Source organism: Zootoca vivipara, chromosome 9 (genome assembly GCF_963506605.1).
Source record: "Zootoca vivipara chromosome 9, rZooViv1.1, whole genome shotgun sequence".
Taxonomy (NCBI): domain Eukaryota; kingdom Metazoa; phylum Chordata; class Lepidosauria; order Squamata; family Lacertidae; genus Zootoca; species Zootoca vivipara.
In genome coordinates this window covers 74,028,995-74,100,436 of record NC_083284.1, presented here as the reverse complement: position 1 = coordinate 74,100,436, position 71,442 = coordinate 74,028,995, and the positions used below count along the sequence as shown (strand labels likewise).

At 49.2% G+C, this 71,442-nt stretch overlaps 1 protein-coding gene and 1 long non-coding RNA gene across 2 annotated transcripts; both read left to right on the top strand.

The window, feature by feature from the left end:
* The first annotated feature begins 13,605 nt into the window (after positions 1 to 13,605).
* Positions 13,606 to 18,819, top strand: MSX1 (msh homeobox 1). Its single transcript, XM_035114133.2, has 2 exons — positions 13,606 to 14,121; positions 18,033 to 18,819. Exons 1-2 carry the CDS (start codon positions 13,665 to 13,667, stop codon positions 18,461 to 18,463), a joined length of 888 nt encoding a protein of 295 aa, XP_034970024.1. The 5' UTR covers positions 13,606 to 13,664; the 3' UTR covers positions 18,464 to 18,819.
* Positions 18,820 to 44,663: 25,844 nt separating this feature from the next.
* Positions 44,664 to 48,040, top strand: LOC132592664 (uncharacterized). Its single transcript, XR_009558203.1, has 2 exons — positions 44,664 to 44,808; positions 46,563 to 48,040. It is a non-coding gene; the product is annotated as an uncharacterized LOC132592664 (long non-coding RNA).
* Positions 48,041 to 71,442: the final 23,402 nt, after the last annotated feature.

The window sequence follows — 71,442 nt, the reverse complement described above, 5'->3', positions numbered from 1 at the left end:
GTATTGGGGAACAGACCTGGAACCACTTACTCCAGTCCAAACCCCTTGGAAACTCTTCTGACCTCTATCTGGGGTGATTTGTTGACGAAAGAAACTATTTCCCTAGACATATTTTGGTGGAAACTGTAACTTTCCTCTCCTCCTGCATGCATTTTCCCAGGTTCTGATGATTATCGCCTGAAAGAGGCAGCCTTCTGTAATGCTTTCTGGCACTTTTTCTGTGGCTATTCTCCCAGCTTCCTATATATTGAGGAAGAGGAAGAGAAACCAGCACAGCAATTTACCTTGTACGGTTTTCTTTGGCTTCGAAACTTTCTCTCGCGGTGACTGTTTCAAGGGCACCACAGTGTGGAGTGCAGTTTCTCCTCTCCTTACCAAAAGGTTTGGCAGGCGGTGGGGAACAAAACTTCTCTTATGAGCACATGATTAGAAGAAGATGGGGTTGAGGGAGAAAGGGAAGGATACAATAATTACCACAAATCTCAGCCCAGGCCTCTGCTCAACAATGCAGCTTTTGTGGCGATTTCTGCTACTGGTTTAAATGAAATAAATCAAAGCACTCTTAGCTTAACCAGGGCTGGGATCTTTCTCCCTCGGTTCCTTGTGCAATACGGTGTTAGAAGTTTCTGGACAATGCGGTAGGGTCTGAGGCCTCAGTTGGCCAGCCCCACACAGGAGCTCTGGATGGAGAATGGCAGGGCATGGACCCAACCAGGGCCTGACCAAGACAATTTGGCACCTGAGGTGAACCACAGAATGGCACACCCACTCATCAAGAAAGAAGAAATGAGTGACAATCTACATCAGAAATTGGGGGGGGGGGGGATCTACATTGAGAACATAGCTGCCGAGTCTCCCGCTGAAAAAAGCGGGATCAGCAGCGGCACAGCACCGGAAGTCGCTTCTACGCATGTCCGGACATGCGTAGAAGTGACTTCCGGTGCCGCGCTACCCATGTCTGGGCACTGGAAATCGGGCGGTGCCAGGACCCAACATGGAGCCTCCCTGGCAGGTAGGAAATCTGGGGGATTTACGGGATTTTTTCCAATCCAGGTTGCCAGTGGGAAACGGTTTAAAATACGGGGGTTTCCCGTGAAGAACGGGAGACTTGGCAGCTATGATTGAGAACAAGGGGGAGAATTAAATCAACCTTCCTCAATGGTTGAAGTGGGAATTGTGGGAATGTTTAGGGATGCGGGAAAGGTTATATTATTTATAATATCCTATCCCAACTTGCGTTAACAAGTTCACAAACTTTGCAGAGTTTACATTCCCTTTTCAAACACACGCAGCAGCAATAGCGTTTGCATCAGGCTCACCAGAACCTCTACAATAATATTCCTGGTATATTTTCACTCTTAAAAATAAGACATGACACAGTGTTCTTAAAGTATAAACAGTTTACTCACATAAACATTTCTGTTCACAACCGGATCCCAGAAAGGGCAGATTTGCTTATAAAGACATATATACATGTGGAATCTACTCTTAAGAAGTGAGCTCCATTGTCCTCTCTCTGCTGAAAGCTGAGAGGGGATTTCTAACTAAGATGTTGCTTCTTCAAGAACTCAATGAAAAAGAGAAAGGAGGAGGACATAAAATGGTGGCCAGCCCCAACTCTCTACATGAGGGGAGGGTCTGTCTCAGCTCAGGAGCTAAAAGAAGTTCTCATTGGCTGACGCAGACATCTCTCTCTCTCTCTCTCTCTCTCTCTGAATGCTATGATTGACTGCTCTTAACACTTTACATCCCACAGGAATCAAAGGTCATCACAGAAAGGAAAGGTGCCACTCTGAATCAGGCCCAGGAGACCCCAGAGGGCAGCCCCTACCTTTTCCTCCTTAGGAGTGGGAGGAGACCAGCAAGAGGCTGCTGTTGAAGTAGCACTGGGGGTGGGTGGGTGCTAAGGAGGTGGCAGATCCAGCCATAGCCATCACTGTCACAGCAGCAACAACTGTTGATGCCTTCCTTGGAGGCTGGAGCTGCTGTCCCTGTGGATCCTGCAGCCTGAGGTGGTTGCCTCTCCTTGCCTCATGGGTGAACTGGCCCTGGACCCAATGAAAGGGGGCAATTGCCTGCCAGGAAGAGCAAGACTTTGGGCCCAGGAAGGTGACCAGTCCAGGCCCAGAGGAAAGGAATGGGAGCTGCTCTTGATCAAATTTAAAATTAGACTGCTGAACAAAACAGCAATAAAAACTGAGGGATGTGCGTGTGGTTACTTTGTATGCCTGGCAATAACTGGATCTGAATTATCAACCCCAAATCCATCTGTCATGGGTGCTTTAGTTGTGATTCCTCTATTGAAGAGGTTGGTCTAGATGATCTTTAGTATTCCCTTCATACAACAATTCTATGAGTCTATGAAATTGGACCACCTCCATTAGCTTTAAGCAAAATAGGCCCATTCAGAGTCACTACTGCTCAGTCCATGTTGGCTCTGGCCAAGAAATCCCACTAACTTTTCTGTTCCCAAGAAAGTGCACTGCAGTGTTTACTCAGAAGTAGATCCCACTGTCTCAAATAGGACTTACTCCAAGGAAAGTGTGCAACCATAACCACTAAATACTAGGAGCTGCTAAGGAGGAACCGCATGTGGCCATGCCCCACCCCCTTAGAAAAACATCCCCCACCCCAACCTGGGAGGAAAACTAGTTGGGCAGCAATTCTCTGAAGCTCTGGGGCTGGATCCTTCCAGTCAGTGTTCACAGAAGTCTTACTCAAGTCAATTCAATGTGGATACTCTAGACTAGACTGGACCTAATGGTCAGGGGTCCCTTTACCTTTACCTTTACTCTAGACTAGAGCAAAAGAAATGAAGATTGAAGCTGAAGATCTAACTCTAGATAAGCAGACACAGTAAACATACAGATACACACAGAGACATGACAATATTTATTTGAACACAATATGTCCCTGAGATATTGTGAAGAGACAATTATTACATAATCTGCCCTGCACAATGTATTCCTCAGTAATCCTGTCACATCCAGCACTACGAACCATACCACATGTTTTGTGGACTGCAGACATGTATTCAACCACACATTATCCAGGCCTGTCAGGGGTTAATAATATTCGCATACTGACAGACATGTATTTTCTTGAAAGCATATGCAAATATCGCTTATTTCCTTCTGTTGTGTGCTTAGAACAGCGCAGGAAAACGCATCTTCCAAGTCAACATAGCCTATTATTGTGGGAAATTATTCACACGTGCATAGAATATAGTCCTGTGTTACATGCAAGAATATTAAGAAAGAGAGCGTATGAACTAGGTGCCTGTGATTGCAACGAATCAAATAGCTGCGGGACGGATCTGGTGGGATTTTACTAAATCGGCGTTGCGCACAAAAAGCCCATTCACACCGGGGAGGAATGGCCCGTCCGGGCTGCAGAAAAGAACCAGGCAGGCCGATTAACAATCCCTACTAAACAAACACAATCGCGCTTTTTGCAGCGCCCTTGCTTGCTCCGCAGCTTCACCGGGTTGCAAATCGAGAGGATCCTACTGGTATTCCCGGAAGCCAGCAGAGAAAGCTCCGCCGAGCCCCGAGCTGTGTCGCTGCAAGAACTCCAGGCGGAGCAGGGCAAGGTTCTGCCTCTGCGCAAGAAAGCGATCCACGTCGAAGAGGTTAGTCTGGAGTACTGCCCGGCCGGTTGTGTCCTCACCTTCCGCTAACGGTACCAATTGGCGCACATCGAAGCCCTTCTGTCTGGGAGCCGCTCCGAAAACCCGAGGTAACCTCTGCGGACGCCGCGGAGCAGATGCTTCTTCCTGCATCGCGCAGCGGCTTTCATTCCCCTTGCAACAAATCCTATTGACTGGAAAAGAGGTTTCTGTGCAAGACAATGAAACTTACTTCCAAGGAAATGGGGGGGACGCATTGGGTTGCGCCCCAGACGTGTCCTTTCCGACGGAATGAAGGCGCCGATCCTAAGCACAGCGGGACGTTGGAGTGCGCGTCCTTGGCGCAGCGCTCCAGGAGTCGCACTGGCCACAAGGGGGCGAGGATCCGTTTGGCGGTGCGAGAAAGAAGACTTTCACTTACGCGCAACTATAGCGTAGTAACGAAGTAGCCCCGCGGATGACTGCGCTTATTTCAAAGTACAGTAAGTGCTAAAGATCGAAGGTTACAACCCGGGAGCAGTAGACAAACAGGAGGTGGGGATCTTCCCGGAGTGTTCAGCTTCTTATCTTAAAATCAAGTCTGCTCGCTTTTAAATTGATGGAGATCCAAAGGAGAAGATTTAGGCAGCGGTCTACTCAACGAGAAGCAATTTTCTCCCACATTCCAGTGGGTCTGCAGTGACACTAGGATGTTTGACAACCATTTTGACACTTTAAAATGGTTGTGCGCACCCACCTCCCACTGTGTCTTGAACTCCCTCGCAATGTTTTGCTAAGGACCACTCATTCTTATGCTATATTCTTAAACCGTCCTAAGTCATCTTTAGGAGTTTCTAAGCTTAATATGGAACATCTAGGCAGCTTGAAGGCACGGTCTCAAGACAACAACCCGGCGCACAGCCTTATCCTATGCGTATTGTCTATGAGGAACTGCGTCCGATGGGACTTCCTCCGGCCCGGGACACGAGTATCCGGCTGCAGCCTAAGCCTTAGCTGTAGCCCTAAGGACTTCAGTCTGTGGGTGGATCGCTGGGGCCCAAAGCTCGCAGACAACATCCAGGCCGCAGGTGGACCCTCGCTCTGTCCTGCTCCTCATTTGGGCTCCGCAGCCGAATGCCGTGGGTTTCAACGGGCCCCGGCAGCTGTCTCAGCCAAAACAATGGGGTGAGGACAGGACGGATGATACATTGAATCCGCTTAGGTCGTGGCGAGACTGCCACGACGTGTTGGATTCTCCGGATCGGATCTTGCAGTGGAAAGCAGAAGGGGAGGGGGGCCCGAGAGAGAAGGTGACGCGCCTGTGTCCGCTGGAGGGACCCGGAGAGTAGAGAGAGGATGCGAAGGGGGAGCGAGAGCTGAAAAGCCCAGAATTATCAGTCGCCTCTGGCTTGGAGCTGCTGCTTCCCACCGACGCAAACGCCCAGCCCTGCTCTCAAACTAATGTCGAGTAACACTTGGACTCGAGATCTCATATCGATTGCACACGTCTGCATTTTAAAATTATTGTCAAGTGTGTGCAAAAAGGCCCGTCAAAGGCAGAGGCAGCGATCCCAGACGCCTTTGCACGGGAGCCACTGCCAATAGAAAGGACACCCTTTCTATTTAGCGCGGAGTGACAATGAGTTCGGATTGATGGCGGCGTCCTAGTTAAAATCGCCCATAATTCAAAGCACCGCCTGTCTGAGTGCAGAATTTGGGGTCCTGCCTGAGGCTGCAGGATGCCGGAGGATCCAATCTCATTGAACTCAGCTGAACCTGCTTCCTGGTCTAGACGCGGGCTGTGAGCCTTTTCGGAGAGGCCAGGCGTCCGGCTGCGGTTCTAACCGCGAGCTCTTGGGGGTAAATTGAATGGGACGGGAGTCCCCAATATACACGTGCTTAGGACAGGGATATACGTGGCGAGGTCTTTGGGGGTGAGAAGTTGGAGTTTCGATGGAAGGAGAAAAGACACTGAAGAAAAAGGAGGGAGCAAGACAGCGGGAACTTTCCTCCCGCTCCATCCCCGACGCAAACCGGGCCAAGCCCGTCACTCCTCTATTCGCCTTAGGCCAGTGGGAATGTTTGTTGGGAAGTTCTCCTGCTCAAGCTCCTGCGGGAGATCCGCGCACTGGATGCATTTCTGGAAGGCGGTTTCCATGACCGTGTTTGCTTCCCACACTTTGTGCTATGCCGCGCGCGAAAGAAAGAGAGAGCACCTGTCATCACGGATGCTTCAGTTTAGAGTCCTGCATTGCAGGGGGTTGGACTAGATGACCCTCGGGATCCCTTCCAACTCTACAATTTCTTTAGTCTATCTTCTTATAAATGATTTTTTCCTAATAAAATATTAATTTTAAAAAACCCTCTATCATTTTATGAATCTATATGAGAGAGAGACAGGAGGAGTCTTCGGGGAACAGCTCCGACCCCGTCTTGAGCCAAGAGGCTCCGTGTCTGCTTGACATCTTGAAGCTTAAATAACCGTCAGGGCCGCTTTGTTAACTGCCTGGCAGCCAAGTGCCTCGTTACGCCTGATTGAGCTAATTGCTTTGAAATAGGATATATTATCTATAATTATAGAGATCTTTGAGGAGACAGCCAGCCTTGTGCTTTCATCTTGCCCAAGTGCATCAAAATGTCGCGATCAAATTAATTTGGGCCACTTGAAATAGTGCCCTCCATTCATCCAGCCTTAAAGAGGCAAGGATCCCTTTTTGTTGGGGGGGGGCGGTATGAGAGAGATTGGGAGGGAAAGCTCGTTTGATCAGGATAATTACTGAACTCGGGAATCCATGAGAAGTGTTTATGGCCGGGGCAGGGTTGGGGGGTGGGGTCGGGTGCGCTCCTTATCCAGTTTGACTTCGACCCGCAGCCGGAGAATTTACAAAGTCTGCAAAGGGAGAGACGGTTTTAAAAACCTCGTCTTGGAGTAAGGGTTTCTCCAGATAAAGCGAATGGGGGCGGTAATCTCGCCCCTCTTCCCTGCCTTAAATGCATTACTTGGAGTTTATTCTCGCTCAGATTAATAGGACCTTACTCCAAGTACTGTAAGTATACACGCTCTTCAGTTTTGCTACTTTAAAATAGATTTCATCAAAATATATGGGACCGACGGCAATTCCACTCATTAGTTCAAGGTTCAAATGCACACCTAAAATGCGTACGCATGCGACACCATAGCTGCCAAGTTATCCCCTTTTTTAAGGGATTTTCCCTTATGCTGAATAGGCTTCCTCGCGAGAAAAGGGAAAACTTGGCAGCTATGATGCGACACGCATGTATATGCAAACCCGTGTTTCATAGGGACACACTCACCAAGGAGTCATAGTTGCCTGTCAAATGTTAGGAGAGACATTGCATATATTTCTGTAAATCAAGAAAATATTTTAAAAATAATAATGTTGGTTTTGGTTTTAGCTGCATGCATACATTTTAAAATGCCGGTGGTGCAACACACATTATTTGATTTGCCATCTCTCGATTATTGCCCACTTGGTGACCGGTGGAAGCTGAATGTGCGAACTCGCCCCACTGGGAAGAGTACTGAATTTAAGGAGAAGGAAGGCGAAGTCAGGATAAGGCACAAATGACAAGGGCTTGTTCACGGACACCTCCATGACGCACTTGAAATGTCTTGACTCCTGCGTTTGCGGTGATGCGAAAGTTACACAGGCGGTGTTCTGGATTGGGGAAGGCTCATTAGCACGTGCAGTTAATCGCTTGATGTTGCGGGTTCTCAAGTGTGAATCGCCTTGCACGGTTCAGGAACTGACCAAGGTTCCAAGAGTTATGTACACGCACACACACACTCCAAGTCTAAGAAGGCAAACCCCAGCGCAACGCCCTACAATGGGAGCAACGGCCCCGATGTTCAACTAATACGCGCCGTCTACACGGATCCACGAAAACGAACAGGAATTCTTTCCCACTTATTTCAAGGGGACTGAGGAAGACAGGCTGTGCTCAGTGCGCTTAAGATCAAGGGGCAAGAGGCACTTTTAAATACCAGCAGAAGAACCTCTCTCGAAGAAGTCTTCAATTCCATCAGCTGAATTGGGCTATGAAATCTCACGGACTTCCCTAGCTCTTAAGCGACGCCCCCTCCCCGGTGTTCCGTTCCTGTGCCCGGTATTTTCTTTGGGTATGGTATAGCTCCAGCAACCAGAAATCAGAGGTAACGAGGGCTGTCCCGCTCAACTCTTAAGCGCTTAAGTGTGATTCACACGTGCATGTAACCCCGCCATACCTCCAAACTGTATGCCGAACCCTTCGCGATTGGCAAGTGAATGTATGGACGGGAGTCCCCCTAGAAAGCCCTGCGTTTCCGGTGAAGTGTAATCACCTTTCGGTCACCTGTGCAGTACCGGCTGCTGCTGCAGTTCAGGGGTACTACAAGTCATCGCTTCAGGGGTTTAGTCGTCAAGCGACGGACATGCAAACTAACACCCAGGACCTCATCTATTTCCATAGCTGCCAAGTTTTCCCTTTTCTCGCGAGGAAGCCTATTCAGCATAATGGAAAATCCCTTAAAAAAAGGGATAACTTGGCAGCTATGTCTATTTCGATGGGAGCGACTTCCCAGATTCTAGTCATTTGGGAGAGGAAACTCGAGCGGACAGAACCCTGGTTAAATTCAGCAAATGGAGCTGGGTAAATTTACAAGGCGGCTAGGTTTGCATCCAAGGGCTGGGGCTTCTCTGTACTGTTGCAAATGGGACTTGTAGCTCAGAATCCTTCGATTTAAGATGCCCAATGCCCAATTCATAGTTTCGATAGGATTTGTTTCCAAGTATAGATATTTAGTAATCGGTGTTATGCTCGCATCAATCACTGCACATTTATTTTTAAATTAAGCTTCGCTGAATAAAGTGGGACTTAAAAAAAGCCATGGTTGAAATTCTGTTGTTGTTTTGTTTTGCTTTGCTTTGCTTTAAAGTTATATTATCATTAAATTATCTGTTCCACCCAAGAGGAGCAGGGTCCCCTACCCCCACTTCTCTCTCTCTCTCTCTCTCTCAAAAACTTCCCCGCTCCTTCCTTCAAAGAAATGGTTGAGGACAAACGGGGTAAATAATCTGTTAGCCTGTTGTGCCCATTTATAATAAGCGCAATAAAAAAAATTGGAGACTCTTACGCAACGAGAATCCACACAAAATTTTGTTGCACGGATTTCATGCGGCCTCCTGCGCCATAGCTGCCAAGTTTTCCCTTTTCTCCCGAGGAGGCCTATTCAGCATAATGGAATTTCCCTTAAAAAAGGGGATAACTTGGCAGCTATGTCCTGCGCTCAAAAAAACCCAACAGCCCATCGGGGAAGGACTCACTTTGGCTAAGTCAGTAAAAGTCTCTTCTGCGGAAGCCGCAATCTTGCCGGCTTGAAAAGGACAAGCAAGCGCCTGAGTGGGACGCTGGAAAAGCGCGCCCTCAAGCACCGTTGCAACCGTAAAGTGGGACCGGTGTTATGACTGGCGGGAGAAATTTTCGGGATTCCGGAATGGGATTTCCACATCTCCCACCCCCCACCATAGCTGCCAAGTTATCCCTTTTTTTAAGGGATTTTCCATTATGCTGAATAGGCTTCCTCGCGAGAAAAGGGAAAACTTGGCAGCTATGCCCCCCACCCCCACCACACATGCAGCGCCCCAGCGGCAATGCCTGGCCTCAGTCCTGCTGTCTGAGCAGCTTTCTCGCGGGGCTGCCTCGGGAGCTGGGGTCCTTTCCTCCCCCAAGGCTTAATGGTCCTGACTAGCAATGTCCACCTCTTCCCCCACAGACCCCTATCCCCGTCGAAGCAACGCCCAAGGAGCTGGGCTGGTGGGAACAGCTGCCGACTGCGCTCACATGAGTGCCAGTTATCCTCTTCTGCAACATCCTCCCGCTTTTGGGGGGTGAAGGGGGTTCCAGAGAATTGCCGGTGCGGCCCCAAAGCAAAAGAACTGCGAGGGGCTGGATCCCGCGTCTTCCCCGATGGGGCGGGGGCGGGGGAGGGAAGAGAGGCGGGGTTGGGCGAGCGCGCTCCTTTGGCCCGGCTGCTTGCGTCGGGGTCCTCGCCGGGCTCCGGCGCCTCGCTCCCTGGACGCGGGTTCGCGTCCTCAATAGGCCCTCCAGCGGGAGCCTTTGATGCCGCCGCCGCTGGCGCCTCCAGACAACATCCCTTGTCTGCCCAGTAGAGGCACTGACTAATCGTGACAGATTGTTTATTCTCGCAATTAGCGACGCGGCCGCTTCTGGGGCGCCCGCGCAGACGCCCCTTGGACCAGGCCGGCCGTGCGGTCCAAGGGCAGCGGGAGAGGCGCGCGAGAAGCGGACCAAGCTGGGTTCCCACCAAAGGCAATCTGGCCGCGAGAAGCGGGATAAAAGAGCGGGAAAGGCGCAGTGTTTTGTGCTTGGAGCCAGCGCGTCCCCCCTCCAAAAAAATCCTATCGATTTTACTACAATATTTGGTCCACGGGTCAGAGAAGCTAGCAGACTCGTTCCTTTCACGGAGAGCCCGAGGGTTCCGGCCTAAGTTCTTTCTGGAGATCCGCATGGTAGGCCCCAAGGGTGGGTGGGCGGACGGAACTTTCCCCAATGAGTCTAAGAAAGGACCCTGTGAGAAAGGACCAGTGTAGAAAGGGCATTAGGATCGGGCGGTTCTTCCTAGGAATGCGCAAACACACCGCAGCACAACTATTCGGGACTACATCCACGCTGTATACTAAAACGGGGAAACTTTAAGTCGATTTCTCCCACAAAGCAGACCGCATCCTTGTGGAAGGAAATTTCACTGCTATCCAAGAACCTTTTCAATATGGGGTGAAACCAGGACACGTAGGTGTACTCGTGATTTATTGGTTTACTTGGTTTCATACGATTTCATATAACCAATTTATTGGTTTCATAGATTTCTTGAGGCCTGCAACAACTGTATGCGCCTTAGATAGGAATATACTTCAGTCCAATAAATGGTTTAAGCGCTCCAGATCTATTCTAGTCTTAAGATCTTGCGCACACGCAGACACCCCTACCACTTCAGGAACACTCTCCAAATCACAGCGGGCACGCGCGCCCCCGTTCTCCCTTTCTGTAAATCCATGAATCACAAATCGCTCATCCCTCCCTAGAAGTAAATACTTTTAGGCTGCAGGCCTATATGACCATTTACCCGAAGCTCCGTGGGCCTTACTACTGAGTAAGATTTTGCTGTTAAACCCCAAGATGGTCCGTGGGAGTTAAACATAAGCTTCCATTTTTTTCGGGGTTAAGTTTAGCTTTTTCGTTCATCACTAAGCCTTAGGTTACTTTTCCGCATTTATTTCGATGGCTATTCTTTGAGCACCCGTTACACGGGTGATCCCCCTATCCTGTTATTATTGTTTCAATAACAGCAGCAGCAGGAACATGTCCCAGGAGAGCTCTGTTAATATGAGCAAGTTCGTTTTTCATCCGAAAAGAAGGTCTTCTCTTCAATGAGGGTTTTTTTGTTGGGTTTTTTTTTGGTGGGGTGGGGGGAGGAAGGATGAACCAGGCGCTCTAGGTACACACTGGGAGTCTCGATGAGAGCCAGTGTGGAGCAGCGGTTAAGAGCGTTAGCTAGCCTCGGAAGATCTTTGTTCCTCCTCAACTATGAAACGTCGCGAGGCTTTAGGCCTACTCTCGCCAAGCCTAGCCCACCTCACAGGGCTGTTGTGAAGGGAAGTTGGGGGGGATTCACATACGTGGCCATGAGCTCCTTGGAGGGAAATTTTCATACAGGAAAGATATTTATGCAGTAAATAAATAACGATACTCGAGCTTGAGGTCGAAGCTGGACATCCATCTATGGTAACGCAATACTGGGTGTCTATGAGAGAACCTAGACGCACGAACACTTCCCACTTCCCTTACCTCGGCTCCTTTGCGTATTGACAAACCTAGCTTTACTGTGCCTGTGACATCCACCCATCCATCCCATAATCTAAGAGCTCATAACCTCCCGTCTTCCTCGGGCCCCGTTCAAAAGGCAGGGGCTCCGCTGTCCCTCCGCGTTTACATAATTGCCCTTAAATGACTGCGAGAAGCTCTTGTGTTTCGCAGAGATTAGAGCCCCGCAACTATCAATAAACTTTTCCCAGCAAGCGGCCAATCCCATTATGAGAGAGAGCAGCGCCTTTTACTGCACATCCGTCCTGGCCGCGAGGATAAGGGATCGTAAAAGGCATTCACGAGACAAAATCTCCTTTTTAAGACCTTAATTGGTCGGGACTAGAGGTTAGACTTCCTTTAGGGTATTAACGCTCCAATCTCTAGGCACCTTTACAATGATTCTTAACCAAAGAATGATCCCGTCGCCACACTGTATGCCTTATCCATACAAACAGAGCTCTATGAAAGATACACTATACAAATGATGGGCAGGTTTTGCCTCTCTTTTTTGAAAGCCGATGGGGAAGACTAGCTATACTGTATCTACATTGAGACTGGGTCATACCCAGGGCAGATCGCAACCTCATCTAAATCCCTACAAAATCAAGTACAGTATGCTAATTTGATTATAAATGATTATAAATAAGCTTAAACCCTATACATTTGGGACCCAGGTGGCGCTGTGGTTAAACCACTGAGCCTAGGGCTTGCTGATCAGAAGGTCGGCGGTTCGAATCCCTGTGACGGGATGAGCTCCCGTTGCTCGGTCCCAGCTCCTGCCAACCTAGCAGTTCGAAAGCACGTCAAAATGCAAGTAGATAAATAGGAACCGCTACAGCGGGAAGGTAAACGGCGTTTCCGTGTGCTGCTCCGGTTTGCCAGAAGCGGCTTTGTCATGCTGGCCACATGACCTGGAAGCTGTACGCCGGCTCCCTCGGCCAATAATGCGAGATGAGCGTGCAACCCCAGAGTCGGTCACGACTGGACCTAATGGTCAGGCTATACCTAATGTATCTATACATACATACATACATACATACATACATACATACATACATACATACATACATACATACATACATACACCGTATTTAATTCATTGGCTTATAAATTGGCCTCTCTGTGGTTTTTTGTTTGTTTTTGTTAGTTTGGGGTGTTTATTGTACTTAAGAAGAACTATTGTTTCACAACCAGAGAGGTTGCCATCCCATCCACACTTGTTTGGAATGAGTCTCATTGCACTTACTTCCGAGTAAGCTACACGACGATGCAGCCAAATTTAAGAGCTTTTCCCCACGTTGATTTCCCCTCCAAAAGCGAAAGGCATGTGTAAACGTATCCCTTTGAAATCAGTGAGCATCAAAATGATATTGGGCGGCGGGGGTGGGCAAATATTACATATTATTACAGCATTCTCTCGCGCGCGCACGCGCGCGAATACTGCCCATATTCAAAGAAGACTTATTTATTTTATTTCATATTTATTTCACAAACTCTATATACCGCTTGATTGTCGGAGACACTTCAAAGAGAATAAAAACTCCAAATGGTTAACGTAGAACTAGATTGCATGCCGCTGATTGCAAAGAGAAGGGGCAAAATGATTATTCTATGATAATCTGGAGATGTGCCTCGCTCTTCCCAAGCAAAGCTGCCGCCCGCAGCTCAGGCTCGCGGAATTTCCATTGCAGAAACAGAGCAAGCGGGGACGAAAGGGAATCCAAGCAAAACAAACAACCCCGCGACGGCGACGCGAGGTGAATGGGAGTTGCTCAGAGGCGGAGAACGAAAGTCCGGCGCGCAATTGCTCCTGGCTACTGCAGAGCAAAGTTTGCTTCACGGCCGCGCCGGGCAGAGTCGAGCGGAGGCGCGCCGGGCGATCCCGCCTCCTCTTCCTCCGCCTCCTGGTCCTCCTCGCGCGCTCTCTTGCGCGCCGCACCCAATGGGAAGGCAGCGGGACCCCCCCTTCGGAGCGCGGATTGGCCGCCGTCGGGGGCGGCCTGGCTTTATTAGCCCGCCTGGCTCGGTTCCGGGCCTCGCAAAGCGGAGCCCTGACGAGCGAAGGCGCCGCGCAGCTGAGAGCGCGGGTAGGGCTTGGCTCTGACTACGCGCCCACCTCCATGAGCGACGGCTGCGAGAGCTGGAGCGCCGGCGGGGGGACGGGGGGAGCTGCATGGCCCCGGCACTGGAAATGACTTCTGCTCAGAGCGCGGGGGGAAGCGAGGAGCCACCCGCGCCGGCCTTCGGCAAGCCCGGCCCGACGGGGCCCCCGGGGGCCACCATGGGCCGGGAGGCGGGCGGCGGCGGCGGCAACAAGCCTAAGGCGGCTCCGGCTCTTCTACCCTTCAGCGTCGAAGCGCTCATGGCCGACCGCAGAAAGCCCGGCAGCCTGTCCAGAGGGCCCGAGCGGGGGGAGCCGTCGGCGCACCCGAGGACCCTCAGTCCCAGGATGGGGGCGCCCTCTGCCGCGGCGCCGGAGAGACCGGCCTCGGCGCTCGCCATCGCCAGCCATTTTGCTGTCGGGGGATTAGTCCAAGTGCCCGAAGAGGCGCTCGCCAAAGCCGAAAGCCCTGAGAAGCCGGAGCGGACGTCCTGGATGCAAAGCCCCCGCTTCTCTCCGCCGCCGCCAAGTAAGTGAGCAGCCGGGGAAGCGCACGTGGACGTGGCCAGGAAGCGAATAGCCAAAACGCTGCGGTAGCCACACACCGCCCGGTTGAGGATGGGGAAGCCGGTCTCGGCTGTCACTTAAGACAAGGGGACTTTTTACTTTCAAGTAAATGCATGTGTTGAGCGTCGGAGAGATGTTCCAGGTTGCTGCTTTCGCTCGTGGAACTTTAGTTGCTAGTTAAACAAAATACCAAAAAAACAAAAACCCGGCCACCAACTCAAAGCGCGTAGGTGCCGTGCCCGGCCTTAATTCCCAGCACGAATGGGGCAGGCACGCTCAAAAGGTGTTTACTTGGAAGTAAGGAGCATCGGTTTCTAATAGGATCGGATGCCCCTTGCTTAAACCAATCCCAGGTCTCAAGAGGCCTTGCTTCCAAGTCAAAGTGTTAGTCGGATAGCGGCGTTTTAGCCGACTTAAAGCCAAGAGCGCCAAGCAGCCCGGAAGCTGAGATCGATACGACCTTTTTTAGAATATCCTTAGAACCAGAGCAGCTTCTATGCAGCTCCTGCCTTCCTTCCGCTGCTACTTGACTTGGCCCGTGAAGCAGCGGCAAGCTGCCTGCAGCCCGAACGCTGCCCAAGGGGAGCTGTGGAGTTGCGTTCATTGCAGACCGCGTCGCTTCTGTAGAGCCCGTTTGAGGTACCAACCATCTCACTTTTCCCGCAATCTTAACTCCCCGCTGCCTTGAAGCTTGGACTTTCGGTAGAGAGGGGCATTTTCAGACAGCTACAGGCTGTTGGTAAACATTGCTGGCCGGATCCTGCCAATTGACACGCTCGTCCTGTCCCCGGGACCCAGTTGCCCAGAGAGTCCATGGTCCCAGGGATGGGAATGAAAGGTCACTGGTTCCCTGGACCTGGTTTCTGAACCAGTCACCACTTTCCCGGGGGAGGGGGAGGGATGCCAGGGTTTCAGGGCCTGTTCCGCCACCAAGGAGCCCGTTTCTGGACTGAGAGAGAGAGAGAGAGAGACAACCTGGGTAAGGACATTTTAAACCGTTGCGGTTGCAAATTATCTGGAGAACCAGAAAATCGCTATTAGCACTTTCGCACTTTTTAAATAAAAAATGCTAAACAAATAGGAAAACGTAATAATAAGGAAATCCGATGAGTTTCGGCTGCTTATTTCTACTGCGCTTCTCGTTAATGGCCCTTAAATTGCGCTGTTGGGAAACAGAATCAATTGCAGCGAAATCCTTTCCATCACTACTGAGAAATAAATCCCACCGAGTTCATTTGGGAAGACCTTCCCTGTGAGACCTTCCACGAAACATCCCGTGGTCCAGGAAATTTAACTTCCAACTCAAAGTAGTTTACTTTTCTCAGCAAACTTTTTAGGATTGAAGGTGGCGGAGTTCATGTAGACCCAGCCCTGCCGCGCATTCCACCTAAGCCTCGATAATTCGTTTTAAAGAAAGTTGATTTGTTTCTGGATCGTCCTGAGCAGGAGAGGAATTAGCGGGGTCTTTTCTGCCTCCTTTTCTCTCCCGCGGATTAAAACAAGAGTATTTTAGCAGTTAAGTATAAAATATTTTAAGGGCTCTAACTCCTACTTGTGTCCGTGGAAATTCCTTTCAGTCAGTGAGTAGGAGAATCCGGGCAGAGGTGGCTTTGGAGAAAATGTCCATAACATTTCTAGCGATGCTAAATTCCACTTCAATAGATCGCTCTGAAAAATGTCCAGCAGCCTCACTTTTGAAGTTAGGTGTTTCTTCCTTGAAAAGTGATCTCTTGGACTTCCTGCCGATATGTAAAAAGTGAAAAGCAGCTGAAAGTAACAAAACAGGCTTCTCTGGTATTTTTTGCTCAGGGCCCATGTCGTTCTCGATTAATTAGGAGTCTCTTTCCCGCTGGATTCCCAACCCCTGTAATTGCAATTTATTTATAAAATGTTGCCCAGATACCAGCAGGTAATAAGGCGGGGTTTTTTTAAAAGCAATCTTCCAAATTATTGCAAACGGAAAGCGAAGAGAGAATCTGTCCCATATTGTAATTGTCGTTCTGCTATGACTTCCCATGTGCAAGAGACAGAATCTAGAAGGGACGGGGCGGGGGAAGAGTTATGTGAGTGTATCTTCAAAGACTATCGAAATTAAACATATTAGAAAGAATATATTCTCCAGGTCAGTTTAGCGTCCCGGTCAAATCCACCGGGAAAATCTGCAGCAAAGATACTCAGGCATTCCCGAGGCCTCCACTGGTTAACTGTGGCTCTTTTCCTTCAATGGGGTTTGCTGGGAGGGCTTCCCGTTGGAAATGCCTCCAATGGATTTCATAACAGCCGGCAGTCTCGGCCTGTGCACTTTTAACTCAAAGTGATGCGTCTCAGTGGGAATTACTCCCAAGTAAAGGTACCTACGACTACAGTAGCTCCAGTGTCTTTTCTGCTAATGGGAAGATTGAAAGCGATCTACAACTGTTGTGAGAGTTAGCTTCACAATGCAAATGCTTCACTTGGATTCAACTTGACTTGAAGCTATGATTTAAAACAATTAAATTGAATCCGTTAAACCTGCCAGGCTTTATTTTCAAGTAAGTGTGTTTAGCAGTCTAAATTCTTCCGCTCAAAAGGGTGTGGGTCGGAATGCCGAGAATCGTTCTTAAAACAGGCCATAAAAGGAACAAGAGGCGTCCTCACGGACTCCCTAATTAATGACATGCGCAGTCTGTTTCCCAAGAGTGCCATAAACGGGATGTGAGTGACAGGACCTGCCCTTTTAATTTTTTAATTTTTCCCCCTTTAGTTCAATAATTTATGGTTTCCTTCCTTCCCCAACCCCGCTTTCCCTTTCTTATGAACTGCCCCAATACTTTATTCTTCTATCTGGAGCACTAATAAATGCCCCTAACCTCTTAAAGAAAACGCACCATTTTGGGGGCCACGCGCGTCTTCCTCCAGGGATAAGCCTTTTGGAGGGGTTGGCTGTGATGGCGGCGTGGCTTCGCGTGACACCGAGGCACCTCTTGGAAGGCTGCAATCCCATTCGCTTACGTGGGAATAAGGCCTTTTAAAGTGGGTGGGTGAGATCAGGCTGATTTGGGCTGTCAGAACGACCTCTCTCTCATCCAGCTAAAAGTCTCCTCGTTATTTAAATCTGTACAATTCGGTGGGGCTTCCAGCATCCCATTTGTTCAGTTGCAAAATGTCCCCCTGGCTGTAAGTCGACTTGGATTTTCCCATCCGGGAACAGCTCTGCTTCAGTAAAATGCAAGATACAGTCCGTTTGAAAGTCCTTCTGCATTTTAACACGGCTCGCTCTTAAGTGTGTTTAGGATTGTACCACTATACATCCTCCAGGTTCAGACTCCAGTCACTCTGAATCATTGTTACTCCGCTCAGCTGAATTTAAAACCCAGCTCTTGAAATATTCTAACCTGGAAAATCCCGAAGAAATTTGCCTTACAGTTTAAATAATAACCAGAAGCACTGTATTTAATACCAGTTTGGCCCATTAATTTCAATATAGTAGAGCTAAATTGCCTCACTGTGGTTTAACTAGATGACGGTTTAAACAGAGTAAGCTGTCAAACGAGATCCGCCTTACAGCCGGTTTCTAAAACACGTTTACTCTGAAGTACATCCCACTAAATTCAGCCAGCGATGCTTATTTCCTGATAAATTTGGCCAGGATTGCGGGTCCGTCCTCCTGCACTTTAAGAGAGCTCTTCCGCCGAGGCGAGCCTGCAAACGGCTTTTGGGCTTGGGGGTGACCAGGTGGTCTGACCCTGCGCGTCAGCCGGGCTCCATCGCCTTTCTGGGATTGTTGTGCCTTTTGCCCGGGGTGGCGGTCGGGTGGCGTGGCGGCTCTCCCCGCTGGCGCGCCGGGGTGTCTTTGGGAACGTTCTTACCAGGTGTTGCTCGCTGTCTCCGCAGGGCGCGCCAGCCCGCCGGCCTGCACCCTGCGCAAGCACAAGACCAACCGCAAGCCGCGGACGCCCTTCACGACGGCGCAGCTGCTGGCGCTGGAGAGGAAGTTCCGCCAGAAGCAGTACTTGTCCATCGCGGAGCGCGCGGAGTTCTCCAGCTCGCTGAGCCTCACCGAGACGCAGGTCAAGATCTGGTTCCAGAACCGGCGCGCCAAGGCCAAGCGGCTGCAGGAGGCCGAACTGGAGAAGCTGAAGATGGCAGCCAAGCCCATGCTGCCGCCCGCTGCCTTTGGCATCTCCTTTCCTTTGGGCGGCCCGGCGGTGGCGGGCGCCTCTCTGTATGCCTCCTCGGGGCCCTTCCCGCGAGCCGGCCTGCCCGTCACCCCCGTGGGACTCTACACGGCGCACGTGGGCTACAGCATGTACCATCTCACCTAGAACCCCTGTGGGCGAGGGGGGGGGCTCCTCCACCCCAGAGGATCTGTCAGATATGTCAGCCCTCTGGTCCCTCGACGGGAGAGGCACCACCCAGCAGGGAAGGAAGGAGAGCTGGTCCTCTGGACTCGCCCAGGTAAAGCCTCTCTCCAAGGACTGGAATACTCCGCAGGCTTGGGCTGCCCTTTAGGGAACAGGAGTCAGACTGTGGACACCCCGCCCGCCCCCAGGCCCCGAGGACTGCACCTGCTGCTCTTTGCAGCTTGTTCTTCCACCAAGCCCCGTGGAAGGGCTCTGCATACTGTGTAATATAATGTACAGTTCAAAATTTATTATCGTTTATATTAATAGCTATATTTGATAAATAAATTAATTTTAAATGACCTTGGGGTGAATGGTTGGACATTGCTTTCTGCCCTGGAAGGTCTGCAAGGTTTCATTTCATCCAAGCCATCTTAATCTGGGGCCCCTGTTGGTTATTTTGATCATTATTTCTCAAATCTCGCTCTTAGACCCCGCTCCCACCCTTGCATTTCAATGCAGGTTGTGCAGAACTTCCGTCTGGATTCTCTTCAAAAACTTGGAAGTAAAGTGCCTAGGTTTGCAGTGCAAATAACTCTGGTCTTAAGATCAAAGGTGGTGTATTTTCATAGGTCCCCAAATCTAATACTGTACTTGAAAAGTAAGCCTTGTTGCCAGCAGTGGGAAGCTACTTCCCTTTCTGTCCTTTCAAGAATACATAGCTACCGTTGGGTTGCTCCTTTTCAGAACAAAACAAATTGCACCAAAGGCCTCCCCATTTCAGAGCACAGTCCTGGATCTGAGTAAGTGATGTGGATGAAAAAGCTGTGCAAATCTGATCTCATCAGAAAAGGTTCCCATCTAAGCTATATAAACCTAGCTGAGCAAAATTCAGTGATCTTATTTGGACTCATACTGCCTTGGAAAAGCATCCGTGGGGTGTACTGCGATCCTGTGCCTAATGAACGTTACTTACTCTGAAGTAACCATACCTAGCATTGCAACCTTGCATTCAAATCTTTGCCACAATAACTTGAGTACAGTAAATCCATTTATTTCAATTGGAAATGTTTATGAGAATTGGCCTCACTTTTTAGATTTTTTTCTATTGGAAGAAGGTAAAACGCGGATCTACACGGATCCTCATGGATCCTCCACTTTTTTTAAAACAACTCCAACAAATCCAGTGTCATATCACATCTGGAAGCCACGACTACAGACTGGACTATAAAAAACGTGGATCCAAAACTTTGCTGCCTTGCAGCAACACAAAAACGTGGTTCCGAGGCACGGATCCTCATGAATTCATATGATTTTTATATAGAAACAAAATAAAACCACCATAATACTCTAGACCACATCTAAGTCTATAGGCACCACCAAAAAAATCACGCACCCACTGTTTCGTGTGGTCGCAATGGCACAAAAACGTGGTTTTGAAGCACGGATCCTCATGGAACCCCACGCTTTTTGCATGGCCCCCCCCTAATTCACCCTCAAATCACATATCATGCCCAGGGGTACAGCCTGCACCACAAAAATCAAGGATCCACAGCTTCCTGGCGACACCGTGGCCCAAAAACATGGTTTTGAAGCACGGATCCTCATGGATCCTCATGAATTCATATGATTTTTTCATTCAAATTAAAAAAAAACCACCATGATACTGTAAACTATGTCTTACTCTGTAGGCAGCACCAAAAAAATCACGCACCCACTGTTTCGTGGGGTCGCAATGGCGCAAAAACGTGATTTCGAAGCACGGATCCTCGTGGAACCTCACGCTTTTTGCATTGGGCCACCCATAACTCACCCTCAAATCACATATCATGCCCAGGGGTACAGCCTGCACGACAAAAATCAAGGATCCACATCTTCCTGGCGACACCGTGGCCAAAAACATAGTTTTGAAGTACGGATCCTCACGGATCCTCACGAATCTTCACCTTTCTGCATGGGGCCCCCCCAAATTCACCCTCAAATCACATATCATGCCCAGGGGTACAGCCTGCACCACAAAAATCAAGGACCCACAGCTTCCTGGCGACACCGTGGCCCCAAAACGTGGTTTTGAAGCACGGATCCTCACAGATCCTCACGAATCTTCACCTTTTTGCATGCCCCCCCCAAATTCACCCTCAAATCACATATCATGCCCAGGGGTACAGCCTGCACCACAAAAATCAAGGACCCACAGCTTCCTGGCGACACCGTGGCCCAAAAAAGTGGTTTTGAAGAACGGATCCTCACAGATCCTCACGAATCTTCACCTTTTTGCATGCCCCCCCCAAATTCACCCTCAAATCACATATCATGCCCAGGGGTACAGCCTGCACCACAAAAATCAAGGATCCACAGCTTCCTGGCGACACCGTGGCCAAAAACATAGTTTTGAAGTACGGATCCTCACGGATCCTCACGAATCTTCACCTTTCTGCATGGCCCCCCCCCCAAATTCACCCTCAAATCACATATCATGGCCAGGGGTACAGCCTGCACCACAAAAATCAAGGATCCACATATTCCTGGCGACACCGTGGCCAAAAACATAGTTTTGAAGTACGGATCCTCACGGATCCTCACGAATCTTCACCTTTCTGCATGCCCCCCCCAAATTCACCCTCAAATCACATATCATGGCCAGGGGTACAGCCTGCACCACAAAAATCAAGGATCCACAGCTTCCTGGCGACACCGTGGCCCAAAAACGTGGTTTTGAAGCACGGATCCTCACAGATCCTCACGAATCTTCACCTTTTTGCATGGCCCCCCGAAATTCACCCTAAAATCACATATCATGCCCAGGGGTACAGCCTGCACCACAATAATCAAGGATCCACAGCTTCCTGGCGACACCGTGGCCCAAAAACATAGTTTTGAATCATGGATCCTCACGAATCTTCACCTTTTTGCATGGGCCCCCTCCAAATTCACCCTCAAATCACATATCATGCCCAGGGGTACAGCCTGCACCACAAAAATCAAGGATCCACAGCTTCCTGGTGACACCGAGGCCCAAAAAACGTGGTTGTGAAGCACGGATCCTCACGGATCCTCACCTTTCTGCATGGAGCCCCCCCGAATTCACCCTCAAATCACATATCATGCCCAGGGGTATAGCCTGCACTACCACAATCAAGGATCCACAGCTTCCTGGCAACACCATGGCCCAAAATCGTGGTTTTGAAGCACGGATCCTCACGGATCCTCATGGATCTTCACCTTTTTGCATGGGGCCTCCCCGAACTCACCCTCAAATCACACAGCATAGCCTTCACTACAAAAATCAAGGATCCACAGCTTTCTGGCGACACCAGGGTTAAAAAAACGGCAGAAGATGAAAATATTGACAGATCAAGTACCGTGTTTCTCACATTTTAAGACACCGTCTTAAATTTATTTTACTTAAGTAAATAAGCCTATGGCTTATTTTCGGGGGTGTCTTATTTTTAAAAAATTACCACCTCTTCCTGCTGCGGCTTGGTGCCCGGAACTGGCTGCTCCTGCTCCTGCGCTGCTGGGCGCTTTGTTGGCGTTTCAGTAGGGCACGCTGCTGGGAACCCGGCGGCGGGACGCGGCAAGAGCTGCATCACGCGCTGCGCCCCAACCCGGGGGCGGGACCTGGCAAGAGCGTGCTGCTGTTCTTGCCGGGTCCCGCTGGGTCGGGATTTGGCGTGGCGCGCGCTGCGGATCGTGCAGGGTCCTGCTGGGTTGGGGCTCGGTGCGGGGCGTGCTGCAGCTTCTGCCGGCTCCCGCTGCATCTGAGCTCCACGCGTCGCACGTTTCACATCCGCTTCCGGCAAGGGCTGGCATCTTCCTTTTCCTGTTCCTTACGGAAGCGCCATCTAAACCTGCTCCCAGCATGATATAGTACCGGTACCCCAGCATGTCTTATTTTGGGGGGATGCCTTATATTTTATTGCCTTGAGAAAATCGTGCCATGGCTTATTTTATAGGCACGTCTTAAAATGTGAGAAACACGGTATGGATGTTGGTGATCTGACACTAAGTAAAAGCGAAACTAAAGAAGTGCCATGGTCAGATCACTACCTGGTGCAACTGGACTTCTCCACAACTCTTCCCCTCTCTATGGAGGTGGACCAATTTGGTTGGTCCGCCCCCGCTACTTAATGGATCAAAATGGTTTCCAGAGAGTGGTAGGGGATGTTTTATCCCATGTTGATGGCCTTTCAGCCGATTCCCTGGTGGCCTGATGGAATGTAGAGTTAACCAGGGCTATTGACTGTTTGGCTCCGAAGCGCCCTCTCCAATTGCATGGAGCCCGGACAGCCCTGTGGTTCTCCATGGATCTGAGGGCAATGAAACAATCGTTGAGACGGTTAGAGCGCTGGTGGCGGATAACTCATTCTGAAGCTGACCGGACACAGGTTAGAGCTCAATGTCGAGCCTACCAAGTGGCGGTAGCGACGGCGAAGAAGACTTTCTTCACCACCTCTATTGCATCTGCAGAAAACAGCAGCAGGAGACTTTTTCAGGTGGTTCGCAGTTTAGTGGAACCACCTGCTCCATCGGGGCCCAGTACGGGCCGCATGATCTCCTGCAACGATTTTGCAAAACAATTTTGCAGATAAAGTCGCTCAGATTCAGGAAGAGGTAAACTCCACCGTGGGAGCAGGGCCGGGGCGGGAGAGTGCTAGAGTCCTGTCTAGTCCAGTTGTGTGGGATCAATTCCATTCTGTTACCTCCGAGGATGTGGACAGGCTGCTTGGACGAGTGAAACCAACCACCTGTTTCCTTGATCCTTGCCCATCCTGGCTTATAAAAGCTAGCCGGGAAGGGCTGGGCGATGGGCTTCACGGGTTGGTGAATGCTTCTCTCTGTGAGGGAGCCTTCCCAGACCCGCTGAAAGAGGCGGTTATTAAACCGCTTCTTAAAAAACCATCTTTAGATGCGGCCAATATGGCCAACTATCGCCCAGTCTCAAATCTTCCATTCTTGGGCAAGGTGATTGAGCGAGTGGTTGCTGAACAATTCCAGGCACGCCTGGAAGAAGCGGACCATTTGGATCCCTTCCAGTCGAGATTCAGGCCTCATCATGGGACTGAAACTGCCTTGGTCGCACTGGTTGATGATCTCCGGAGGGCTAGGGACAAAGGTGAGAGCTGTTTTCTAGTTCTGCTGGATCTCTCAGCGGCTTTTGACACCATCGACCATAACATCCTTCTGGACCGTCTAGAGGGGTTGGGAGCTGGGGGCGTTGTCATACAGTGGTTCCGCTCCTTCCTCCTGGGCCGTGTTCAGAGAGTGGTGGTGGGAGATGAGTGTTCGGACCCCTGGGCTCTCACTTGTGGGGTGCCTCAGGGCTCTGTCCTCTCCCCCAAGCTTTTTAACATCTACATGCAGCCGCTGGGAGAGATCATCAGGGGGTTTGGGCTGGGTGTTCATCAGTATGCGGATGATACCCAGCTCTACCTCTCTTTCCAATCAGAACCAGTGAAGGCGGTGAAGGTCCTGTGTGAGTGCCTAGAGGCAGTTGGAGGATGGATGGCGGCTAACAGATTGAGGTTGAATCCTGACAAGACAGAAGTACTGTTTGTGGGGGACAGGAGGTGGGCAGGTGTGGAGGACTCCCTGGTCCTGAATGGGGTAACTGTGCCCCTGAAGGACCAGGGGGGCAGCCTGGGAGTCATTTTGGACTCACAGCTGTCCATGGAGGCACAGGTCAATTCTGTGTCCAGGGCAGCTGTCTATCAGCTCCATCTGGTATGCAGGCTGAGACCCTACCTGCCTGCAGACTGTCTCGCCGGAGTGGTGCATGCTCCGGTTATCTCCCACTTGGACTACTGCAATGCGCTCTACGTGGGGCTACATTTGAAGGTGACCCGGAAACTACAACTAATCCAGAATGCGGCAGCTAGACTGGTGGCTGGGAACGGCCGCCGAGACCACAATAACACCAGTCTTGAAAGATCTACATTGGCTCCCAGTACGTTTCCGAGCACAGTTCAAAGTGTTGGTGCTGACCTTTAAAGCCCTAAATGGCCTCGGTCCAGTATACCTGAAGGAGTGTCTCCACCCCCATCGTTCTGCCCGGACACTGAGGTCCAGTACCAAGGGCCTTCTGGCATTTCCCTCGTTGCGAGAAGCCATGTTGCAGGGAACCAGGCAGAGGGCCTTCTTGGTGGTGGCACCCACCCTGTGGAACGCCCTCCCACCAGATGTCAAAGAGAAAAACAGCTACCAGAAGACATCTGAAGGCAGCCCTGTTTAGGGAGGCTTTTAATGTTTAATTGATTTTTTTATTTCATTTTTTCTGTTGGAAGCCGCCTAGAGTGGCTGGGGAAACCCAGCCTGATAGGCGGGGTATAAATAAAATAATAATAATATTAATAATAATATTTTAAGTACAGTGGTACCTCGCAAGACGAATGCCTCGTGCAAGACAAAACTCGCAAGACGAAAGCTTTTTGCTTTGCATGAGGGACTCGCAAGATGACGAGGTTTTCTATGAACGCCGCTTCATCTTGCGAAACACAGCCATAGAAAGACGAAGCGGCGGCGAGTGGCAAAAAAAGGGGAACCAGCTGTAGCGTGGAAAAAAGGAAAGGGAGATCAGCTGTCAGCGTGGGAAGCTGATCTTCCTTTGCCTTCCTTCCGCGCTACAGCTGGTTCTCCTTTGTGTTCCGCTGGTCTCTGCCAGTTGCGGAGACCAGCGTAACGCAAAGGGGAACCAGCTGTAGCTCGGCAAGAAGGCTGACAGCTGATCTTCTTTGCCTTTTTGCCGCGCTACAGCTGTCAAATCACTTATAATGCCCAGGGGCACAGCCAATGTAGGTCTTTCAAGACTGGTGGTACGTGGTCTCAGTGGCCACTCCCAGTCACCAGTCTAGCCAGGGCCGTCTTAAGCATATCCAGCGCCGTAGTGCAAAGATCCCTCCAGCGCCCCACCCCCCTCCGTTTCCCAGAGTTGTCGACCCAATGGCATAGCAAGGTCAGGTGGTACCCGGTGCGGATTTTTTATGTCACACCCCCCATTGAAATTATTAAAACAAGGAAAAATAAGATACTTACAGTTGCAAGTGTTATTTTCTTTTTCTTTCTTTTTTTACATTGTGAGCATGAGCACTTAAAACCCCCTTTTCCTAAAATCAAGGTGCATATATTTTAAAGTTCTACTTATTATGAACATGTAAGAAATGTTGCTGAATTTCTAAAGCGACCTCTTTCGGTTTAAGCGCACCTAAACATGCCTCTCCCAAAAGCCGTTCCCTTTAAGCTCAGATGTGCAGAGGCTGGTTGTAGCCGTTCAGCACCCTGCCCATGCACAAAGAAACTCTCATTCCTCATTCCTTCACATGTCCCAGGGTCAAACCCTGACACTGAAAAAAAATGGTTCTGGCTGAGTCCTGAAGTCACATTAAATCCCAGTTCAAAGCCATGCCATTTGTCCATAGGCGAGCAAGTCCGTTTTGCCTTCCTCTTGATTATCAGCCAATATATAGTGTATGAATCGAGTTACCAAAGGTCTAACCTGCATGTGGATTTTCAATGATTTGTCAGGAGTTGGTGTCAGTTGAAGGAAAGCTGAACAGAGATGGAGGGGTAGGTATAAATCCCATCCATAGGGCCAGAACTTGAGAGAGCTGCTGTCCCTTGACGATGGACATGGAAGAAGCCAGGCCATTAGGTGTACAGTGAAACCTTGGTATACGAATTTTCAGTTTACGAATGCCGCAGACCCATCTGGAACGGATTAATTCACTTTCCATTACTTTCGATGGGAAAGTTCGCTTCAGTTTATGAACGCTTCAGTTTATGAACAGACTTCCGGAACCAATTGTGTTCATAAACCGAGGTACCACTGTAACTTCTTTCATGAGTATAGCACTCTTCTGGGAAAAGTCTCACGTATCCCAGAAAAAGAAAACTTCCTTCCATAGAACTCTTAAAAGGGCAAGAACACTCTCAAGGACTGACAAGGTAGTCAAGGGATCAAAGAACAGCAAGCAAGAGAAAACCCCACAAGGACACCCCTTAATAAAATGATGAAATCCATCAAGAACATCCCTGAACTCAGGTATGGGGAACCTCCTCATGTTACTGCACTACAACTCCCATCATCCCATCATCCCTGGTCACTGGCTCTGCTTGCTGGGGTTGATGGTAGTTGTGGTTCATCAATGTCTGGCGGGCTAAAGGTTCACCACATTGGTGCTAACAAAATGGTTCCTTGACAGCCAAGTGCCAATGTCACAATAAATAAATGTTGTTATTTTGGTTCGGTGGGTGCCTGTCTTCATTATAATGACCAGATTCACACAAACAGTACTGGCCTCCCTTCAAGTACAGCTTTCCTCAACCTTGTTGCCTTCCAGATGTTTGGGATTGCAACTCCCACCATCCCTGAACTTTGGGAAGAAGATGGGAGCTGGAGTCTGGAGGGCACCAAGTTGGGGGAAACTGACATAGGTAATCAAGACTGAAGGACTGCCAGCTCCAAAATTACAGCCTCTGTTGCTGGATAGCTCAGTTGGTAGAGCATGAGACCCTTAATCTCAGGGTCATGGGTTCGAGCCTCATGTTGGGCAAGATTCCTGAATTTCAGGGGGTTGGATTAGATGACTCTAATGGTCCCCTCCAATTCTACAATTCTATGTTTCAAAACAGAGACCAACGTGCCTTCTGACTCATCTCTGCTCAACGGCCCAGTTGGGCAACCCTTGAAAATAGCGGCCCCCATAGGCAAAGTTAGGGAAGTGAAGGATGCGGGCAGGTTGTGCTTTGCACAGTGGATATTTCTCCCCCATATTTTTCTATATCACATGATTCATTTTCTTGCATACAAGGGCTGCGGATGGATGGGTATGTCCTCGACACCCAGGCAAACCAATGGCATATGACACTGGCTCTGACAGGCGGGCCCTGACCAGAACATGCTGTGGTCCATAGTCTTGGTTTTCCCAGGCTGGTGTGTGGGTGTGTGGTTGTCCCTGCCTCGCAGGGGCATTTGGAAAAGTGGAGCCTCACTTTGAGAGAACGGTTTAAAATGAAAATGCTGCAATTGACGTGTCCTTGCGAATCAAGTGGCATTCCGACAAAGCGTTACCAAATAAACCTTTTGCTATTTCACCTTCCAAAGCCTGCCTCGTGTGGAGTTGCTTCTCTGTTTATGGTACTTTCTCTATAAACAACAGCCTTACTGCGTCTGCCAAAGTTGATCGATCAGGCCTGAGACACGCAGTGCAGGATCTTTTCTTTGCATGAGCGATGTACCAGGATTTTAAAAAAACAGACCAAAAACTATGGTTCCAGGTACCCCTCCCCACCTTCGAGGTGGCTTTGTTGGAGGCACGGCAATCTGCACCCCAAGGAGCGTGCAGCGTTGGGCAGCTGGGCTGGGCTGAGCAGGTGGGGGCACAGCCCCTTGACGGAGGCAGCTCCGCCGCCACCACCGCCACCGGGAAAGGAGCGAAGCGGAGGAAGCGGACACGCGGGTGGTTCCATGTGCCTCCTCAATGCGCCCCTGCTGGGCAGGCAACATGGCCCAGGGTGCCACTCAGCCCAAGGGTAAAGACGCCCCTGAGTCTAGCTGCCACATTCTGGATTAGTTGTAGTTTCCGGGTCACCTTCAAAGGTAGCCCCACATAGAGCGCATTGCAGTATTCCAAGCGAGAGATCACTAGAGCATGCACCACTCTGGTGAGGCAGTCTGCAGGCAGGTAGGGTCTCAGCCTGCGTACCAGATGGAGCTGGTAGACAGCTGCCCTGGACACAGAATTAACCTGAGCCTCCATAGACAGCTGTTGGTCCAAAATGATTCCCAGGCTGCGCCCCTGGCCCTTCAGGGGCACAGTTGCCCCATTCAGGACCAGGGAGTCCTCCACACCTGCCCGCCTCCTGTCCCCCCAGCACAGTACTTCTGTCTTGTCAGGATTCAACCTCAATCTGTTAGCCACCATCCATCCTCCAACCCCCTCCAAGCACTCACACAGGACCTTCACTGCCATCACTGGTTCTGATTTGAAAGAGAGGTAGAGCTGGGTTAGGTATCATCCGCATACTCATGCTCTGGTCAGACCTCACCTGGGGTACTGTGTCCAGTTCTGGGCACCATAGTTCAAGAAGGATACTGACAAGCTGGAACGTGTCCAGAGGAGGGCAACCAAAATGGTCAAAGGCCTGGAAACGATGCCTTATGAGGAACGGCTTAGGGAGCTGGGTATGTTTAGCCTGGAGAAGAGAAGGTTAAGGGGTGATTTGATAGCCATGTCCAAATATATAAACGGATGTCATATAGAGGAGGGAGAAAGGTTGTTTTCTGCTGCTCTAGAGAAGCGGACACGGAGCAATGGATTCAAACTACAAGAAAGAAGATTCCACCTAAACATTAGGAAGAACTTCCTGACAGTAAGAGCTGTTCAGCAGTGGAATTTGCTGCCAAGGAGTGTGGTGCAGTCTCCTTCTTTGGAGGTCTTTAAGCGGAGGCTTGACAGGCATATGTCAAGAATGCTTTGATAGTGTTTCCTGCTTGGCAGGAGGTTGGCCTGGATGGCCCTTGTGGTCTCTTCCAACTCTATGATTCTATGATGAACACCCAGCCCAAACCCCCTGATGATCTCTCCCAGCAGCTTCATGTAGATGTTGAAAAGCATGGGGGAGAGGCTTTTCGCTGAATCACCACTGATTCCTGTAATGTTCATGATACATGACAGCAGGCGAGAGGACAATCACAGGAGATTTTTTGAAACCTTTCAAAACAGTGTCCATTGCTCAATTCAGATAAAGTTGTCATAGTGTCTGACAGAGAAAAAGGAATTTAAAATGCTTTGGAGCATCTTTTGCTCAAGAGCCACAGAGCGGTATGCTGGAATCACATCTGCAGAGACATCATGTTTTGGTTGAAAAAACATGGGGCCAGTTCAGAAGATACCAAGCTATACCTTGCTGACTTTTTTGATCTTCTCGGGTCAAATTCTGAGCAAGACTACAGATTCAAATTTGATAAACTCAGTACAAATTGGAGCAAAGCGTTCTTAGACTACTTTAAGGCAGACCTGCACCAACAATAATAAAGCATGCTGGGGCCTGGATTCTAAAGAGACTGGACATATATAATGAAAAAAGTGGAATCACCACAAATGTCTCTGGGAGTTTTCATGCAGCTCTAAAAAGACTTTGACAATGGAAAGAATTGACGGTGGAAGCAATGGTGTTATCCTTACATGCAATGCAAAAAATTTACTGGAGAGAAACTTTGCGTGGACTGTGAAACACTGGAAACTTTCATTTGCGGCCTCAGTTTGTCAGACACTCAAGATCACCCAGGGAGTAATCTCGAGCAGGTCGGGCGCCCTGGCACTGAGGAGCGGAGATCACTCCGGCGCTCCCGCCCTCACTGGGCGCAGCATGTTTTCCGCGCAGCTTCGTCGCACAGCGCCCCACCTACCAGCCCCGCGCCCTGGCACACCGCGCCACCGGGAGTCTACCTAGAGCCGGCCCTGAGATAACCAGAAGATACAGTCTTTCCTCATATAGCTTGTGATCCATCACAAATCATGGATAACTTCTGTGGCCTAAGAAAGATGAAAGCTATGAGAAGGCACCATCAGTTTGTCAAATGGTACCATGATCCTTCATGGTAATGAACAATTTAATAGATGTTTGTCCACAGCTTGGTGTATTTGTGGTAAGGGTTAGTAAAGAAAAGCATTATGTTGTCTGCCTTTTCCCCAAAGAGAACTGCTCTTGCCCATCATCCAGGACTTGCTACCATATTATAGCTGCCAAAAAAAATCTATTGGCATGCCACCAGAACCAGGGAAGCCTCACCGGTTGCAGCTCACACAGTTGAAGCGAAATAAAAGGCAAAAGAGTAGATCGGGAAGAAAGTTCCTCAGACTGAAGGAAAATATAACAGTAGCTCCAGCATCTGATTCAGTGCAGGCTGCTGAGAAGTTGGACTCCTAAAAAACAGATCACCGACTGACTATGAGACAGGGAAGGTAAACAGTGTTTCCGTGTGCTGCTCTGGTTTGCCAGAAGCGGCTTAGTCATGCTGGCCACATGACCAGGAAGCTGTCCAGACAAACGCAGGCTCTCTCAGCCTATAGAGTGAGATGAGAGTGCAACCCCAGAGTTGTCCACGACTGGACCTAACTGTCAGGGGTACCTTTGTTCTTGTTTAGTCGTTTAGTCGTGTCCGACTCTTCGTGACCCCATGGACCAGAGCACGCCAGGCACTCCTGTCTTGCACTGCCTCCCGCAGTTTGGTCAAACTCATGTTCGTAGCTTCGAGAACACTGTCCAACCATCTTGTCTTCTGACTTCCCCTTCTCCTAGTGCCCTCAATCTTTCCCAACATCAGGGTCTTTTCCAAGGATTCTTCTCTTTTCATGAGGTGGCCAAAGTATTGGAGCCTCAGCTTCACGATCTGTCCTTCCAGGGAGCACTCAGGGCTGATTTCCTTAAGAATGGATCTGTTTGATCTTCTTGCAGTCCATGGGACTCTCAAGAGTCTCCTCCAGCACCATAATTCAAAAGCATCAATTCTTCGTCGATCAGCCTTCTTTATGGTCCAGCTCTCACTTCCATACATCACTACTGGGAAAACCATAGCTTTAACTATACGGACCTTTGTAGGCAAGGTGATGTCTCTGCTTTTTAATATGCTGTCTAGGTTTGTCATTGCTTTTCTCCCAAGAAGCAGGCGTCTTTTAATATCGTGAGTGCTGTCACCATCTGCAGTGATCAAGGAGCCCAAGAAAGTAAAAACTCTCACTGCCTCCATTTCTTCCCCTTCTATTTGCCAGGAGGTGATGGGACCAGTGGCCATGATCTTGGGTTTTTTGATGTTGAGCTTCATACCATATTTTGCGCTCTCCTCTTTCACCCTCATTAAAAGGTTCTTTAATTCCTCCTCGCTTTCTGCCATCAAGGTTGTGTCATCTGCATATCTGAGGTTGTTGATATTTCTTCTGGCAATCTTAATTCCGGCTTGGGATTCATCTTGTCCAGCCTTTCGCATGATGAATTCTGCATATAAGTTAAATAAGCAGGGAGACAATATACAACCTTGTCGTACTCCTTTCCCAATTTTGTTGTTCCATATCCAGTTCTAACTGTAGCTTCTTGTCCCACATAGAGATTTCTCAGGAGACAGATGAGGTGACCAGGCACTCCCATTTCTTTAAGAACTTGCCATAGTTTGCTGTGGTCGACACAGTCAAAGGCTTTTGCATAGTCAATGAATCAGAAGTAGACCTTTTTCTGGAACTCTCTAGCTTTCTCCATAATCCAGCGCATATTTGCTATTTGGTCTCTGGTTCTTCTGCCCCTTCGAAATCCAGCTTGCACTTCCGGGAGTTCTCGGTCCACATACTGCCTAAGCCTGCCTTGTAGAACTTTAAGCATAACCTTGCTAGCATGTGTAATGAGCGCAATTGTGCGGTAGTTGGAGCATTATTTGGCACTGCCCTTCTTTGGAATTGGGATGTAGACTGATCTTCTCCAATCCTCTGGCCATTGCTGAGTTTTCCAAACTTGCAGGCATATTGGGTGTAGCACCTTAACAGCATCAGCTTTTAAAATTTTAAATAGTTCAGCTGGAATATCATCACTTCCACTGGCCTTGTTATTAGCAGTGCTTTCTAAGGCCCATTTGACTTCACTCTCCAAGATGTCCAGGGCCGGAGCGTCCATTTAGGCGAACTAGGCCATTGCCTAGGGCGCCAAAATGGAGGGGGCGCTGCCAGCCTGCCCCCCTCGCTGCCGAGCGAGACTGCAGCTTCCTTTTTTATTTTTTCTCCTCCCGACATTGCCGGGCGAGGGGCAGGATAGCGGCCCTCTTCGCTAGCCCACCCCTCGCCCGGCAATGTAGGGAGGAGAAAAAATAAAAAAGGAAGCTGCCTGCCGAGCAAGGCTGCAGCTTCCTCTTTTATTTTTTCTCCTCCCGACGTTGCCGGGCGAGGGGCGGGATAGCGAGACGCCGCGCTAGTGACTGACTGGCGTGACGCCCCTCCTCGCTGGCCTGCCCCTCGCCCGGCAACGTCGGGAGGAGAAAAAATAAAAAAGGGCCTGCCTGCTGCCTGCTTTGGCCCGGCCTGCCTGCCTGCCTGGGCCTGGCCGGCCTGCCTGGAATTTGGAGCACCCAGAGGAGTTGCTCCCGTCGGATCAAGAGTCATGAAGGAAGGGGGAAAGGTAAGGTACACTCAGAGGAACTTTTGTAATAAGACTGCTACTTTGACATCTTGTATACAATGTCCTGGGAGATTGAAGTGTTCTCCTACTGGTTTGTCTGCTTGTGATTCCTGATGTCAGAACCCCGCACGCGGCGCAACGCTCCCTTTCCGCAAAGCGCGCCCAGGAAGAGGCGCACCCCACGGGGCCCAGGCACCTTTGCCCTCCCCGGGCGCCACTTAGGCGCTACAATGCCCAGGGCAGGATGCCCCGGGGCATGGGCAGAGTGTGCACTGCTTCTGGGCGTGTTAAAAACCAGTTACCAAATAAAGCAGAAAGCCAAACAAAGTTCAGATTATAGATAAGGGAAAAAAACCCAGCCCATTTTTATTTATTTTTATTTTATTAATAATGGGGGGGGGGGGCGCCAGAAGGTGATCTCGCCTAGGGCGCAAAAAACCCTAGCACCGGCCCTGAAGATGTCTGGCTCAAGATCAGCAACCACACTACCTGGGGTATACGAGACCTCCATATCTTTCTGGTATAATTCCTCTGTGTATTCTTGCCACCTCTTCTTGATGTCTTCTGCTTCTGTTAGGTCCTTACCACTTTTGTCCTTTATTATGGTAATCTTTGTACGAAATGTTCCTTTCATATCTCCAATTTTCTTGAACAGATCTCTGGTTTTCCCCATTCTATTGTTTTCCTCTATTTCTTTGCATTGCTCATTTAAGAAGACCCTCTTGTCTCTCCTTGCTATTTTTTGGAAATCTGCATTCAGTTTCCTGTATCTTTCCCTATCTCCCTTGCATTTTGCTTGCCTCCTCTCCTCCACTATTTGTAAGGCCTCGTTGGACAGCCATTTTGCTTTCTTGCATTTCCTTTTCCTTGCATTTCCTATGCCTCCTGTATAATGTTACGAGCCTCCATCCATAGTTCTTCAGGCACTCTGTCCACCATATCTAAATCCTTAAACCTGTTCCTCACTTCCACTGTGTATTCATAAGGGATTTGATTCAGATTGTATCTTACTGGCCCAGTGGTTTTTCATACTTTCTTCAGTTTAAGCTGGAATCTTGCTATAAGAAGCTGATGATCTGAGTTACAGTCAGCTCCAGGTCTTGTTTTCGCTGACTGTATAGAGCTTCTCCATCTTTGGCTGCAGAGAATATAATCAATCTGATTTCGATGCTGCCCATTTGGTGATATCCATGTGTAGAGTCGTCCCTTCATGGATCAATGCCTTGTCGTGGCGAAGGGGCTTGAATAACTCAGAGAAGCTATGAGCTATGCCATGCAGGGCCACCCAAGATGGACAGGTCATAGTGGATAGTTTTGACTAAACGTGATCCAACTGGAGAAGGAACTAGCAAGCCACTCCAGTATCCCTGCCAAGAAAATTCCATGGACAAAGACAACAGGCATATAAAAGTTATGACGCTGGAAGATGAGCCCCTCAGGTCGGAAGGCGTCCAACATGCTACTGAGGAAGAGTGGAGGACAAGTAGAAGTAGATTCAGAGCTGATGAAGCGGCTGGGCCAAAGCCGAAAGGTCGCTCAGTTGCGGACATGCCTGGAAGCGAAAGGAAAGTCCAATGCTGTAAAGAAAAATATTGCATAGGAACCTGGAATGTAAGATCCATGGATAATGGTAAGCTGGATGTGGTCAAAAATGAGATGGCAAGAATAAATATTGACATCCTGGGCATCAGTGAACTAAAATGGAAGGGAATAGGCGAATTCAGTTCGGATGACTATCATATCTACTACTGTGGGCAAGAATCCCGTAGAAGAAATGGAGTGGCCCTCATAGTCAACAAAAGAGTGGCAAAAGCTGTAATGGGATGTGTGGGGTTGGTGTATGATAGTAGCGTGGCAAACCCGCTAATCCTTAGGCTTAGCTTGAGTAATACTGGCAAACCAGTACAGTGTGAGAGATAGGAAGGTGAGGTATGGGTCAACTGTGCTGGGGGAGGCTGGATGCACCTGGAAAGGTTTGGTTCGAACTGGTTGGATCTAGCCTGACAGGGAAAGACCGGGATGGGTCATGCTGAGGTGAGAAGAGCACAATGAATTCTTATGGGGAGTTTGGAAAGTTACTGAGGATCACAAGACTGAGAGGAGGGGGATGTTTGATGAGAGGGACATGTGACAGGTATGGGGTGTGAGAGATGTGCCACTAGCCACTTCCTCTATGGCGGAGAAGTTAGGGTGTTGGCAGGAAGTGACCTGTACCTGTACATGTTTATGCATGAGGTTTGCTCTGTGATTGGCTGGAAGTTACATCGTGAGTTAATGTTTACCTGTCAAAGCTGCTGCTAATAAATACAGACCCCCGAGCTTTGCCTGGGGTTGGTCTTTGTGGAACTCAGCCTTGTCTCATATCATTGTTGGATCTAACCATTGCTACAGGGATGCAATCTCAAAAATGACAGAATGATCTCGATACGAATCCAAGGCAGACCTTTTAATATCACAGTAATACAAGTTTATGCACCAACTACCGGTGCTGAAGAAAGTGAAATTGACCAATTCTATGAAGACTTACAACACCTTCTAGAAATGACAGCAAAGAAGGATGTTCTTCTCATTACAGGGGATTGGAATGCTGAAGTAGGGAATCAAGAGATAAAATGAACAACTGGCAAGTTTGGCCTTGGAGTTCAAAATGAAGCAGGGCAAAGGCTAATAGAGTTCTGTCAAGAGAACAGGCTGGTCATCACAAACACTCTTTTCCAACAACACAAGAGACGACTCTACACATGGATATCACCAAACATGGGTGTACCCAGCATGGGGCAGGGGGTGCAGCTGCCCCCCCTATAAGACCAAACCGCGGGCCCGACTAGGGAAGCAAATATCCTGCGCAGGCGCCCCGCTTGTTGACACGGGAGGGGAGAGGAGGAGGAAACGCTGCTGGTGCCGCAGCTCCTCAGTGGCGGCTCCTCCTCTCAGCTCCCCTGCCTACATTTGCGCCAATCCCTGCCCACTAAAGCCTTTGCGCCTCCCAATGGAAAGCCCTGCCAGGCGGCAACCTCTCCTGCCTAAGAGTTCTGCTGGGCTGGCAAGCGAAGGAGACGCAGCTCCCTGCATTGGTTGCAGCCGCTGCCGCGCTCTGCCTCCCGGTAGGCTGCACTGCGATCATCGGCGCCGCGGGCTGGGAATCGCCCCCTTCCCCCCTCCGCACCCCCTACCCCCCCGAGTTAGGAATTGCTACTGAGACTCCTCCTGGGCCGGGAGAGGAAGTGCACCGACAGGAGCCAGTTCAGCCTCGGCGGGCAGAAGCCCACAAAGGAGGAGTGGGGGCGGCGCCCGAAGGTGGTGGTCGTGGCTGCTGCAAGGAAGCTGTGTGGGGGCGTTTGTGCCGGATTGCCGGCAGCAGGAGTAGCCCAACGGCAGTGACCCTTCCTCGCCACCCCCCACCCCCAGCAATAGGAAAGGAGCTGCCTTGGGGGTGGCACAGCTCTCCGCTCCCCCTGCGTGCATTGCCCTCTCCAGGCATTGGCTGCTGTTTCCTTCTTTGCAATGCGCCCCCCCAGCCGCTCTCCCTTACTGCCTCTGCCGAGAGAGGGGCGTTGAGGGCGGGGGAGCCGCTGCCGCAGCTGTAGAATCACAGCTGGGGGGGCTCGCTTGCCTGCACTGCGCCACCCCACCTTTCCCATCTTTTGCTCCCTTGCGATGGGGAGGCGGTGGTGGCAGCTTCTTCTTCTTCTTTGAGGGTCTCAGCTTGGCGGGGGGGGGTCCCCAGTATCCTCCCAGGCCACGGGGGGATGGCCCCCCAGGACTAGCAGACCTCTGAGCTCCTTCCCCATCCCAGATATATAGGGTGGGAACTGGCAAGGCTTCGGGGGGACCTGGGGGAGGGAAAGCGGGGCCCAAAGGGGTTTTCAGGGGGGTGGCTAGCCATAAATGGATGGGAGCAGTGTTTTCAGAGCAGGGCTGTCTTAAGCATACCTGGCGCCCTGGCACCGTGGTGTGATGGATCCCTCTGGTGCCCCCACCCCGCCCCGTTTCCCGGCACGGCGGGCGCAGCTCACTGCACAGCTGCTGCCTGGGGGGCCGGAGCCCTGCACAACCCAGCCTGGCCGTAGGGCCGGCCCTGGGCCACGGGGTGCGGCCCGCCCCTGTTGCGACGCCCCTGCGCATGGCGGAGGCGGCCCCAGGCCCGCGCGCCTCAGGAAAGCAGCCTGAAGCCGCTGAACAGCTGAGAGGCACGCCTGGGGCGGCCTCCGCCATGCCTCTCAGCGGGCGCAGTGGCGCCCCTGGTGGCCTGGCGCCCCGCGCCACCGGACCCAGGCTTAGAGACGGCCCTGCTTCAGAGCAGGGGGATTTCGTGTGAGAGAGTTTAGGGGGTTCATTTAGCGGCTGCAGCCGCCACCGCAGAGTCGTCGGGCCCGCTGGACCTGTAGCCCCGCCTACATTCCCACTGTGTGACCCCTCCCCTCCTGTGCCTTGGCCCCGCCCCTGAACGACCATGGCTTGCCCCCCCTAGTTTTGATACGCCCCTGTCACCAAATGGGCATTCATACACTATTTATTCATACACTAAATATTGGCTGCCAATCAAGAGGAAGGCAAAACGGACTTGCTCGCCTCTGGACTGTTAGGACTTTAAACCTAAGACGCTGGCAAATTAGCAAGGTCATGTGATTCAAGTTGTTAAGTCGTTAAGTTGTTAAGATGCTCAGTGTATATATATAGCGTTTGTTTTGTTTGCTTGTGGGGTGTGGAGCAGTCATGTCTGAAAGCTCTGGAGGTGTTTCTGTTATCTGTCTGCAATAAAACTGTCTTCGAAAGTTAGGCTTCCGTGGGTCGTTTCTGCTGCAAAGCTGCAAGGATTTTACCACAACAAGAATCCAGCCGCTGTGCTTAATGCTGTGCAAAGATAACTGTTTCTAGTCTGTGCAGCGCAGCAGAAGGGTTTTACTGGACCAATACAGGAAAACCTCTTATAGACAAATGGCATTGCTTTGAACTGGGATTTAATGTGACTTCAGGACTCAGCCAGAACCATTTTTTTCAGTGTCAGGGTTTGACCCTGGGACATGTGAAGGAATGAGGAATGAGAGTTTCTTTGTGCATGGGCAGGGTGCTGAACGGCTACAACCAGCCTCTGCACATCTGAGCTTAAAGGGAACGGCTTTTGGGAGAGGCATGTTTAGGTGCGCTTAAACCAAAAGAGGTCGCTTTAGAAATTCAGCACCATTTCTTACATGTTCATAATAAGTAGAACTTAAAAATATATGCATCTTGATTTTAGGAAAAGGCGGTTTTAAGTGCTCATGCTCACAATGTAAAAAAAGAAAAAGAAAAAAACACTTGCAACTGTAAGTATCTTATTTTTCCTTATTTTAATAATTTCAATGGGGGGTGTGACATAAAAAATCCGCACCGGGTACCACCTGACCTTGCTATGCCATTGGGTCGACAACTCTGGGAAACGGAGGGGGGGTGGGGCGCTGGAGGGATCTTTGCACTACGGCGCTGGATATGCTTAAGACGGCCCTGGCTAAACCGGTGACTGTGAGTGGCCACTGAGACCACGTACCACCGGTCTTGAAAGACCTACATTGGCTGTGCCCCTGGGCATTATAAGTGATTTGACAGCTGTAGCGCGGCAAAAGGCAAAGAAGATCAGCTGTAAGCCTTCTTGCTACAGCTGGTTCCCCTTTGCGTTACGCTGGTCACCGCCGGTTGCCCCTCACCGCTTGTGGCAACTGGCAGAGACCAGCAGAACACAAAGGAGAACCAGCTGTAGCGCGGAAGGAAGGCAAAGGAAGATCAGCTTCCCGCGCTGACAGCTGATCTTCCTTTGCCTTCTTTCTACGCTACAGCTGGTTCCCCTGTTGTTGCCGCTCGCCGCCGCTTCGTCTTTCTATGGCTGCGCTTCGCAAGATGAAGCGGCGTTCATAGAAAACCTTGTTGTCTTGTGAGTCCCTCGTGCAAAGCAAAACGCTTTCGTCTTGCGGGTTTTTTGTTGCGCGAGGCATTCGTCTTGTGAGGTACCACTGTACATAGTAATAATAATAATAATAATAATAATAATAATAATAATAATAATAATTAATAATAATAATCATTTATTATTTATACCCCGCCCATCTGGCTGGGTTTCCCCATCCACTCTGGGCGGCTTCCAACAGAAAAATTAAATAAAACAATCAATTAAACATTAAAAGCCTCGCTAAACAGGGCTGCCTTCAGATGTCTTCTGGTGGCTGTTTTTCTCTTTGACATCTGATGGGAGGGCGTTCCACAGGGTGGGCGCCACCCCCGAGAAGGCCCTCTGCCTGGTTCCCTGCAACTTGGTTTCTCGCAACGAGGGAAATGCCAGAAGGCCCTTGGTACTGGACCTCAGTGTCCGGGCAGAACGATGGGGGTGGAGACACTCCTTCAGGTATACTGAACCGAGGCCATTTAGGGCTTTAAAGGTCAGCACCAACACTTTGAATTGTGCTCGGAAATGTACAGGGAGCCAATGTAGATCTTTCAAGACCGGTGTTATGTGGTCTCAGCGGCCGCTTCCACTCACCAGTCTAGCTGCCGCATTCTGGATTAGTTGTAGTTTCCGGGTCACCTTCAAAGGTAGCCCCACGTAGAGTGCAGTGCAGTAGTCCAAGCAGGAGATAACTAGAGCATGTACCACTCTGGCGAGACAGTCTGCAGGCAGGTAGGGTTTCAGCCTGCGTACCAGATGGAGCTGATAGACAGCTGCCCTGGACACAGAATTGACCTGTGCCTCCATGGACAGCTGTGAGTCCAAAATGACTCCCAGGCTGCGCCCCTGGTCCTTCAGGGGCACAGTTACCCCATTCAGGACAAGGGAGTCCTCCACACCTGCCCGCCTCCTGTCCCCCACAAACAGTACTTCTGTCTTGTCAGGATTCAACCTCAATCTGTTAGCCACCATCCATCCTCCAACCGCCTCTAGGCACTCACACAGGACCTTCACCGCCTTCACTGGTTCTGATTGGAAAGAGAGGTAGAGCTGGGTATCATCCGCATACTGATGAACACCCAGCCCAAACCCCCTGATGATCTATCCCAGCAGCTTCATATAGATATTAAAAAGCATGGGGGAGAGACAGAGCCCTGAGGCACCCCACAAGTGAGAGCCCAGGGGTCCGAACACTCATCCCCCACCACCACTCTCTGAACACGGCCCAGGAGGAAGGAGCGAAACCACTGTATGACAACGCCCCCAGCTCCCAACCCCTCTAGACGGTCCAGAAGGATGTTATGGTCGATGGTGTCAAAAGCCACTGAGAGATCCAGCAGAACTAGGAAACAGCTCTCACCTTTGTCCTTAGGCCGCCGGAGATCATCAACCAGTGCGACCAAGGCAGTTTCAGTCCCATGATGAGGCCTGAATCCCGACTGGAAGGGATCCAAATGGTCCGCTTCTTCCAGGTGTGCCTGGAATTGTTCAGCAACCACTCGCTCAATCACCTTGCCCAAGAATGGACGATTCGAGACTGGGCGATAGTTGGCCATATTGGCCGCATCTAAAGATGGTTTTTTAAGAAGCGGTTTAATAACCGCCTCTTTCAGCGGGTCTGGGAATGCTCCCTCACAGAGAGAAGCATTCACCAACCCGTGAAGCCCATCGCCCAGCCCTTCCCGGCTAGCTTTTATAAGCCAGGATGGGCAAGGATCAAGGAGACAGGTGGCTGGTTTCACTCGTCCAAGCAGCCTGTCCACATCCTCGGAGGTAACAGATTGGAATTGATCCCACACAACTGGACCAGACAGACCTCCAGCGCTCCCCCGCCCCGGCCCTGCTCCCACGGTGGATTTTACCTCTTCCCGAATCTGAGCGACTTTATCTGCAAAAAAGCTTTGCAAAATCGTTGCAGGAGATCATGCGGCCCGTACTGGGCCCCGATGGAGCAGGTGGCTCCACTAAACTGCGAACCACCTGAAAAAGTCTCCTGCTGCTGTTTTCTGCAGATGCAATAGAGGCGGTGAAGAAAGTCTTCTTCGTCGTCGCTACCGCCACTTGGTAAGCTTGACATTGAGCTCTAACCCGTGTCTGGCCAGCTTCAGAATGAGTTATCCGCCACCGGCACTCTAGCCGTCTCAACGATTGTTTCATTGCCCTCAGATCCATGGAGAAACACAGGGCTGTCCGGGCTCCATGCAATTGTAGAGGGCGCTTCGGAGCCAAACAGTCAACAGCCCTGGTCAACTCAACATTCCAGCGGGCCACCAGGGAATCGGCTGTTGAGATTTATAGCCCGTAATTGGCTAATTATCGATAACACAGCTATGTGAGAAAGAAAGATAGCAGAGAAATCTATCTGCCTACGAACAAATTATTAGCTGCGTTGCAGACGTACCAAAAATACTCGCACAGTACGCTCCGTCACAAATGCCCAGCCTCTGTTTCTAAAAACCGCAGAAACATAACCCCCAAGTCCGAATTGGTCCCACCTCCCTAGAGAGGGGAAGAGTCGTGGAGAAGTCCAGTTGCACCAGCTAGTGATCTGACCATGGCACTTCTTCGGTTCGCTTTTACTTAGTGTCAGATCACCAACATCCATACTTGATCTGTCAATATTTTCATCTTCTGCCGTTCATGTTTTTGCACCCTGGTATCACCAGGAAGCTGTGGATCCTTGATTTTTGTGTTGCAGGCTGTGCCCTGGGCATGATGTGTAAGTTAGTGGCGGCTCCATGCAAAAAGGTGAGGATCCGTGAGGATCCGTGCTTCAAAACCACGTTTTTGGGCCACGGTGTTGCCAGGACGCTGTGGATCCTTGATTTTTGTGGTGAAGGCTGTACCCCTGGGCATGATATGTGATTTGAGGGTGAATTTGTGGGGCTCCATGCAAATAGGTGAAGATTCGCGAGGATCCGTGAGGATCCGTGCTTCAAAACCACGTTTTTGGGCCACGGTGTCGCCAGGAAGCTGTGGAACCTTGATTTTTGTGGTGCAGGCTGTACCCCTGGGCATGATATGTGATTTGAGGGTGAATTTGGGGGGGCTCCATGCAAATAGGTGAAGATTCGCGAGGATCCGTGAGGATCCGTGCTTCAAAACTATGTTTTTGGGCCACGGTGTCGCCAGGAAGCTGTGGATCCTTGTTTTTTGTGGTGCAGGCTGTACCCCTGGGCATGATATGTGATTTGAGGGTGAATTTGGAGTGGGCCCATGCAAAAAGGTGAAGATTCGTGAGGATCCGTGCTTCAAAACCACGTTTTTGGGCCACGGTGTCGCCAGGAATCTGTGGATCCTTGATTTTTGTGGTGCAGGCTGTGCCCCTGGGCATGATATGTGATTTGAGGGTGAATTTGGAGGGGGCCCATGCAAATAGGTGAAGATTTGTGAGGATCCATGCATCAAAACCACGTTTTTGGGCCACGGTGTCGCCAGGAAGCTGTGGATCCTTGATTTTTGTGGTGCAGGCTGTACCCCTGGCCATGATATGTGATTTGAGGGTGAATTTGGGGGGGTGCCATGCAAAAAGGTGAAGATTTGTGAGGATCCGTGCTTCAAAACCACGTTTTTGGGCCACGGTGTCGCCAGGAAGCTGTGGATCCTTGATTTTTGTGGTGCAGGCTGTACCCCTGGCCATGATATGTGATTTGAGGGTGAATTTGGGGGGGCTCCATGCAAATAGGTGAGGATTCGTGAGGATCCGTGCTTCAAAACCACGTTTTGTGCCACGGTGTCGCCAGGACCCTGTGGATCCTTGATTTTTGTGGTGCAGGCTGTACCCCTGGGCATGATATGTGATTTGAGGGTGAATTTGGGGGGGCTCCATGCAAATAGGTGAGGATTCGTGAGGATCCGTGCTTCAAAACCACGTTTTGTGCCACGGTGTCGCCAGGACCCTGTGGATCCTTGATTTTTGTGGTGCAGGCTGTACCCCTGGGCGTGATATGTGATTTGAGGGTGAATTTGTGGGGCTCCATGCAAATAGGTGAAGATTCGCGAGGATCCGTGAGGATCCGTGCTTCAAAACCACGTTTTTGGGCCACGGTGTCGCCAGGAAGCTGTGGAACCTTGATTTTTGTGGTGCAGGCTGTACCCCTGGGCATGATATGTGATTTGAGGGTGAATTTGGGGGGGCTCCATGCAAATAGGTGAAGATTCGCGAGGATCCGTGAGGATCCGTGCTTCAAAACTATGTTTTTGGGCCACGGTGTCGCCAGGAAGCTGTGGATCCTTGTTTTTTGTGGTGCAGGCTGTACCCCTGGGCATGATATGTGATTTGAGGGTGAATTTGGAGTGGGCCCATGCAAAAAGGTGAAGATTCGTGAGGATCCGTGCTTCAAAACCACGTTTTTGGGCCACGGTGTCGCCAGGAATCTGTGGATCCTTGATTTTTGTGGTGCAGGCTGTGCCCCTGGGCATGATATGTGATTTGAGGGTGAATTTGGAGGGGGCCCATGCAAATAGGTGAAGATTTGTGAGGATCCATGCATCAAAACCACGTTTTTGGGCCACGGTGTCGCCAGGAAGCTGTGGATCCTTGATTTTTGTGGTGCAGGCTGTACCCCTGGCCATGATATGTGATTTGAGGGTGAATTTGGGGGGGTGCCATGCAAAAAGGTGAAGATTCGTGAGGATCCGTGCTTCAAAACCACGTTTTGGGGCCACGGTGTCGCCAGGAAGATGTGGATCCTTGATTTTTGTGGTGCAGGCTGTACCCCTGGGCATGATATGTGATTTGAGGGTGAATTTGGGTGGCTCCATGCAAATAGGTGAAGATTCGCGAGGATCCGTGAGGATCCGTGCTTCAAAACCACGTTTTTGGGCCACGGTGTCGCCAGGAAGCTGTGGATCCTTGATTTTTGTGGTGCAGGCTGTACCCCTGGCCATGATATGTGATTTGAGGGTGAATTTTGGGGGGTGCCATGCAAAAAGGTGAAGATTCGTGAGGATCCGTGCTTCGAAACCACGTTTTTGGGCCACGGTGTCGCCAGGAAGTTGTGGATCCTTGATTTTTGTGGTGCAGGCTGTACCCCTGGCCATGATATGTGATTTGAGGGTGAATTTGGGGGGGCTCCATGCAAATAGGTGAGGATTCGTGAGGATCCGTGCTTCAAAACCACGTTTTTGGGCCACGGTGTCGCCAGGACCCTGTGGATCCTTGATTTTTGTGGTGCAGGCTGTACCCCTGGGCATGATATGTGATTTGAGGGTGAATTTGTGGGGCTCCATGCAAATAGGTGAAGATTCGCGAGGATCCGTGAGGATCCGTGCTTCAAAACCACGTTTTTGGGCCACGGTGTCGCCAGGAAGCTGTGGAACCTTGATTTTTGTGGTGCAGGCTGTACCCCTGGGCATGATATGTGATTTGAGGGTGAATTTGGAGTGGGCCCATGCAAAAAGGTGAAGATTCGTGAGGATCCGTGCTTCAAAACCACGTTTTTGGGCCACGGTGTCGCCAGGAATCTGTGGATCCTTGATTTTTGTGGTGCAGGCTGTGCCCCTGGGCATGATATGTGATTTGACAGTGAGTTCGCGGTGGCCCAATGCAGAAATCATGAGGATCCATGAGGATCCGTGGTTTTTAACCACGTTTTTGTGTCATTGTGGCCGCACGAAACAGTGGATGCGTGATTTTTTTGGTGCTGCCTAAAGACTAAGACATACTCTACAATATCATGGTGTTGTTTTTTAATTTGAATGAAAAAATCATATGAATTCATGAGGTTCCGTTTAAAATCATCTGGATCCGCGTTTTACCCTGACCCTTTTCTATTTAGGCATTATGTGAATCTGTTAGGTGCTGTGGCGGGAGTAAGCTGTACATAAATGCAAGTATGTTCAAACTGGAATCCATGCATTGTAAACGTGTTCAGGACCCAGAGTCCCATGCAAATATTTAAACTTCTGGAGTGCTGGGGGGGGAGGGGTCGCCATAGCTGGAGTTGCAGCCTATCCACAACGTAGGCTGCAATACTGTTGACATTTACAGGGGAGGAAAGGTTCGGTAGGATTTTTTTGGTGTTTTTGTTAGGTCATTCGGAATAAACACACATCCACTAACATCTCCGTACTTAACTCCCCCCACCCACCCACCCACTTTGCAGCCAGGCTCTTATCTATGCATGCTTGCTCGGAAACAGGGTCCAGTTACGCATCTGGGCCCCCGCCAACCCAAATTCGCATGCAGACGGCTGCAGTTCCAGCAGCTTCGCTAGAAATCCGTCCACCGCACTTTCCGCTCGTGCCGCAGGTGAGTAGCTTGTTTCGCTTTCCTGTGACTGCAGACGCCTGCAAGCGGGTGGGCGAGAGCGACTAGGCACCGGCCAGGGGCTGGATTCGGGGGCTTTCTCTCCACCAAGGTGCTGGTCGAGGGGGCAGAAGGAAGGCGCCCTGGATTTCGGCAGGCGGGGAAGGGGGAAGGCGGCTATGCAGAAGAGCTCCGGCCCCGGGATCGGCTTTCTCCTGCGCCCAGGAGCCTGTATGGCTTCAGCGGGCTCCTGCTTTCCGGGCTCCGCGCGGCCGCCACTGAAGCCTGAGCTTGTGGGGGGGGGGAAGCCCCCACCTTCGGGAAATGCTGCTGGAGATCTTAAAGAGATTCGGTTACAAGCAGCAGGGCTTGCGAAAGACTTTAAGGGAGTGGGGGGAGACTCGGGGGCGGATCCTCCTCCTCCCGAAACATCAGCGGGGCTTGTGGTTTCGTGGGCGCGGCTCCCCTCCGCGATCCTGCGACAACGGTGACGGAGCGCGCGCCGTGTATGATGGGTGCTGCTGCCTGTGGGTCGAGAAAAAGCGGGATCCTCGTTAAGCCCAAGTTCTCGGAAGCGCGTAGCCGGCTTGCAATCCAAGGGCCCCTCAAACGAGCGCGAAGAAGGCGACGGGCTCCCCAAGCGCGCCAGCTTCGCCTTCCCTGCCGGCTGCCTCAGGAGCCGCTGCTGTTCCCTCTCTCGTCTCTTCCCTGGATCACGCGGGCTGGAAAAGCAGGCGAGGAAGCGGGGCTAGCGCGGCTCCGGGAGAGGAGAGTCCCGTGAGCTAGCGAAGGCCCACTCGGCCTTCCCTTCGTCCGGAGCCCCCTCGGAGTCGGCTGCTCTCCTCTGCCCGCCTGAGGGCCATTAATAACGGGGCGAGGACAATACGTCGGGCGCTGCTGAATGGGCGAGGCCGCACAAAAGGCGCCGCCGCGGAGGGAGCCGGCGGCGGCGCTGCTTCTCAAGGGCCTCGCTCGGCACCCGCGGCCCTCGCCTGCGAAGCGAGCCGCGCTTTGGAGTCTTTGTCGCCTCAGGAGCGGCGCAGCGGGGCCGCTTCCCTTTTAACCGGCCGGCGCCGGCGCCACGCAGCCCAGGCTAGGCGAGACGCGGGCGGCCGGGCGGAGGCTGCTTCCTTTCCGGGGTCCCCGCCGCCCGCCCGCCAGCTGCCTGCTGAGTAAGAACAGTTCAGGGGCGCGAGGACAAAATGGGGCGCAAGTCCTGTCTTTGAACAGCTTTCCGTATCAATATCGTTGTTATTAAGATGGGGCGGGAAATCGAGGCCTGGTTTTTAAGCCAGCTGGCCTCCATTCCCGCGTAGTGTTCCCGTGCTTGGGATGGATTATTTTATCAATAATAATCATCGATGGGTGGATAGTGGAAGGCTGGGGCTGTAGGCTGCCTCCAGCTTGCAGGACCCGGCCAGGGCAACGGGATGTTCCAGGGCAGCTCAGGAAGCAGTTTCCCTCCTTCATAGCAACTTCTTTAGAGGTCAGGGATGGAGAGAGTGGATAGGGAAGGATTTCTGGCCCTCATTGTTTTAAGCAGCAGAGATAATAAAACAACCAACCCTTGACTTCCCTAAACTAGGCTGCTTAAAATGATGCAAACTTGGGGTGACTGAGAATAGGTTTTGGGGGTGAAGCGCTGCAGGTTCCCGTGAGTTTGATACTGAAAACAAACCTCTTTGCTCAGAGGCACCTTGTTCTTTCATTCTAACGCTGTTCTGTTGTTCTTTCATTCTAACTGTTTGCCTTCTAAGGACCTATGAAGGAGCCTCCTGGGCCAGGCCAGTGGCCCGTCTAGTCCAGCACCATGTTCTTAAAGCAGCCCACCTACCAGATGACACTTAAGGGAAATGTGCAAGCAGGAAGGGAGCACAGAAGCGCTCTCCCCTTCTGCAGCGTCCAGCAGCTGGTATTCAGAAGCATTGCTGCTTCCATCGCTGAAGCAGAGCAGAGCCAGCATGGCAAGTAGAAATAGACAGCAAGTTCCGTAGTTTAACTATGTCCTGTGTTCTTTTACCTTGCTCAATCTTCCAACATTCACCTTCATTGGGTGCCCAGGAGTTCTTAGTGTTACAGGAGAGGGAGAAAAACTTTTCTCTATCCACTTTCCCCATGCCATGCATAATTTTATAAACTATTATCATCCCACCTTTTACTCGTCTTTTCTCTAAACTATAAAGTCTCAAACGCTGCAAGCTTTCTTAATGGCAGGGGGAGTAGGGGAGCTGCTCCACCCCCTTTATCATTTTCATTGTCCTTTTCATAACTTTTTCTTACTCTACAATATCATTTTTGAGACGAGGGGACCAGCAGAGTTTTCTAAATGATTTGTATAATGACATTAAGCTATTGGCAGCTTTATTTTCAGTTCCTTTCCTAATGAGTCCTTGCATGTAATTTGCCTTTTGATGAGCTATCTTTTATGACTCCCAAGGTCTCATTTCTTATCTATCAGGCTACCAGTTCAGACCCTATGAATGATGTGCAAGTAATTTTTTTTTTTGCCTGGATATGCGTCTGGTTGATCTTGGGGTTGTAGTAAAACACAGAACCCCTTAAAGTTTGAAGCTAGACCTCCCCTGCTCTAGGTCACCCAGTGAAACTGATTGGCAGTAGAGTTGAGACAGTGGAGGAGACAAAGGGGAGCATTTATTTGCCCAGTATGTGCTGGATGGTGGAATTCACTGCCACAAGATGTGGTGATGGCTGCTAAAATTGGCAGTGGTTAGGGTGGAAGGGAGGGGGCTGTCCACAACTTCTAACCATGGCTGCTAAACAGAACAATCGGCTGGATGCGTAGAGGCAGTAAAGGAGGGTAGAAGAGCAATGCCTTTATACCCCTGCTTGCGTTTGCATTTTTCAAAAGCGTATGACCAGCTGCCACTGGAAGCAGGCTATTGGGCTAATCATACATTGGACCAAGGCTTTTTTATTATGTCCATATATGGATTCCCTCCCCTCCCCCCCATGGTACTCCACTTCCAAGTGCTAGCAACTTTAAGGTAGCCAGTGAAACAGCAGCCAACCAGAGATGTTTGTGTTGCAAGTGGCGGGTGCGTTTGAAACACTTGGATCACTTGCAGCTGCACCCAGAGCTGGAAGTCACGCTGCAGACAGCAGGGCTTCAGGCGGCAGACTCCGTTTTCCACCAAAAAAGAGGAGCATGTGTGGAGAGATCTGAAGATGAAGGCCACCCAGCTTTGCATTTTAAAATAAAATATCTGAACTCCTGGCTTTTGATCAACTGTGCTGTTTTTCAGGGAAACTCTTCTTTGAAAAGGGATTTTTGAAATCCATCTTTCAGTGTGACAGTTCCTTCCTCCAGAAAGGCAAGAATTATTCCCCTCCCTGGAAGCGCACTGGGTGAATACACAGGTTGCTACATAGCCAATTAAAAGCAAGCTGCAATGTCTCTTTAGCAGCTGACTCAGACCTAGAGTTAGGGCTGTACCACTTCAGACTGAATGTGGTGGTTCATATTATGGATTACTCCACACACAAAACTTACCCTGCATAAAGAAAACTTAGTGCCGGGAGCTCAGCAGAATTCTAGTCTGCACTTCCTCTTGATATCCTAGCTTTCTATATAATAATAATAATAATAATAATAATAATAATAATAATAATAATAAATAATTAATTTATTATTTATACCCAGCCCATCTGGCTGGGTTTCCCCAGCCACTCTGGGCGGCTTCCAACAGAAAAATAAAACACAGTGATCTATTAAACATTAAAAGCCTCCCTGAACAGGGCTACCTTCAGATGTCTTCTAAAAGTCTGGTAGTTGTTTTTCTCTTTGACATCTGATGGGAGGGCGTTCCACAGGGTGGGCGCCACTACCGAGAAGGCCCTCTGTCTAGTGTGCAACAAGTTATTGTTGTAGTAAAAATTATTACCAATAATAAAAGTAATGACATTATTTTTATTGGGAGCAACGGAATCATATAAGCCCCTGCCTTCAGTCTGAGCGGTACTGCATCAGCCTGGGTCTACTATGGACTTGAGTGAGGCTCAAACTGCACTTTCCATTTAGCCTGTTAAGTCTATCCCTGGCATAAAAAAACAGAACAAACCCCACACACTCCTGAAAAACAGCTTCTGATGCTGCATGGCAGGGGCTGTTCCTGCCATTGGTTCCTCTAAGTCTAAAACTAACCTTCCCCAATAGGTGCTTCTCCTTCCAGTGAACACAATATGAAGACTTTGCATCTTTTCTCCCACAGGTAGGGGAACAGCTTGGGGAAAACCATTATAGGGAAATTCACTAGTGGGGAAAAGTCTTAAAGGACCTATAGGCTCGTCTTCTGCAGCTAACCATGGCCTCTGAAGCTGCTTTTCAATTTATTTAGTATTTATTTTTTAAAATGTCTGAGAAAGGAGACAGAGATCAGTGTCGTTCAAGGGTGCTTCCTACTTCCAGGTAGGAGTTTATTGTGGAAATGGTGCTGCTCATGTATGTATAAAACGACAGCCCCTGCTTTTTGCAAGTTAATCTGTATTTCCCTGTACCATGTGAAATCTAAGGAATCTGTAGGCACTGTTGATATGGAAGCTCAAGCTCATTAACACTTTTTTTTTGGGGGGGTGCAGTAATGTTGCAACAGGTCCTATGTCCACCTGCTCCTCATGGCAGCACAATCTAGTCACATAGTTCCCATTGACCCAGATTATTTCTGCTGAAGACCCATTCAGATTTAAACAAGCTGGTTAGGAGCAGCGGCCATCTCAAAATCACCATACAGTACCTTGGAGACTAATCACTAATTTGTTTGTTTGTTTGTTTGCTAGGGGGGTGTTTGTGTTGATAAAGGTCAATCAATACAGTCATACCTCGGTTTAAGTACGCTTCAGTTTGAGTACTTTCAGTTTAAGTACTCCGCAGATCCATGTGGAACAGATTAATCCACTTTCCATTACTTTCATTGGGAAAGTTTGCTTCAGGTTAAGTACAGACTTCCAGAACCAATTACACTCATACTTTGGGTTAAGTACGCTTCAGGTTGAGTACTCCGCAGACCCGTCTGGAACGGATTAATCCACTTTCCATTACTTTCAATGGGAAAGTTCGCTTCAGGTTAAGTACGCTTCAGGTTAAGTACAGACTTCCGGAACCAATTGTGTTTGTAAACCGAGGTACCACTGTATTCTGTTAAATGGTCCCATACAGAGGTATTGCACAAGGTAGCAGTATTAAAAACAAATGGAAATGCCTGCCCTCCACAAGAGCACAAACCTCTCTTGCCCATTGTCTATAAGAATGCTGTGAACATTCACCCTTTTGCACGTCTGCATTGTAGTTTTTTAAGTGTGCATACAGGTTGAGACATACCCAGAGCAGTAGACAGTGGGGGGTGGGCTTGAGGGGAGGTCCCCCACCTCTGAATATATTTCCTGAAGCTCCACCCACCAATTTGATTGGCAAGCCATGGAATAGCAGTGAATGAATGAAAATATCCATGTCTGGGAAATGGGAAGGTGTGGAAATCAGCCTGCCAAACGAAGATACGTAAACACTGGATGTGGGGGAACCAACTGCACTGGAAGCATCCGGAGCCTACCATATGAAATAGGTTGAAGGCATCTTGTTTTCGTAGCTGAAGCTAGTCAAATTTTGATGTGCATGTTAGCGAGTTATACGGGATTATTATTTTTGCCTCATGCTTGTACCCCTTCCTGGGGTTCATCTCTCCTGTTTCATTTGAAGTGTCTCCTTGTGCACATTTCCCAGGCTCCCTATATTTTATTTGCCCTCGGACGGTCATCTGCCCTACCCTTGAAACTTAGGCCAGCAAACTTTTTACAAAAGGCAAAGCTCCATAAACACTTAAGGTGCTATTTACTAATATTAATACTAACAAAATAATGAATAGAATCAGAATTGTAGAGTTGGGACCCTGAGGGTCATCTACTCCAACCCCCCTGCAGTGCAGGAATCTCAGATGAAGCATCTATGACAGATGGCCATCCAACCTCTGCTTAAACTCCTCCAGTGAAGGAGAATCCACAGCCTCCCAAGGAAGTCATTTCCACTGTGGAACAGCTCCTACTGTCAGAAAGTTCTTTCTGATGTTTAATTGGAATCTCCTTTCTTGTAACTTTAAGCCATTGGTTTGGTTCTTCCCTTCTAGAGCAGGAGAAAAGAAGCTTGCTCCATCTTCCATGTGGCAGCCCTTTAGCTAGTTGAAGATGGCTATCATATCATGTATCATTTGAAGATGGCTCCTCTTTTCCAGGCTAAACATGCCCAACTCTCTCAACCATTCCTCATAAGGCTTGGTTTCCAGACCCTTATCACCTTGGTTGCCCTCCTTTGCACACATTCCAGCTTGTCAACATCCTTCTTAAATTGTGGTGCCCAGAACTGGACACAGTACTCCAGGTGTGGTCTGACCAAAGCAGAAGAGGGTGGTACTATTACTTCCCTAAATCTGGACATTATACTTTCCTTGATGCAGCCTAGAAGAGCTTTTTTTGCTGTTGCATCACACTATATAACATAATATAGAGCTTTGTGCTGCTTGGTCTCTGTGCCTCTATTCTGGTGCCATTTCAGCTCCATCTGCTGTACAGCTTGTGTATATTACCTTTGTCTTAAAACACTTTTCAAAGTAATGGAGAGAGAGAATAGCTTTCAGTGCCATTTCTGAACCTGGTTCAGAAGTCCTAAAGCAGAAGGGGTTTTTGTGGGGGTGTGGGAAGCAGTGTTCACAGCACTCTTGAAGTTAATGGCGGTTCCCTGATCCAGATTGTTTTACAGCTCTATAAATCAGGCTGAAAATGCAACCAGAAGCACCACTGGCTTGTTGCTTCTTTTAGCACATCCGTTTCTTGTAAAATTCAGATTAGAGGAACCAGCCCTGGCAGAACTGGTTCCCTCTGAACCCAAGGGGGCCATAAATCAAAGAAAAGGAAGTCACCAAGCAACTGAGACCCCTGGTTTAATTTCTTTAATTATCTTTAATGAACTCAAGAAAATGTGTGATGCCTTTGGCCTTGGCCTGTCTCACCAACAACTTGTTAAAGGGATCGAATGGAAGGGGATTTCTGAAGTATACAGTATCTCTAATAACTATATTTAGGATCAGGATGATAGCCCTGTTCTAAGTCCAGCCCTTTTCCTCCCGACTAATTAATGTAAGTCCCAATTAAATCCAGTTTAGTAGGTGGTGCCTCATGGGTGAGGCTGGTCTCTCTTCCCATCTGCTGCCCTTAAAGGTAAAGGTAAAGGGACCCCTGACCATTAGGTCCAGTCGTGACCGACTCTGGGGTTGCGCGCTCATCTCGCATTATTGGCCGAGGGAGCCGGCGTATAGCTTCCAGGTCATGTGGCCAGCATGACAAAGCCGCTTCTGGCAAACCAGAGCAGCACACGGATACGCCGTTTACCTTCCCGCTGTAGTGGTTCCTATTTATCTACTTGCATTTTGGCGTGCTTTCGAACTGCTAGGTTGGCAGGAGCTGGGACCGAGCAACGGGAGCTCACCCCGTCACAGGGATTCGTACCGCCAACCTTCTGATCAGCAATCAGTGGTTTAACCCACAGGGCCACCTGGGTCCCTTACAGTGTCACAAATCTGCTGCCTTGGCTGGCTGCCTCACGTTGTATCTGTGATCAACTGCAGTTGGACATATATCCTATAACCTGATCATGGAAGTTGTTCTAGTCATTGCAAAAATATGGCTAAAGGGAATATCTGCTAGTGGAATTCTTAGTTTGGGGAAATCATGCATGGTTTGGGGCAAGTGACAGAAATAAGTCATAATGGTAGGATTCAGGGTCACACACTGAAATGTGATTGGCAGTAGATTCAGGGCAGACAGGGCATAATTGATTTATGGGATTTGCGTGTGGTGATGGTGGCCACTAGCTTTGATTGCTTTAAAGGGGGAATAGACGCATTCATGGAATATCAATTGCTATTTAAGCCATGAGAGCTAAATGGAACCTCCATGTTCAGAGTCAGTATATCTTAAATACCAGTTGCTTGTGCGCAAACAGTGGGGTGGGAAGGGACTTATTGTTTGCCAAGAGCGTCTGATTGCCACTGCCAGAAACAGAATGCTATTTTAGATTTAATCTAATCCATCATGGTTCTTTATTCCTGGTGTTACTGATGGAATCTGTTTACAATCTTCAAGGGAGAGTGCCTATGTTAACATTATGAGAAAGGAGATTCTGACTAAACATTAGGAATAACTTTCTGACTGTAACAGCTGTCTGATGGTGGAATGGGCTTCCTCGGAGGTTTTTAAGCAGAGGTTGGATGGTCATCTGTCAGGCATGCTTTAATTGTGATTCCTGCATCTCAGGGGGTTGGACTAGATGACCCTCAGGGTACCTTTCAACTCTACAATTCTATGAGTCTATGCAGCCCAAAAGTGTTGACATTAATAGATAAGAGTTGTGGGAACCACAGAGTCTGTTAAAGTACAAAAGCCTTTGGAAAAAAACTGAGGGGTAGAATCTTCTCCAAAAACAATTTCATTTCATTTCACTTTTAATTTCTAGACACAAGGTCATTTGCAAGCTGAACAAACAACAAAATAGACAGCAAAGATCACATACTTAATAACAAAAAAATATTTGCTGGGAGTTAAGAGTCCATCAACACCTGGAGAGCCACACATGTTCCCAACCCTTGACTTACTACTTTGTATGAAAGCTGTCAGTTTCTCTCAGCTGGGCTTGGCCTGCACTGTGTTGACTCTGAAGGAAGACAGGTGGAGCTGGCCTACCCAAGGGTTGCCATATTTCAAGAAGTAAAAATCTGTTGAGCTTTTTTTTGGGGGGGGGCTGTTGAAAATTTCAAAAACCTGGACATTTTGTCCATTTTCCAAAATCCCCTCCAGATGCTAATTCCATCATTGGAATCCCAGACCTGTCCGGGAAAATGCGGGCGAATGGCAACCCTAGCATACCCCTTAGGCAGGGTGAAGCAGTTGCCTTGGGCAGCAGAGGTGCAAGGGGCAGTGACTGGCCCACTCCTCTGCCCGCTCCTCTGCTTCCACCACAGCCAGAAGGCCCCCCGTCTCATTGAGTTTCAGTATCCCTGAAGACAAGAGGCAAGGCCTTGCAGAGCGCCCTCTCTAAGCCTGAGGGATGCCCCCAGAACAGATGCCCTGCAAGGAGCTCTAGGCTTTCCTGCATTGTTCATGAGACCCAGATTCGACTCTCCATTGGGCACAAACCCCGTGGCTTTTTGAATCCAGGGCCATATTCTTAACAAGGCCCATCCTGCTTGTCCGCTCTTGAGTTTCATTCATGTCGGGAAGCCAGTGAAAAAAAAGTGTGCTACTTTCCATAGTAGCTAGTCAGCATGTGTCAGGATTAGGCTTCAGATGTATACAAAGGTCTAATATTTGCTCTCTTCATCACCCATAGGGCAATTTATAGTACGGTTATCCACTCATTCCTAAATGATCTTAAGAGAGAGCACCATATTACCCCAAACCAGGGGTCCCCAGACTTACCGGCGTTTGGGCCGGTTCCCACCGCGCCGATCGCACGGCGGGCCGGAGGGCGGGGGAGCGCGTGCCTGTGCGGGCCGGAGGGTGGGGGAGCGCGTGCCTGTGCGGGCCGGCGGGCGGGGGAGTGCGCGCGCATGCGCACGGGCGCTTACTGGCGCGGCGGCGCGCTTCCAGGGTGGGAAAAGCGCTGAAAATCCGTTGTGCACATGCGCGTGGGCCTCCCCCGACCCGGAAGTGCATCAGAAATGACTTCTTCCGGGTCGGGAGAGGCCCATACGCATGCACACAAAGGATTTTCGGCGCTTTTTTCCCAACCCGGAAGAGCGCTGCCGCGCTGTGCACCGTAAGAGCGGGCGGCGGGGGTCGTCGCGGGCCGGATTGGCAGGCTAATTGGGCCGCATCCGGCCCCCGGGCCGTAGTCTGGGGACCCCTGCCCAAAACCAACAAGCTTCCTCCAAAACAAAAGATTCCCTTTTACCTCCGCCTCCCACCACCAACTACCCTCTGAACACATGACTTGAACAGGGAGTGCACAATTTATAGATGAAGCCTTCATTATGTAGCAATCTTTCCAACAAATGTAGCAGTATTACATATTTTCATACATTAATCCCAGACCCATCAACATAATCCATAAATAGCTTCCATATGTTTTTGAATAAATCTCCCCTGTTCTGTGTTTTATAAATCGCACTCCCAGGAGGTGTAATTTGAGTAAAGCTAGTTATCCATTCTGCCTCTGCCGAGGGAGCCCAGTCTTTCCAGAGTCTAGGAATAATTCCCTTTTCCACCATTAATCTGATCCACATCTCAGTTGCCTTCCTTGAAGAGAAGGTTATTCATATCAGAAGGTGTTCCCAGTAACAGAATGGCTTGGAACGGTCATGAAGACAACATTTAGAGTGGTCATCTTTTTCTCGACAACTTCCCTGCTATGCACATTTGAGCACACACCTCAGAATCATAAACATCACCACCCTGAGTAGTTTTAAATTAACCAGCACACACACACACCCCTGCCTCTGCCAACAAAAAAGGCCAGCTTCCAGGCTCCTTGTATTCATTCCCCATAGCACCCAATGTAGGCTGTGTAAAATATTAAAAACATGCATTCTTCAATTCATGCCTTTCTTTACTGCATTATAAAGAGGAAACCAGATCTTTCTCACTGGCATTTCGTGTAATTTCCCCCAGTTCTCAATTCCCCTGTGGCTGTTAAGTGTACTATGGCACCACTATTAACATTTATAAGAAATGTATTTAAGCCATGAGTGAAGGTTGAATTTGACCGCCCCGCCCCCCGGTAATATGAGGAGAAAACAGTAAAATCATAAAGCATATTGGAATATTGAAAACGCAGGCACAAAATACATGCAATGCAAGAGATCCACGATTGAATCTTCCAATTTTACTGTTTTCAGTTAATAATAGGATTCAGAAATGGAGCAGAGCAGTAGTGCGGGAGGAGATGGGCCTGTCCCTTTTCCGCATGCTGGTTACTTGTTGTAGCTCAGGCTTCCTCAACCTCGGCCCTCCAGATGTTTTTGGCCTACAACTCCCATCATCCCTAGCTAGCAGCTCCCATGGTCAGGGATGATGGGGATTGTAGTCTCAAAACATCTGGCGGGCCGAGGTTGAGGAAGCCTGCTGTAGCCTCTAAAGCTGCTGTTTGACCCCGTAGGGGTCAATTGGAAATTAACAGCATTGGAGTGGGGCAATTTAGATCAGGGAAATGTGGGCAAAGGATGTTGGACATAATATTATGATAGAGGATTGGGAAAAACTTTGGCAACAGAATATTAAATTTACTGCGTGTAGCTTGCTAAGAGAAAACATAATGAAAATGATGTATAGATGGTACCTTACGCCAGTAAAACTAGCTAAGATTTATCACAACCATGATAATAAATGTTGGCGATGTAAGAGAGAAGAGGGTTCCTTTTACCACATGTGGTGGATGTGTCCATTAGTAAGTGACTTCTGGGACAAGATTTATAATGAACTTAAGAAGGTGTTGAAAAACACATTTGTTAAGAAACCAGAAGCATTTCTAGTGGGCATTGTCGGTAAAGAGATTCCTAAGAAAAATGTTTCCTTTTTTATGTATGCCACGACGGCGGCAAGAATCTTACTAGCCAAGAACTGGAAATCCCATGTACTACCAACAGTTGATGACTGGCAGATGAAGATGATGGAGTTTATGGAACTGGCTGAGATGACTGGAAGAATCCATAACCGGGGAGAAGAAACGACAGAAGAGGAATGGAAAGATTTTAAGCTATATTTAAAAAATATGTAAAAGTTACATATTAAGATCAGAATTAGGTTAAAAAAGAAACTGTGGAATGTAAGAATATGTTAAGTAGAAAGGAGTAAAATAAGTTTGGAAAATGTGATTAAAATGCTCTAGAAATTGCTAAAAATTCAATTTGTTAAAGAACTGCAGTAGACGGGAGCCCGAGGAGGTCCCCATATATACTGTGAAGGAAAAAGGAATATGTAATTTGAATTTTTGTGTTTATTTTTTATTTTTTGTTTTTATTGTAGTGTCTTTTTATATTTTATGTTGTGTTATTCTTTGTTGTGATTATTTTAAGAAAAATTCTAATAAAAATCATTATACCCTGTTTCTCATATTTTAAGACATACCCATAAAATAAGCCATAGCAGGATTTTTAAGCATTCAAGGAATATAAGCCATACCCCGAAAATAAGACATAGTGATAGGCGCAGAAGCAATGCCGGCCGCGGCAGGAGGAGGATGAAAAAACTAAGACATCCCTTGAAAATAAGCCATAGTGTGTTTTTTTGAGGAAAAAAATAAATATAAGACATGTCTTATAATATGAGAAACACGGTATATATATAAAAAATAGATCAGGGAAATAGCATGAGAGAAAGGGTTACACTCATCCTCACCCAGTAGCCTATCACTAAGGTAAAGGGGCCCCTGACCATCCAGTCGTGTCCGACTCTGGGGTTGCGGCGCTCATCTCGCTCTATAGGCAGAGGGAGCCGCCGTTTGTCCACAGACAGCTTCCGGGTCATGTGGCCAGCATGACAAAGCCGCTTCTGGCAAACCAGAGCAGCGCACGGAAACTCCGTTTACCTTCCCGCCGGAGCGGTACCTATTTATCTACTTGCACTTCAACGTGCTTTCAAACTACTAGGTTGGCAGGAACTGGGACCGAGCACCGGGAGCTCACCCCATTGCAGGGATTCGAACTGCCGACCTTCTGATCAGCAAGTCCTAGACTCTGTGGTTTAACCCACTGTGCCACCTGGGTCCCTCACTACCGGTAGCTTGACCTAATTTGGGGAGGGGTGTGGCTCAAGGCTCCTTTTAATTAAACTTGGAAACATTGGAAGATCCAATCAACACTGCCTGCATTTTGCACAGTTTGGTCCACTTGCCTGTTGCCTCCTGTGAGGGACAGGGGATATCGCGAAGTCCCTCCCCTCCTGAGTTCAAGCCCATCCCCGAGCACAGGGGAAAGCAGAGAGAGTTCCGATTCCAGTGGGGAAGCAGGAAGTCGTGTCCGAGGCTCAGGCAAGGTAGCGGAGCCAGGGTCTCAGGTGGAACAGGAAGGGGCAAATAAGGGGGGGAGACCCATCCCCCCAACTCCGGAATTGCGCAGAAAGAGGAGAGGAAAGAGGATGGGTCTACCGAGGCTTTTGTGTTGGAGAAAGACGCGCCAAAAGCCATTCGGAGGTTCTGAACCCGACTGAACACATAGCTCCGTGTATATAGCAATGACTTCAGCACTGTAAATACGCAGCACCAATAAAAGAATAAAATGCAGAGCTGTGTAGAGTCGTTACTCTGAAGTAGCCCGCTCCGGCCACTGTGACAGCAACCTCCGAATCTTTTTTTGGGCTACTTTGGAGTTGCCGGGATGAGTGCGTCAGAGGCGGAGAAATGGCGGCAGATCGCGGAGAAAGCCCAACAGGACCTGCAGCAACTGGCGCTGCAGGCACAGGGGGAATTAAAGGCAGCTAAAGAAGAAACCAAGAAGGTCCAGGAGGACCGGCTACAACTTGCGGAACAGGTGAGAGCGCTTCAGGAAAAAGAGCAGCAATTAAGGGCGGTGGCGGTAGAGCTCCAAAACAAGCTGGATGCCGAGAAAAACAAGGCGGGAGGGGCCCCCCAACTCCAAGTGCTGCCAGGAAGGAGAGCGGGGACCCTAGTAAGCAAGTTCAATGGAGACCCGAGGGAATACCCTGTTTCTCATATTTTAAGACATACCCATAAAATAAGCCATAGCAGGATTTTTAAGCATTCAAGGAATATAAGTCATACCCCGAAAATAAGACATAGTGATAGGCGCAGCAGCAATGCCGGCCGTGGCAGGAGGAGGAGGAAAAAAATAAGACATCCCTTGAAAATAAGCCATAGTGTGTTTTTTTGAGGAAAAAATAAATATAAGACATGTCTTATAATATGAGAAACACGGTATCATGGCTTTGAGACTGAGATCGTGTATGCTCTTGAGCTGCACCATGATGAGTTCCCTGATGATGAGCACAGGGTAGCGTTTATTGTGGAACACCTTACAGGGGCAGCCAGGGAGTGGCTAAGACCGTTAATCGCGACAAAAAATCCTTGCATGAAGAATGTCAAACTATTTCTAGAGGCTTTAAAAACTATGTATGCGTCCGATAGTCATATGGACCAGACCAAGGAGGAACTGCATAATTTAAGGCAAAGAACAATGACAGTTCGCGAATATTGGGCGAGATTCACCATGCTAGTGCACAGACTGGGGTGGGAACTGCACTCGCCTCCGATGGAAGCGGCGTTCTACCTGGGGTTGAATGAGGATGTGAAAGATGAGCTCTCGAGAGGTCCAAAGCCCAGTAATATGGATCAGCTGAGCAAAGCGGCTCTGGCGGTGGGGGTGAGACAGGAATCCCGGTGGAACGACAAGCAAGCAACGCGCACAAAGCGGGCTTGGTTCCCACGGTCGCAGGAGAAGCCACTCCCCCAACAACCCTTCCAAGCCACGCCTGGGACCAGCCAGGACCAGGAACCCATGCAAATTGATAGCGCGCGCGGGGGGGCTTTTCAAACCCCAGCGGCGACGACGCAAGGAGGGAAGGGGCGGGAATTGCTTTCTCTGCAACTCCCCCCAGCATCTCGTCAGAGACTGCCCACATCGCAGAGAGTGGCAAGGAAAGGCGGGAACGGTTGTGCCCTCCCCCACTGACGCAGCACCACAGCAGGGAAACGGGAAAGCCTGGTTGCAGGAGACAAGGGGCAGCAGCCAGGCGCAGTCAGCAGACAACAGCCCCAGCCCGCCCACCCGCACAGCGCGGAGCAGAGCCAGCCCACCCCTCCCAGAGCAGGAGTGGTTCTAGAAGTGACGTTAACGCTCCCAAATGGCTATCCCCTGACAGTCCTCGCCTTAATTGACAGTGGTGCATCTGCCAACTTCTTCTCGAGAAACTTTGCAGAAGAGCACCAAATACAGCTTCTGCAGCTGGACTTTCCCTTGCACGTAGCCACCATTGACGGCAGGGAGCTGCTGGGAGGGGCCATCACTCATCAAACCCCCCCCATGAGAATGACGGTGGGAAGGCACTCTGAGACACTGGCATTCAACGTCACCACCATCTCAGACCCCCCCATCGTCTTGGGCATGAGCTGGCTGGCGCGCCACGACCCCTCCATCAGTTGGCACCAGAGATGCATCACGTTTGGGTCGGACTTTTGTCTGGAACATTGCATGCAGCACCAACCAGGGGAGGGGCCTCCAATAGCCACGGTGGCCACCATGCACGTCAAAGGGGGTGAGGCGATACCCAAACCATACTGGGACCTGCAGGAGGTCTTCAGCGAAGCGGAGTCCGACCACCTGCCCCCACACAGGTCTTTTGACTGCCAGATCAACCTGGTGCCAGGGGCAACGATACCCCCAGCCAAGCTGTACGCCATGTCAGATCAGGAGCTGGAGGATCTGCGTGCGTTTATAGACAAGAACCTCAAACGGGGGTTCATCAGAGAAAGCAAGGCAGCAGGGGGCAGCCCGGTCTTCTGGGTGGACAAGAAAGACACGCAACAGCGCCGTCTTGTGGTGGATTTTAGACGACTGAATTCAGTGACAGAGCCAGTGGCTTTCCCCATGCCCAGAGTGGACGATCTCCTGACAGCGGCACGCAGGGGCAAGATTTTCACCAAGCTAGACCTGAGGGGGGCGTACAACTTGATCAGGATCCGGGAAGGCGATGAGTGGAAAACCACGATGTTCACGCCCCTGGGCTCTTTTGAATATCTGGTGATGCCCTTCGGGTTGCAAGGGGGCTCAGCATGCTTCCAGGCCTTCATGCACCACGTCCTGGGGTCCCTCCTCTTCAAGAACTGCTTGGTCTTCCTGGATGACATCCTTATCTATTCCAACGACCCAGTGCAACATGTGAAGGATGTCAGGGAGGTGTTGCAGCGCCTGAAGGAGAACCACCTGTATGTGAAGCTGGAGAAGTGCAAGTTTCACACCAGGGAAGTAGACTTCCTGGGCTACAAACTGTCAGACAAGGGGCTGGCGATGGACAAGGACAAGGTACAAGCCATCCTGGACTGGCACAGCCCCAGGACGCGCAAAGATGCCCAACGCCTCCTAGGCTTCGCCAACTTCTACAGGAAATTCATCAAGAACTTCTTACGGGTCACGGCTCCCATCACGGACTGCCTGAGAGGCAAGCAGAAGTTCAGGTGGACACAGGAGGCGCAAGCAGCGTTCGAAAGCCTCAAGAGGGTGTTCGCTTCGGACCAAAACCTGTTCCACGTGGTGCAGGATGCGCCCCTACGCGTTGAGACCGATGCTTCAGACAGGGCTTTGGGAGCGATCCTGTTGCAACTGGACGCCAACAGAGAGTGGAGACCTTGTGCCTTCTTCTCCAGGAAGCTGACCCAGCCAGAACGCAACTACACGGTGTTTGATAGGGAACTTCTTGCGATCCACGCTGCTTTCCAGCACTGGCGACACTTCCTGGTGGGCGCCAAGCACCCCATCCAGGTGTGTACAGACCACAAGAACCTGGAGTTCTGGAGAACAGCCAGGGTGCTCAACCAGCGGCAGATACGGTGGGCAGAGTTCTCGAACTTCAACTTCTCCATCCACTACATACCGGGGGAGCAGAACGTCAGGGCAGATGCCCTCTCCCGCAAACCAGAGTACATGGAGCAGGAGTTGCCACCAGCACCCAGGCACATTTTCCCCCCATCAGCATGGTCCTGCGGAGCAGCAGTGGTGAGCGAGGCAGAACTCACAGCACTGACGGCAGCAGATGAGTTTGCCACCCGCATCTTCAGAGAACTGAGAGGGGGGGTGCAGGCAAAAGACTTTGCAGAACGCAGGGGGCTGCTTTTCCACAAGGGGGCACTATACCTGCCCACCACCCAGCTTAGACGTAAGATCCTCAAGCAGATGCACGACAACCCGACGGCGGGTCATTTTGGAAGGGACAAAACCGCTCACCTAGTCATGAGACACTTCTGGTGGCCAGGGGTGCGGGAAGATGTTAGAGACTATGTACGGGGCTGTGACACCTGCCAGCGGGCAAAGGTAGTCAGAGCAGCGCCAGCAGGATTGCTGGAGCCCTTAGCCACACCTCACAGGCCGTGGGAAGTGGTGTCCATGGACTTCATCACGGACCTGCCTGCATCCAGGGGCAAGACCGCAGTGTTGGTGGTGGTGGACCTTATGTCCAAAATGTGCCACTTTATACCGTGTGCCAGGGCGGTCTCTGCAGAAGAGACAGCCAAACTGTTTGTTGACCACGTCTTCAGACTGCATGGATTACCTTTAAGGGTTATTTCGGATCGTGGCCGCCAATTTGTTTCCAGGTTCTGGAGGCGGCTCATGAACCTCCTGCAGGTGGAGGTCAGCTTATCGACGGCTAGACACCCGCAGACTAACGGACAGGCGGAGAGGGTCAACGCCATTCTGCAGCAGTACCTGAGATGCTACGTCAGCCAGAGGCAAACGGACTGGGTGGATCGCCTGCCACTGGCGGAATTTGCCTACAATAATGCAGTGCACGTCTCCACAGGGGTGTCGCCCTTTAAGGCCAATTATGGGCGCGACCTCAGATCTTTCCCGGAGAGGGAGGGGGAGGAGGAGGAGGAGGGCCCACGGGCAGAGGATTGGGCAGAGGAACTAGAGACGGTGCACCAACAGCTCAGAGAGCACTTGGAGAGGGCCAAGGAAGCGTACAAGAAGGGGGCAGATCGCCACAGGCGACAAGGGGAGGTCATCAAGGTTTGGTTGTCCTCGGAGGGCCTTCCCATTAGAGGGAGGTGCAAAAAGCTGGCGCCCAGACGGCTGGGCCCCTTCACGGTCACGCAACAGGTCAATCCGGTGGCCTTCAGATTGGCACTACCAGAGGACATGAGGGTGCATCCAGTGTTTCATAGATCGCTGCTGTCGCCGTACAGGGCAAGCAGCAGGCTCCGAGACAGCGACCAAACCCCCGAGGGAGGGGGGGGAGAGGGAAGGCAGGGAGCAACTCAATGAGGCCACGGCCATCCTGGATTCACGGAGAGGGGTGGGGGGCCTGGAGTACCTCATGGCATGGGAGGACGCCCCGCCATCCCAAAATGAGTGGGTCCCAGCCTCTCAGATACAGGAGGAATTCTTGGTGGAAGAATTTCACGCCCTCTTTCCCCACAGACCCAAGCCCTGGCACATGGAAAGGGAGGGGGAGGGGGAGAGGGAGGAAGTACTGGAGAGCAGTTCACCATGGGGATGGGAAGCGGAGTTTGAGGAACCAGAGGAAGAAGTATGGGCGTCGCCGAGATCCACTCAGTCAGAGGAAGAAGCAGACTGGCAGCACATTTTTACCCCCACCAGCTCTGACGCCACGGACTTTTTGGGATTCCAGTCCTCCCAGGCGGAAGGGGGGGGGCTCGCAAGACTGGGGGGAGGTGTTCACACCAACGGGCTCGGAAAGTACTGAGTTCTTAGGCTTCCAGTCGTCACCGACACCCGGGGGGGACCTGGGGAGGGGAGAAGGGGAGCTTGGAAGGGGGGTGGATGTGAGGGACAGGGGATATCGCGAAGTCCCTCCCCTCCTGAGTTCAAGCCCATCCCCGAGCACAGGGGAAAGCAGAGAGAGTTCCGATTCCAGTGGGGAAGCAGGAAGTCGTGTCCGAGGCTCAGGCAAGGTAGCGGAGCCAGGGTCTCAGGTGGAACAGGAAGGGGCAAATAAGGGGGGGAGACCCATCCCCCCAACTCCGGAATTGCGCAGAAAGAGGAGAGGAAAGAGGATGGGTCTACCGAGGCTTTTGTGTTGGAGAAAGACGCGCCAAAAGCCATTCGGAGGTTCTGAACCCGACTGAACACATAGCTCCGTGTATATAGCAATGACTTCAGCACTGTAAATACGCAGCACCAATAAAAGAATAAAATGCAGAGCTGTGTAGAGTCGTTACTCTGAAGTAGCCCGCTCCGGCCACTGTGACACCTCCCCTTCCCAAAAAGAAAGAAAGAAGCTTCTCATATGAGCTATCAGGATGAAAAGAAGCCTGCAAGTGGGTGTGGCTTATCAGGCTCTCTTAAGCCTCTGCTCTCCCCCTGCCTCTCAGTCTTTCTTTGTGTTGCCACGGTGCCCTGCAAGTGAACTGAATAACTCCAAAAGGAGATTTTATAGCCTGTATCTTTGCTAACTCAAAGATTGCATTGTCCTTTCATAAGGAAACATTGTACTTTACCTTTTAAGTTGTTTGGAACCCTTTTTCATTTTTGTTTTACTGCCAACAGATGTAGACTTGTTTGCTCTAACTTATGGAGATTCCGCCAGTAAAACACTCACTTATTTGCAAAGCCAAGTGTCTGTGATGACCTGGAAGCTGTACGCCGGCTCCCTCGGCCAATAACACGAGATGAGCGCCGCAACCCCAGAGTCGGTCACGACTGTCTGGACCTAATGGTCAGGGGTTCCTTTACCTTTTACCTTTAGGCACGAGGAACATTTGTTTAAAGGTGTGAGGGCAGAGGCATATCTAAGTAAGTTTTAATGCAGTGTTTCTCAACCTTTTTTGGGCCACGGCACACTTGTTCCGTGAAAAAAATCACGAGGCACACCACCATTTAAAAAGTTAAAAAATTTAACTCTGTGCCGCCCTATATTATAATTATGACTGTAAGAAACACTTGCCAAATATTGCTTTCCGGCGGGTTAGCGCTGTGTATTGGCGGCCGCCAGACTCGTTTGCACTGAGCTTTGGGAAAGAGGAGGAGAAATATTGCTTTCCGGCACGTGACAATGCAAATCGCCCTTCTCGTCGCCGCACGTCGCGGCACACCAGCCAGCGTCTCGCGGCACACTAGTGTGCCACGGAACAGCGGTTGAGAAACGCTGTTTTAATGTGATTGAAGCAATCACCATTGTGCTAACTCTGCTACTGGACAGCTGGAATCTTTCTCCCAACGGTAAGTTTCTTGCTGCTAAATCACTGATCTCCCATCCCTTCTATCTTGTCATACATGCAGGGCATTCCCATAGTGACAATTCTGTTTGATATTGCAGATTGCGCATTAAGTACTTTGCTGATAACACATTAAGATCTTGATCCCAGTCTACATCTGTATTAGAACAATTTTTAACCATTTTTGGAAATACTTTTAAATGTGTATATATACAGAACGATTTTTTATTGTTCTCACACTTTTCCTGTTTTATGGTAACTGTTCTGTTTGTTTTATAATTGTACTGAATATGTTATTGTTGTGGAATGTCCTGGGGCTTTATGGTAAATCTAATAAATACTATATAGATGCATATTGCTGCTTCGTTTCCTGAAGTAACTCTGCTTTAATGGCTGTTCCATTTTTACCCATCTTGCTTTAGCTATCATAACAATATCATCTACCAATGCTGTTTTTGTTTGTTTGTTCTTGCTTCATACTCTGCATATGCGGAAAATGCAATGGGAAGTAGTCAAAGAGGTATGAACCCACGCCATTTAGAACTGTGCGCAATCCTTCCGGAGGAGGAGTGATACATGGCAACCTCATATTAATTTTCTGGGATTAGGAGGTGTTTCATTTTAAGAAGTCTGTCAGCTCCGAGTGCTCACTGGATGGACAGATCCTGAAGCTGAGGCTCCGATACTCTGGCCACCTCATGAGAAGAGAAGACTCCCTGGAAAAGACCCTGATGTTGGGAAAGATGGAGGGCACAAGGAGAAGGGGACGACAGAGGACGAGATGGTTGGACAGTGTTCTCGAAGCCACCAACATGAGTCTGACCAAATTGCGGGAGGCAGTGAAAGACAGGAGTGCCTGGCATGCTCTGGTCCATGGGGACATGACTAAATGACTAGACAACAACAACAACAACAACAACAACAACAACAACAACAATGCTAATTCCAGGGGCTTTGAAGTGGGTTTCACACATGACCTAATGCACGCATAACTTAAGATAGAAGGGTCTGGCAACCTGTTTTAACATACCAGTTCCAATTAAAGTCTAACATGTATTAAACCCAGGCATTTAGCCCTCCCCACCCCCAACAGAATTATAACAACATATACTGTACAGCTGAAGCCACAGCTGCATTTTCTGGCTTATTAGATGCATATTGGAAATGCATGATTTCTTCTGATATGCCAAGTGCAGCAGTCACTGATGCACACAGAATGCTTTCCTCCCAGAGTCATTGAGTACTGTATTTGTGTTTCTGTATGTGTGTGCATTAAATGGAGTGGGATTGTGTCTCCCCATCTGCTTGCTGCTGACCAGCAGATCATCCATCTGCAGAAGAAGTCTACCTTTTTGTAGGCCATTTATGTTGAGTGTTCTCGTCTCTTTTCAGGGCAAATACTTCTATTTCCACACCACAAGCTCCAAAGATGTTCTAGCTTTACTTGGGACTGTTTTTACATTACTTCATCTAGTTCTGAATCAGTATATTCATCTACTTCAAGGATGACAAACCCAAATGTGTTCATTCTCTCTTCCTCTTCCCCTTCCTGCTGTTCTCACTTGTGTTGCCAGCAATAGACAACACCATCGTTTTTCCCTTTCAGTGAATTCACACTTGGTTTTGCATTTGAAAAGCCACTTCACCAGAAGTTTTATCATTTATGTACAATACGCAGGAGTTGCGCTTTTGAGAGATATGCAGACATGTATACTCCTCACCCGCCACTCTGTCTGCCTTCAGTGTATTGACAGGAAAACCCCCCACTGATATGCATTCCAAGGAAAGATTATCTGTCCCTCCAGGCACATTTTGTACTTCATGAAATAATGGAGCTGGATGAGTACCACAATATGCAACTGAACAAAACTAGGAGGAGAAATTCACTAAGCACAGATGGAAGAAAGAGAAGCAGAAAACATGACACAGAATACATCTGAGGAGGAGGTGTGGGGAACTTCTCTGACCCTAATATTCCATTAAGATCATGATTGACAAGAAGGCAATTACATACGGTGCTGAATGTATTAAAGGAGTCTTGGCGGTGTTGGAGAAACTGTCTCGTCTAGCCTGGTATCTCCTATTACAAACTGTTCGTCGCTCTCTAAGATCTTTTCCTAGTTCTGCAGCCTGAGACCCTTTAACCGCCAATGTCGAGGGAATAAACCTAGGACCTTTCGCATGGAAAGTATGTGTTTAACCACTGGTCCTCTCTGGAAGAGATTTGCCAACAAAGCTTTGAATGAAGTTTTCAGCCACGTTGAAAAGGTGGGCCAGCCTCAAAGCGCTTATTAGTTCTGATGACAATGATGATGACAATGTTGCATGCAAAGAAAACAAGTTTCAAGATTCACGTTCATTGCCAGTAAGCGAGGCGGATTGCACTGAGCTTTGATGAAATCACTGAAAGAAGATTGCAGACTGTGCTTTTGTAAACTGAAAGTACTGTATTTGCAGATTTGTACAACTTATGTGTTGGCTTGCCACATCCCAGTTTCTCAAATCTGGGTGACATAATTTGCATAGCCCTGCAAATTGTTTCCTAATTATGCTAAAAGGCACACTCATTCTTAAACTCTTTGGCTTGATTTGCGTCTGATCCTGGCAACTAGCTCAAAAAGTTGCATGTAGAAGGATTAGGGGAACATTTCCCCTGACCATTTCTTCAAGTCAGAAGTTGTGCATGTTTTCAAACAACAGCAAAGTTTGCCAGTGAGTGATCTCACGGGCTGCTGCCTCCTGCTGACTCTTATTCTGTTGCAGCAATGGCTTTGCACCTGCTCAATTCATGTGCAAGTAGATGTTCCAGGTTGTGGGGAGGGTCCTTATTCACCAGAAATAAAAAGAAGAACCCTCAGCAACAAATGATACATGTGAAATGTTGCTAAATAAGAGAGGGTCCTCACTCAAGAGAATGTACATCAAACAGTGAGATTTAGCAAAACTGAATCAAATCATATGTTTTATTAATTTGAGAAAGGCACAGCATGTTGGATTTTTTGAATAGTCAAGTTACTTTAGGGCCGGTCTAATGTAAATACTGTCTGTTTAAGAGAAACAGGTGCCGGTGTTTCTGTTAATTGCTCACAGGCGTGGGCTCTGCTTCTTGTATATAAGGCTCTGCCAGAAAGCCTTCTGTATCTCTTAGTTAGATCTTTCAGTTTGATTCATCTCGTAGTAGATCACTCACTCAGTTGTTCTCAGTTTAAGAGATTCCTTAGTTGAATCTTAGTATGATTGCTTAGTTATAATGCTAGAATGCTGTTAATTCTCGGGTAGTTTAATGGGAGGTTTGCGGGAGGTTTTGAATGTGGGTAGATAACATTGCTAAGAGAGAAAGCATTTATCTTTAGTTTAAAGTCTCTTTAGAGTCAGTTTGTTTTTCAGTTAAAGAAACCCAACAGTTTGTATTTTCATCTGCATACTTTTACAAGTGTGCAGCTAGTAAGGGGTTTCATATAAGGGAGATAATTCCCTACGCTCTTGGTGGTGTTTTCTTAGCCAGGTTGACTTCTGACTGCGTATACTCTGCGTGAAGCGTACTTTAAAGGGCCACTGGAAACTGGGATATACCATTTAGGTTAAGCAAGTTTCAATACCCAGTTTTCTCCAATATTATTCTTATCATTATATATATCAATATATATATTTCCAATACAGCAAGCATAATTGGGTTTGAGGAAGAATAGTTCAAAACAGAACTTAAACTTTGTTGAATAACACTCTAGATCTAGTAAGCCTTTCCTCCTTTTATAATCAGCACTGGGGTTCTTAAATTTTATTTTATTTTAGGTGTGAATTCCTGCCTGTCACTAATTACTAACGTTGTTAATATGAATATTGTTGTCGTTTAGTCGTGTCCGACTCTTCGTGACCCCATGGACCATAGCACGCCAGGCCCTCCTGTCTTGCACTGCCTCCCGCAGTTTGGTCAAACTCATGTTCGTAGCTTCGAGAACACTGTCCAACCATCTCGTCCTCTGTCGTCCCCTTCTCCTAGTGCCCTCAATCTTTCCCAACATCAGGGTCTTTTCCAAGGATTCTTCTCTTCTCATGAGGTGGCCAAGGTATTGGAGCCTCAGCTTCACGATCTGTCCTTCCAGGGAGCACTCAGGGCTAATATGAATGTAGGGAATTTAATTATGCAGATATTTACAGTGGAACCTCGGTTTATGAACACCTCGGTTTACGAATTTTCGGTTTACGAACGCCGCGGACCCATCTGGAACGGATTAATTCACTTTCCATTACTTTCAATGGGAAAGTTCGCTTCAGTTTATGAACACTTCAGTTTATGAACAGACTTCGTGAACCAATTACACCCTTGCTTCGGGTTAAGTACACTTCAGTTTAAGTACTCCGCGGACCGTCTGGAACAGATTAATCCACTTTCCATTACTTTCAATGGGAAAGTTCGCTTCAGTTTATGAACAGACTTCCGGAACCAATTGTGTTCATAAACCGAGGTACCACTGTATTGACATTAGTATTTGATGCAGGTCATAACAGTTTAAATACAATACACTTTAAAGCAGGCATGTCAAACATGTGGCCCTCCAGATGTTTTGGACTACAATTCCCATCTTCCCCAACCACTGGTCCTGCTAGCTAGGGATCATGGGAGTTGTAGGCCAAAACATCTGGAGGGCCGCATGTTTGACATGCCTGCTTTAAAGGATGAATCTAAGTGGAAATATTGTAAACAGCTAAGAAGCGGCTTGCAGAAGTGTTTAACTTTTGCCACTTTTCTACTTTAAACAGCCCCCTCCCAGTATTGCAGCAAGGAAATAGGCCAGGGGTTTTTTCCTACATATTTTACATGCAAAGTGCAGTTGAACCTCCAAAGGTGAAAAAACAAAGCAAAACAAAGACAGCTACATGCTCTCTGGTTCTCTGTTAGGGAATCCTCAGTTGGGCACTCTGCCCTTTGTTTTTCTAAGCATGGAAATTCATTCATATATATTCTTACTGTATATACTATATACTGTTTATAGTTCGGTGCCTCCTTTTTTTCTCACTCATAATACCTTTATGAGTATAATAACTCTCTCTGATACTACTGTTGAGCAACAACAAATTATATTAACTTTATGTAAACATTTCCGCAGCCAGTTTTGAAACATAAAAGGTTTGTTCTGTCTGGTACACTGTACTTCAGGGTAAAATAAACTCAGAGTCTGTCCAGCTTCTGGGTTCACTCTTGTCAGCCCCCCACCAATCCCTGGGTGGAAATGACAGCTGGCCAGCCAGGATTTCAGCAATACCTGTGACCAGGCAGCAGTGTTAGGTACTTGCTCATCCCAAAGACAGCAAGTCCTACTTTTTTTAACTTGGGTGCTATTTTGTGTATAAAACATGATACTTTTGAGTTCTTAAACATTTTAAAAACAGACCATGTCTGCATGCAAGTAAATAGAGCACATGGCTTCTGGATACAACTGAGTACTGGATCTGGGCTGGGAAGAGATTTGCAGGGGCAGTTTTGGTAGATGGGTTTTAAGCTGCAGTCTTGTTTTATAAGGAGGACATTTGGCTAGAATCCACCTCTCTAACCTGCAGTGCGGACCAGGGGCAAGGCTGGATTAACCATTAAGCAAAATAAGTACCGTATAAAACGACTGGGCATATAAGAAGATCCTCAACTTTTCCAGTTAAAATACAGTGGTACCTCTACTTACAAATTTAATGCGTTCCGAATGCACATTTGTAAGTACAGTGGAACCTCGGTTTATGAACACCTTGGTTTACGAATTTTCGGTTCATGAATGCCGCGGAGCCATCTGGAACGGATTAATTCACTTTCCATTACTTTCAATGGGAAAGTTCGCTTCAGTTTATGAACAGACTTCCGGAACCAATTACACCCATGTTTCGGGTTAAGTACGCTTCAGGTTGAGTACTCCACGGACCCGTCTGGAACAGATTAATCCACTTTCCTTTACTTTCAATGGGAAAGTTCACTTCAGTTTATGAACGCTTCAGTTTATGAACGCTTCAGTTTATGAACCAATTGTGTTCATAAACCGAGGTACCACTGTAGAAAAAAATTGTAAGTCGAATCCCATAGGAATGCATTGGGAGAAAAAATTCGTAAGTAGAAGCAACCCTATCTAAAAATTTGTAAGTAGAAAAAATCCTATCTAAACCGCATCCAAGATGGCGGACGGAGCTCCATTTGTAAGTAGAAACATTCGTAAGTAGAGGTACCACTGTATAGAGTTTGGGATATACTCGCTGTATAAGAAATACGACCCCCGACTTTTGAGAAGATTTTCCTGGGTTAAAAAGTAGTCTTATACTCAGGAATATACTGTATGTGCTTAGGGCATAAAGGGAAGCAGAGGCACCACAGAAATTTTCCATTGCTGGATTTTTAACATTAATGGTCACAAATTGCTTCGCAGTCATTTTCTCAGTTGAAGTATATTAAAAATCCCAACAGAACAACTATGCAACAAGCCAGGCTGGATGCCTTATCTCCACTAAGTATAGAAGCAGATAAGATTAGTTTTGGGGATCTGATCAAAGACTTTGATTAGAAAAAGGAGAAAAATTTCAAATATAAAGTGGAAGTATGTAAAAATAAACAATACTTTCCATCTTTATGTAGGTTTTGCTTCAGTTTGAAAAATAAAATTTTATTTTACAGTTTATTATTGTTTGCTTTAGATATTAGATATATGGGGGGGCACCCAAATCTTTAAAGTGCTTAGGGCCTCTAAAGGTATTAATCCAGC

Excerpts from the sequence above, each read along its gene's own strand:
- MSX1 (XM_035114133.2), top strand. The coding sequence starts at position 13,665 with ATGGCCCCGGCACTGGAAATGACTTCTGCTCAGAGCGCGGGGGGAAGC. Across the intron at positions 14,122-18,032 it reads CTTCTCTCCGCCGCCGCCAA|GGCGCGCCAGCCCGCCGGCC; the intron begins GTAAGTGAGCAG and ends CTGTCTCCGCAG.